We start from the raw sequence: 72,089 nt of genomic DNA, 5'->3' as shown, positions 1-72,089 counted from the left end.
AGTTCAGAATAGACTTGTTACCAGGGACCACGCCAATAACAAAAGCACCTTACCGATTAGCACTGACGGAGATGAAGGAGCTGATGATGCAACTTCAGGAGTTGTTGGACAAAGGTTTCATTAGACCTAGTTCATCACCCTGGGGAGCTTCGGTGTTATTCGTGAAGAAGAAAGATGGAAGTATGAGAATGTGCATCGATTACAGAGAGTTGAACAAGGAAACAATAAAGAATAGATATCTGTTGCCGAGGATTGATGACCTATTTGATCAATTGCAAGGTTCGAGCTATTTCTCGAAGATCGATCTTAGGTCAGGATATCATCAGCTAAAAGTAAGAGAGCAAGATATCGAGAAGACTGCATTCAGAACTAGATATGGACACTACGAGTTCTTGGTTATGTCGTTTGGACTAACCAATGCTCCAGCAACGTTCATGGATTTGATGAATAGGGTTTGTAATCCATTCCTTGATAAATCTGTGATAGTGTTCATAGACGACATTCTGATTTATTCGAAAAGCCAAGAGGAGCATGGCAGACACTTGCGAGAAGTGTTAGAAGTTTTGAAGTAGGAGAAGCTGTATGCAAAGTTCTCCAAATATGATTTTTGGATTCGTGAAGTCCAATTCTTGGGTCATGTGGTCAACCAAGAAGGGATAGTGGTTGATCCAGCAAATATTGAAGCTGTGATGAAGTGGGAACAACCGAAAAGTCCCACGGAGATCCGAAGCTTTTTAGGATTAGCCGGATATTATCGAAGGTTTATCCAAGGTTTTTCTTCGATTGCTACTCCATTAACATCTTTGACCCACAAAGGAGCTACTTATGCTTAGAGTGATAAGCATAAAGAAGCATTCGAAAAGCTAAAGAAGAAGCTATGCGAGGCACCGATACTTTCTCTACCCGATGGAGTTGAAGACTTCGCTGTTTATAGCGATGCGTCTGGTGTTGGATTGGGTTGTGTTTTAACCCAAAGAGAAAAGGTGATAGCATATGCGTCTCGACAGCTGAAGGAGCATGAAAAGAATTACCCGACTCATGATTTGGAGTTGGCAGCGGTAGTTTTTGCTCTGAAAATATGGAGACATTACCTCTATGGCACGAAGTGCAAACTTTTTATTGATCATAAGAGTCTCCAATATCTCTTTAATCAGAAAGAATTGAATATGAGGCAACGACACTGGCTGGAGTTACTCAAGGACTACGATTGTGAGATACTTTACCATCCCGGTAAAGCTAATGTTGTTGCTGATGCTCTCAATCGGAAAGTCAATCTTGAAAGGAAAAGGCCAAGAGCGTTGAGAATTGAAGTTGTCTCGACCATTGTGGAAAGTATAAAGAAAGCTCAAGAGGAAGCTTCTGAAAAGAATGACCGAAAGGAGGAACGTTTGGGCAAAACGTTGGTGTTCGGTGTAAACAGTCATGGACTGAAGGTGTTCCAAGATCGGATTTGGATACCTAAGACAGGAGGAATCAGAGATCTTCTGATGGAAGAAGCTCACAAGACCATGTACTCGATTCATCCCGGTAGCACTAAAATGTATAGGGAACTGAAACCTTACTACTGGTGGCCGACGATGAAGCTTGATGTTGCAAAGTATGTGGCTGAGTGTGTGACTTGTTCGAGAGTAAAGACACAACATCAGATACCGTACGGGAGTTTAAAACCATTGCCTGTGCCTATGGGTAAGTGGGAAGACATTGCGATGGATTTTGTCGCTAAACTGCCCAAAACAAAGAATGGTCACGACATGATTTGGGTGGTCGTTAATCGATTCACTAAGAGTGCGCATTTCATAGTAGCCAAGGAGAAATGGTCTATGGAAAAGCTTGCGAATTCTTACGTAAAGGAAATTGTGAGGCTTCACGGTGTTCCGTTAACGATTGTATCGGATCGTGATAGTCGTTTCACCTCAAGGTTTTGGAAAAGTCTACAAGAGGAAATGGGTACCAAGTTGTGTTTAAGTACAGCTTACCATCCGCAGACTGATGGTCAGAGTGAAAGAACGATACAAACACTTGAAGATATGCTAAGAGCATGTACCTTGGAATTCCTAGGTAATTGGGATGAACATTACCATTGGTAGAATTTTCCTATAATAATAGTTTTCACTCGAGCATTAAGATGACACCTTATCAAGCTTTGTATGGACAGAAGTGTCGTACGCCGTCTTGTTGGCTTGAGGCTGGGGAAAAGCAGTTTATGGGACCGGAGATGGTAGAATTTTCCTATAATAATAGTTTTCACTCGAGCATTAAGATGGCACCTTATCAAGCTTTGTATGGACAGAAGTGTCATACGCCGTCTTGTTGGCTTGAGGCTGGGGAAAAGAAGTTTATGGGACCAGAGATGGTTCATCAAACTGTTAAAAAGTTGATAATAATTAGGGAAAGAATGTTAGCAGCTCAGGATCGTCAAAAGAGCTATGCTAACAAGAAGCGAAGACCGATGACTTTTGAAATTGGAGATTCGGTTTTGCTTAAAGTCTCGCCGTGGAAGGGACTTATAAGATTTGGTAAAAGGGGAAAGTTGAGTCCAAGGTTTATTGGACCGTTTAAAGTTCTTCATAGGATTGGGAACCAAGCTTACAAGCTCGAATTGCCCGAAGAACTGAATGGAATTCACAACACTTTTCATGTGTGTTATTTGAGGAAGTTCACGGGAGAAGTTCCCGATATAATTCCAATTTCTGAATTGAGAATTGATGAGAACAAAAGGTTGATTGAAGAACCAGAGGCAATTGTTGACCGAAAGACTAAGAAGTTGCGACGCAAGATGGTTGGGTTAGTGCTTGTCCGATGCAAACACACGAATGGGCCGAATCTCACCTGGGAAACGAAGAGTGACATGTTGAGTCGCTATCCACATTTGTTTGTTGATGTGTGATTACGGGGACGGAATCATTCTAAGGTGGAGAGAATTGTAACGCCTGTGTTTCCGGGCTTGCCATTTTTAGCAATGTAATAGTCTAGGTTAACCTTTGTAACCCATTTTGAAATAATAAGAGTGTATTATTTGAGTATTATGTGTTTTGTGCTTAATTGCTTAATTATGTGGTTTGATTAATTAAGAATAAAAATAAGCGTCAAGATTTAAGTGTAAAATAAACTTGATATCTTTGGATAATGTTGTAGTAGTTGAAACGAGGTTTCCAAATATATATAGAACGCCCAAATCTGACTTCGTATGAGGAAGTTATGATTGATTGAAGTTTCGACTTAGCGATATGCAGCCTGATATACTCGATTTGAGATCGAGCGGTTTTTAGCCGAAGCAATCTAAACGAGAATCGAAGATCTTGTTGTTGGTATCGAAGCAATGAAAAGTTAGGCGAGAACGGACATCAAACGAAGAAATTATGAATTTATAATGAAGTTTTTCTGTCCCGGCCTATTAAAAAAATAATAAAAATAAAGTTAAAATTAGCCGATGGAGTCTAAACGAAAGTTGTAGACCGTAGTCTCACCTTCGCGTGGATATAAAGAACGTCGAAAACGGAGTTCGTATGAAGAAGATATGAATTTCCGAAGTTTATTAAATAATTAATATTTAAATTTAATTATAAAAGTTGGCATTATCCGAAGAGTAGTCACCGATCTGATCCGAAGTACGCCCAGCGTACCGCGAAGCATGACGCACCTCGAACTCAAGTGACTTCGGATGACGAACGCCATGACGATTTCGGACCAGTACGCCCCGCGTACTCCGAGGCTCCAGCCTCCTATAAATAGGATGCGAGGGCAGCCGACTCAATTGCTCTTTTTCACTCCTCTCTCTCCCGTTTTGCCTCGATTTGCGGGCCAGAAGTACCCCGAAGCCCCGGTATTATTCCAGAGTCCCGAAGCAAGTCCCGAGATCCCGAGAAGTGCGATTCCCGAGTCGAAGCTCTGCCCGCGAGGAGTCCGGTTTTTGTGAAGATCTTCCAGATCTGCTGAGGATTACTACTTCTGCAAGTCGTAGTGCTATCCGATCCTCTTCTGATCAAGTGAGTGTATACTACCTTTCATAAACACGATAATAATACAAGTATGGTTTGAGTGTATTTAGTATATTGTTGTTTATATGTGTGAATGTGTATTCACTTTCTTCTATCTTATAGATCTGATTATTTCTCTATGAAATACGTGTTATGTGTGTGTGCCTCATCTGTTATGTGGAGTATGTATTGATTAAAGCATGCTATACAGTTTTTTTTAAACTATGTATAAAAATGTATATTTTTATCTACTAATATGTTGGGTAGAACATGGGTAGATAGTTGGTGTGTAATAAATAGATGAGAGGTCTCGTTGTTGTTTGATTTAGTCATCTAGCGGAGTTTAGATGACGACCACGGACTTTTCTAGACAGTCATGTGGAACATCAGCAGGCTCGCCACCTGTAGGTGTTAATGAACTTGGGTATTCATTCACTGTACTCCATCCCCCTCATGGTTGCCTTATTTGACTTATATTGCTAAGGAACCCCCGAAGCATGTGTTTTCGCCCCGATGAAATATTCTTAGACTAGGTCCCTTATGTCAGTTGTCTTAGGGAGATAAAGTGAGAATAACGGGAATGGGTAATTGGGTTATTGTTGGTTGGTGGAATTAAATATAATTATTTATTGTGGGTTGAAAACCCTATATGCTCACCAGGATCCTAAGCCTGACCCACTCAATTTTATTTGTATTACAGGAAGTGGCTCAAGGGCATGAGATGGATGAACCATCAAGTTGTTTTGTTTACAAGTCTGTATATGTATATATTTGTTGAATGACTTGTAATGTTATCGTTTATGCTTATTGTTCTGTATCGGAACATGACACCCCGAGTTTTGATTATATAATGAAAATACATTTCTTTTATGAAATGTTTTGGTAAACATTGTTTTATCATGTTTTGTTTTTGGGAACAAATTCCGCAACTCTTTCAAATCAAAAGGATTTACTCTGAAATTATTTTAAAAGCATAAATGAAAATCGGTCTTTTCTGGCCGAGATTTTTGGGGATGTCACACAACGCCATAAATATATAACCATATCATATAAACAAACACATCATGCATAATGAGCCATTAGTCTGATTGGACCGCCTCACAGGCCATCAATCTATTTGGACTACCCTCCGAGCATTCGACACATCTGGACCGCCTCTTAGGGCCTTCAGCCTATCCGTATGGCTCGCCGGGCCTTCTGCCTAACTAGTATGACCTAACCAAGTTTGCAATCTATCCAGTCCGCCCTGGGTATCTTGGCCTACAACACAAAGCAGGACCTGCCTCAACCCAATCCCCCAAACCAACAACACATGTGCACATAAATATCATACACTAGCTATCATTTATAGGTAATCATATAGATCTACAAATCACTAACATAGCAACCATCCTATAACTAGGATATCGATCTAACCGATCACTAACATAGTAACCATCCTATAACTAGGATACCGATCTAACATATCACTAACATAACAACCATCCTATGACCAGGATACCGATCTAACCGATCACTAACATAACAACCATCCTATAACTAGGATACAAATCATAAGGGTTGGCCTTGGTTCCTTAGGCCCTGTTCATATAGTGAGAAGAACTCACCTCACAAATGTCAAACTGCAGTCATAAGATCAAGCTCTCGAATCCCACCACCTATATTCATCAATGATTGATAGGTGCATTTTATGCAACTATTTTGCATTTTTATTTATGTCTTTTTATAGTATTCTACTTCATAATTCTTGCATTTAGTTGATTATTAGGGCAATTGTGTATTTCATTAAGAATGCCTGGTACTTCATTATTTTTGATTTATTTTGAAGGCATTATGGAGCATGGAACGTGGAGCTTGGATGCATGGATGCATCGAGCTTGGATTCTTGGAGCTTTGGAGCATGCAGAGAAGATGAACCGGTCATTCCATGGAGGAAAGCATGAAGACATAACCCGAGTCATTGTTGCATTATCATCATAGCAAATGACTACGTTTGAAATGCGGTTCTTGTCACACTAACACGGGTCGTGTTTGTCCTTTATCATCTCATATTTGAGCAACATGACTCGTGGTGAAGCTAGATTGAAGATGGAGTCAATAGTGAAGACTTTTTGGAATTTTAGCAAAAAGCATGGGCCATGCCAAAAACACATGGTAAAGACAAATGGCCATGCCAAAAACACATGGGCAAACGGCATGACCATGCCAAAAACGCATGGCCTCACGGCATGCACGTGAACTTTAATAAAAGACAGGAGAAGACGTCATTTTGAAGGGAGAACGATTTTTGGCAGCAGTTAGGGCGATTCTAGAAGAATTCTTGGAGCTTTTGAGAAGACCAAATCATTGCAAACATTTTGGATTTCATTTTAGTAAGCATTAAACATTTCAATTCCATCATTTTTTCTTGTTTGATTTGTTCTTAGCCATGTGTGGCTAAGAAACCCTAGTTTCTAGTTCTTGTTCAAAACATGTTGATTGCTTGACTTGAAGCATATGATTTGATGTTTTGATTTGTGATTCTATTCTAGTGATTATGTTTTTGTTTAAACTAGAATCCTTGAATTTGATTTATGTTTGATTGGCCACTTTCATGAATTGAATTTTTTATGCAGTTAATTAACTTTTAGGGCACCTAATCGTTCTATAAAGTTAATGATTGGTAACAAACAATAGGTTTTCTTATTGTAGAACATTTATCACATGTTTTCATACTTCCGAGCATATGAGAAGAAATGAACATTGTTGGGAAGCTTGTACAAAACTTAATGCAGTTTTTCAATACAATCTAAGAGCGTGTTTAGGTTGAATTAGTAAAGCTAGGTCTAGTCAAAGAGCGTGTTTTGGTTAGATAATTTGGCAAGCGAGAGGTATTAGAGCGTGTTAATATCTTTCAGTACCAAATTAGAATAGCAATCACAAATTACATCAAGTCATAATCATGTTAAATGACAACATTGAGAACTAGAACTGGAAGCACTTTTACAACTTGTTTACAAATCTATTTCATTTTCTACATCTTTCAAAGTTGATTGTTATTTTTTTATTATTTGACTTTTGCAAACAAAACCCCCATTTGTGACCAAAGTACCTCGTGCAAAAAAAAGGTATAGACTTTTGTCCCGTGTCTCTGTGGTTCGACCCTGCTTACCTTGTACTACTTTTTAGTGCATTAAAGCAGTGTATTTTGGAGTCTGTTGTACCCCTATTATTTGTTGGGTCTGACACACCTAACAAATTAGCGCCGTTGCCGGGGACACGGTGTTACTAATTGTTTATGCTTAGATCTTTTCGTACAGTTACACCATTGCCAATTGACTCGGAGATAGAAAGGACTACAAAGAAGTTGAGGAAGCAAGCCAAACTTCGTAAGAGGCAACCGGTTTCCGGTACTTCTTCACCATTTACTCCCCCATTCATCAACATTTGGGAGGACATACCCCTCTCAAGTGTATCAGCCTCAGAAATAGAAAGCCCATCACTCTCACCACAACCATCCTCACCCATAAATACCACTCCACCATCTTCACCTACTCATAATGGCCCAAACACTTCACCTACAACAACTTCACCCACTACTCACATAATGGGAGACAAACCTGGAAGGAATCACGATCCTCCGAAACTAACACCCCAACAAACCCTTCTTCAATGGGCGAGGCAAGAGGTTACTCAACAACCTCTTTGCATCACCTATCCGGCAGCTACAAACCTTGAATTGAAATCCGGTCTCATCCAATTACTCCCAACCTTTAGAGGCTTAGAAAATGAAGATGCACACAATTTCCTCACAGAGTTCCATGTTGTGTGTGTTGGCATGAAACCACACAATGTCACTGAGGACCAAATCAAGCTTAGGGAATTCCCCTTTGCAGTGCAAGACTCAGCAAAAGATTGGCTTTATGGCCTTCCACCGGGGATGGTCAACACATGGGTAGATCTTGCACGCCTCTTCTTAGACAAATACTTCCCAGAAATGAAAGCCTTAGCCCTAAGAAGAGAGATAATTGGGATCAAACAACATAAGAGAGAAGCCTTTCATACATATTGGGAGAGGTTCAAAAAGCTTTGTGCCCGTTGTCCAAAGCATGGTATTAGTGAGTATCAAATCCTCCAATACTTCATTGTAGGCATGACTCCTTGGGAAAGAAGACTTCTTAATGCTTCAAGTGGAGGATCTTTGACTAACAAGACCACAACTAAGATTCGGGATCTCATAAAAAACATGGCGGAGGATTTAAAGCCTACTAGTCAATATGAAGATTGGTACGCAGATGCACCCCGAGGTGTAAAAGAGGTGTACATTCCTCAAATTGAAGCTCAACCATCCGAGTTGACTAAGGTGGTAATGATGCTTGCTAAGGACAAAGGTGTGCAATCCACACCCCGTCCTTGTGGCATTTGCACTCAAATGGGACACCCGACTGATATGTGTCCTCAATTGCAAGAAGAAGAATATGAAGAAGCAAATGCTATGGGAGGCTATTTCGGGCATAATCAAAGAACTTATGATCAGCCCTGAGGCAATCAAGGGTGGAACAACAACCAAAACATGGGCTATCAACAAAGACCACCACCCTATTACCAAGCAAGGCCTCCATTCCCACAACAAAATTACCAACCGAGGCAACCACAACCTCCTCCTTAACAAGCCGGATCCTCAAGTATGTCCTCAGAAGACATAGTCAAAAGCCTTGCCACCAGCGCCCAAAGTTTTCAGCAAGAGACCAAGGCAAGCATCAAGAATCTTGAGCAACAAATGGCACAACTTGCTCAATCGGTGAGCAAAATGGAGAATCAAGGAAAGCTGCCTCCTCAAACTAAAAAGAACCCAAAGCACAATGCTTGTGCAATTAGCTTGAGGAGTGGAAAGGAATATGATGGCCCGAAGATGCCCGAAGAAGAAGAAGAGGGGTTGGTGATAGAAGAACCACCAAAAAAGGATGAACAGAAAGGAAAAATGGTGGAGAAAAAGAAGCTGGAAGAGAAAGAAGCAAAGATCACACCACCACCTTTTCCATCAAGATTGAGCAGCAACAAAAAAGAGAGAGAAGATAGTGAGATCATGGCAATGTTCTGGAAGGTTGAAGTCAACATTCCCCTCTTAGATGCGATCAAACAGGTACCTAGATATGCTAAGTTCCTTAAGGAACTTTTCACATCTAAAAAGAAGCTGCGAGGTAATGAGATAGTGAAATTAAGTGAAAATGTTTCTGCAGTTTTGCAGAAAAGGATGCCTCCAAAGTGCAAGGATCCGAGTGTTTTCACTGTTCCTCGGAAATTGGGAAACCTTTATGACCCCCGTGCTATGCTAGATTTAGGAGCTTCAATAAATGTTCTACCATATTCTGTTTATAAATCTATTGGCATATGCACTTTAACAAAAACAGGGGTGATCATCCAACTTCCAGATCGTTCTATAGTACACCCAAAAGGTGTATTAGAGGATGTTTTGGTGCAAGTTAATGAGCTTGTATTTCCTGCAGATTTTTATGTGCTTGATATGGGAGATGATGACCATCCATCCTCGAGTTCCATACTTTTAGGTAGACAATTCTTGAAAACAGCAAGAACAAAAATTGATGTCTACAATGGTACATTGTCCATGGAATTCGATGGGGAGGTCATCAACTTCAATATCTATGAAGCAATGAGGTACCCAAGTGATGTTCATTGCATAAATTTTGTTGATATAACCCAACCTTTGACTGAAAAGTGTTTTGAGTTGACTAACCATGATTTGTTGGAGTTAGTTTTGAGTAGAAATTTTGATAACAATTCAGTCAAAGAGATTGTAGAAAATTTCAAGTTAGATGAAGAGTTGCTGGAAATTGTGGAGATCACGAAAGAAAGGAAGAAAATGAGGCATAATAATTGCAATGTGAAATTACCCATTTCTAACACAAAACTTCTTCCTTCTGTTGTGCAGGCACCTAAGCTAGAATTGAAGACTCTTCCAAATCATTTGAAGTATGCATACCTTGGAGAAGAGAAGACTTTGCCTGTCATTATCTCCAAAAAGTTGTCCATTGCAGAAGAAGATGAGTTGGTCACTTTGCTGAAAAAGTATAAGAAAGCTATTGGGTGGACAATTGTTGATATAAAAGGATTGAGCCCTTCCTTGTGTATGCATAAGATTCTCATAGAGGAAGACTTCAAACCAACTCGAGAGGCACAGAGAAGACTGAATCCACCCATGATGGAGGTGGTAAAGAAAGAAATCATGAAGCTTTTGGATACAGGTATGATCTACCCTATTTCAGATAGTAAATGGGTGAGCCCTGTTCAGGTAGCCCTGAAAAAGCCGGTGTCACGGTTGTCAAGAATTTCGAGGGAGATTTGGTGCCCACCCGTGTGCAAAACGGGTGGAGGGTCTGTATTGACTATATAAAGTTGAATGCCTCAACAAGAAAAGACCATTTTCCCTTGCCATTTATTGACCAAATGTTAGAGAGATTGGCGGGTAAATCTCATTACTGTTGCTTGGATGGTTTCTCGGGTTTTCATCAAATTCCAGTAGCCCCAGAAGACCAAGAGAAAACCACCTTCACTTGTACCTTTGGCACATTTGCTTATAGGCGTATGCCTTTTGGTCTATGCAATGCACCTGCGACATTTCAGAGATGCATGGTGAGCATTTTTTCTGAATATGTTGAAAACATCATTGAAGTTTTCATGGATGATTTCACAGTCTATGGAAACTCCTTTGATGAATGTTTAAGCAATCTAACAAAAATTTAAGGTGCATTGATACAGATCTTGTGCTTAACTATGAAAAATGTCATTTCATGGTGGACAAAGGATTGATTTTAGGTCATATTGTGTCCCAAAAAGGCTTGGAAGTTGACAAAGCCAAGATAGATGTTATCATAAGTCTTCCTTACCTGACAAATGTTCGAGAAGTTTGTTCGTTTCTTGGCCATGCAGGTTTCTATCGGCGGTTCATTAAAGATTTTTCAAAGATTACAGTGCCGATGTGTCAACTACTCCAAAAAGATGCTGAATTTGAGTTCACTCAGCCATGCAAGGATGCTTTTGATCGTTTAAAGGATTTACTCACCTTCGCTCCAATCATCCAACCACCTAATTGGGATCTCCCATTTGAGATCATGTGTGATGCGAGAAACACGGCTGTAGGGGCAGTATTGGGTCAAAAGGTGGATCGAGCACACCATGTCATCTACTATGCATCAAAGACCATTGATAGTTTACAAAGCAACTACACCACAACAGAAAAGAGTTGCTTGCTATTGTTTTTGCACTAGAGAAATTCCGAAAATACTTCCTTGGAACTAAAGTGATCATATATTTAGACCATGCAGCCATAAAGCACTTACTTACCAAAAAAGATTCGAAGCCGAGGTTAATACGGTGGATGCTGCTTTTGCAAGAGTTTGATATAGAGATCAAAGATAAGAGAGGGAAAGAGAACCTAGTCGCCGATTATTTGAGCCGAATAGTCCAACCCGAGGATGCGAATCCCATCCATGACACATTCCCAGACAAGCACTTGTTTGCTGTCCAAACACCACCTTGGTATGCGGATATATGCAACTTCATGGTCACGGGGAAGTTCCCACCCGATCTCACGAGGTCACAGAGAGATAAGATAAAGAAAGATGCGAGAAAGTACATTTGGGATGAACCATACCTTTGGAAACATTGTGCAAATCAGGTAATAAGAAGATGTGTTGAAGAACATGAGGTACAATCTATCCTCAACTTTTGTCATAGTTATGCTTGTGGAGGGCATTTTGGTCCTCAAAGAACTGCCAGGAAAATTTTAGACTATGGATTTTATTGGCGTCAACTCTTTCATGACTCTTAAAATTTTTGTAAAAGTTGTGAGAGATGTCAAATGACTGGTTCTTTGAGTTCCCGAAACCAAATGCCTTTGACCCCCATCTTGGTTTGTGAAATATTTGATATATGGGGTATTGATTTTATGGGTCCTTTTCCTTCATCCTTTGGGAATTTATACATCCTTTTGGCTGTTGACTATGTTTCCAAATGGGTAGAGGCAAAGGCAACAAGAACTGATGATGCTAAAGTTGTAGATTTTTTCAAGGCTAACATTTTATGTAGGTTTGGAACTCCAAAAGCCTTGATCAGTGACAGGGGCACACACTTCTGCAACAAAACTCTTGGATCTGTTCTCAAGAAGTATGGAGTCCAACATCGGGTGTCCACAACTTATCACCCGCAATCAAATGGACAAGCTGAAGTGTCAAACAGAGAAATCAAGTCCGTACTTGAGAAAACAATGATCATAAACTGCAAAGATTGGAGTTTGAGATTAGAAGATGCTCTTTGGGCATACCGAACTGCATATAAAACTCCAATTGGGATGTCACCTTATAGACTTGTGTTTGGAAAAGCTTGTCACCTCCCTGTTGAACTGGAACACGAAGCTTTCTGGGCTATCAAAAAGCTAAACATGAAGATTGATGAAGCGAGTGTTCATCGAAAGTTAGAGATTCAAGAGTTGGAAGAGATAAGAAATGAAGCATTTGAGAGTTCACGCATCTACAAAGACAAGACCAAAGCATTCCACGATAAGTACCTCTCCCGTAAGACCTTTGAGATTGGTCAAAAGGTATTACTCTATGACTCTCGACTTAAATGGTTTTCCGGTAAGTTGCGGTCCCGGTGGGTGGGACCGTTCATTGTTACTAATATATTTGATCATGGTGCAGTTGAGATTAAGAGTAACAAAACTGGAAAAGTATTCAAAGTTAATGGTCACAGGTTAAAAGTATTCTATGAAGGTTTCGAAGAGAAAGACATGGAGGTTGACAGCTTGGAACGCCCGGACTACATTGAATGAATCTAAAGGGCAAGGTCGAGCCAAAGACTTGAAGCAAGGGCGGCTAATCGAGAGGCAACTCGGGAGTATCTCTTTCCAATTCTCTTAATTTTACTTTATTTCTTTCGTGTTGCAATGTTTTTGTGTTTTTAGAGGGTTACAAATAACTTTCCTATCTAATGGTCAAAGAAAATTTGGTTTTGAAAAAAAAATCGTGATTTTGAGGTTTACAGAACAAAAACGCATTGGTCAAACAAAAACCGCATGGCCTTGTGCTAGAAAACACACGGTTAGATTTTTTAGCCGTGCCCAAACTTCGAGGTTTTAAATAAAAAAATTTTTTGGCACGAGGCTAGCTCGAAACGGATGGGGAAGGAAAGAAACGCGCGGTCAAATTTTTGACCCATGCGCTACCAACGAAGATTGCAAAGATTAATTTTTTTTGCGCGGGCTAACTTGAAAAATCGCATGGGCTAAGAGAAAAACACATGGCTAACCTAGACCGTGTGTTTCCGTTTGTGACACAACTTAAAAATCGCACAGTGAGTTTAAACAAACACATGGCCCGTGCGTCCAAGCCAAGCCCCCGATAAACAACCCCTCGAATCGCACGGTACACTTGCACACTTGAACTCGAACTTCACGGCAGCCTGATCGATCGACTTGGGTCTTCACTAACCGTGCGTTTCTCTTTTCTTTTCTTCCTTATTTCTTTTCACGGTCTTGCGATTTTCTTTCCCTCCTTCCCTCTAAACCCATCTTCGACCAAATCCTCCTAAACCCTAGTGTAGGGTTCGAATCTTTCTTCAATTAATCCAATAAAGATCAAAAGGTATGCTAATTTGGGTTCCTAACTTCATGATCTTCATTATCTAGGCCGAAATTCTTTCAATGGGTAAAAATTGAATTTTTCTTCATAAACCCTAGTTCTTGATTTGTATAGTTTTAATTGATTCTTGTATTGAGTTTCAAAATTCTTGTATAGGGTTGAAGAGTAAGCTTAGGGACGCGCTTTTGGAAGGAAGACTGGAAGCCTTCATCCCCAATTGGGCATTCCACCATTGAAGAGTTCAATCTTTCTTTCTTGAGATTGAAGATGAAGTGAACAATACAAGCCAACACCAAAAATTTAAGCCTTTGAACGGTACATTCTTTCCATATCTTAAGTTTTACGCATTGATTTTAAGTTTTTTTGGTTAGAATTGTTGTGAATCCATTATTGTGTTTCATATAATTGTTCATTCGTGCTTGTCTAGTTGTGTTCTAGTCTTTGGTCCACCACCCGTCTATCGTAACTCCGGTTTGTCATCATGCCAAAACGCAAAAATCCAAATCCAAAAGAGAATTTGGAATCCAAATATGGTGTCACCACCATTATTCACAACTCTCTTGAGCACCGTGAGGGATTCCTTCACCTCAAGGAACACGAATATTCTCAACAACGGTTTGTAGATATTCCCACTCTCCAAGAACTAGGAGTTTATGATGGCGTCCATAGATTGTTTAGCAATATCGGTTGGGAGAAACTTCTCACTTTGGCACCAATGGAATCGTATAAAAACACAACCATTGAATTCTTACAATCATTGGAATGCAATAACAATGCCAAATGTCTCTCCTTCCGTCTCATGCGTTTGCAATTTAAACTGAGTCTAAACGATCTTAGTTGGTTTGTTGGGATTTCTAAATTCAATACATATGGTCACAAATTAGGCTACATGCGATAGAAAAATAATCCTTTTAAAGCCCAGGCCAAAGCCTTTTGGAAGGAAATCACAGGACTTGATGTGTATGAGGCTCGATCCACCAAAGCATCTCATATCATCCATCCAGTCTTAAGGGTGGCTCTCCAAATTATTACTAACATTGTCTTCCCCCAAGAAGACGTTAGCAGAGCTGGTAAGATGGAGTTAGAAATCCTTTAGTGCATGGTCACCGGCTTGAAGAGACCTCATTTTGGTGCCTTCCTTGCTTCCAAACTTCTTAAGGTCTCTACCAGTGATTCTGGCCCTATTCATTGTGGCGGGATTATCTCTTATCTTGCCAGTCGCCTTGCTTGTGCAGAGCTTTTTGAGAGCAAGCGCCCAGATCTCGAGAAAATCACACAAAGCTCTAATACCATCACATCCAATGTCCTGGTAGCTTCATCGTTCTTCCGTAAAGAAGGTGATGGTAGTATCACATGGTTGGTGCAGGGTGAGCCACATCTCCGAGTTCCTGCTGGGGATTTAAGCTCTCTCCAACTCCAACAGGACATCACTTAGACTCGGTGGTGTCTTCCAAAGAACCTTTCTGCAAATTCCATTCCACGCGCCCCCGCGCCCATCCCGAGAGCTCCTGAGCAGCTGGTCGTCGACCACGAAGACGACATCCCTATTCCACCCGCTCACTCCACTCCTCCCATAGCAGAGGGATCCACTTATGTTGCCCCGGTGGAGACCGCACATTATTTCTACACCCGGCGGGCAACTCAGTACCATGACACATACATGAGGCGTTTTGATTGCCTTGATAAAGCGGTTGTCGACATTCGCACTGATTCGTCTGCAACCAATGCCTCCGTTCAGCAATTGACATAAACGGTACACCAAGCTATGCAGTTCATGCAGCGTTGGGCCCCTCGCAACTAGTAGATTGCCCTTCCCTCTCTGAGCATCGAGGACGATGCTTAATCTTAAGCTTGGGGAGGGGTCTTTGTACATTAGGTTCTAGTTTCCTCATGCATAAAAAAAACATTCAGTCTAAAGAAACCTAATCTTCTTGAATAAGTTGAAGTGGTAAATTAGCCGTGGCATGAGATTAGAACTTGTTCATTTTTCATAAAAATTCTGGAAGCAACCTAATCTCACACGAACACGTCTCCCGAAGCTACTCGTGCAAAACAAAAAATGATAAGGTTTTCAACACCGAAGCATAAATACAGATATAGTTTAGCCCTTGGAACAGACGACCGGTCTTATGAGTAGTAAGTGCTCACTCATATCCAAATTTCAAATTCAAAAGAGCCATAAAATGAATATAAAATTTCAGTGACTCGAATTCCCCAGCGCTCTAAAAAGTTTTTGCTACCTATTCCCGTCTAAATACCATGCTTAGGGACATTGTTCCCAACTATACTTACGGGTCTTTGCACGTTTACATCAGTCCCCCTAAAAGAGTCAAGACGAAAATATAAGGAAATAAGCCTGGCATAAATAAATAAATAAATAAAATAAAAAAAATTATTAAGTTAATCTGTGACCTTTGGGACTTGAATCAGTAAACCCCGAGAGGTGTTCTACACCTAATTGCCTAAAGCTATATTGTTTGGGACTGATTGGGTTGAAAGTTCGCTACACGGGTTCCATAGAAAGTCATGAACTTAATAAAAACAAAAATAATATAAATAGGTTTAGATATTCAAATAAAGCTAATCTATGGCCTTTGAGGTTCGGGCAAGTAAACCCGAGGGATTTCTTTAAATCTAGCACACCAAGGCCATCTGGTATGGATGTGTTGGTTGGAAGCCCGCTACATGGATTTCAAAGAAAGCCATGAGCTTTATTTTTAGGAAAATATAATTAGATAGTTTGTGTATATTTATGTTTATAGTTTAATTGAATAATATGTTTAGGAAAAATGCTTGGCTGCCCAAGGATTCCTTTGGACTGGACTGACCGTAAACTACTTTGACTGGTGTAAGTGGTTTGAAACGTGTAACCAATCTGGGTAAGTAATAGGGAATTTTTAGAATTTTTTTATAAAAAGATTGTTGTTTGTCAACAAATAGTTGGAGTCAGTCATTGTCATGCTTTGTAAAATGAAAATGATTGAGCATATTTTGCATTACATCTTTTCACAAGAGTAAGACCATAATTTGTTCCATGTGCTAACCCAATACCTGTAAAAGTGAACAAGTGTTGTAACTTTTGATTTTGTTGAGTTGCGTTAGGGAATGGCTAAAAACCTTGTTTTACATGTTATATGTCTTTGTGGGGTTAATGTCAATTTACCTCAAGGCCCGACAGGTACACCTTCGACTGTATGACATAATGAGGTTAATTGGATTGAATATGTTCGTTTTGTTTTGTTTATTGCATTAATGTTTGAAAAAAAAACTTTGTGTACATATGTTAGTTTCATTAGTTCTTTTTTTATTGCATGCATGCACTCTTAATTCCAGTTAGTCCTTTTCATTCCTTTCATTCTTTTCATCTTAGTTTCTTTTTAGTCACCTATCGTATTCTCTAGGTAGATTCTCAATTTTGTTCTTTTTTGAGGACAAGAAAGGTCTAAGCTTGGGGAGGTTTGGTAGGTTCATTTTATGCACCTATTTTTCATGTTTATTTCCGTCTTTTTATAGCATTCTACTTCATAATTCTTGCATTTAGTTGATTATTAGGGCAATTGCATATTTCATTAAGAATGTCTGGTACTTCACTATTTTTGATTTATTTTGCAGGCATTATGGAGCATGGAACGTGGAGCTTGGATTCTTGGAGCTTTAGAGCATGCAGAGAAGATGAACCAGTCATTCCATGGAGGAAAGCATGAAGACATAACCCGAGTCATTGTTGCATTATCATCATAGCAAAGGACTACGTTTGAAATGCGGTTCTTGTCACACCGACACGGGTCGTGTTTGTCCTTTATCATCTCATATTTGAGCAACATGACTCGTGGTGAAGCTAGATTGAAGATGGAGTCAACAGTGAAGACTTTTTGGAATATTAGCAAAAAGCATGGGCCATGCCAAAAACACATGGTAAAGACAAATGGCCATGCCAAAAACACATGGGTAAAAGGCATGGCCATGCCAAAAACGCATGGCCTCACGGCATGCACGTGAACTTTAATAAAAGACAGGAGAAGACGTCATTTTGAAGGGAGAACGATTTTTGGCAGCAGTTTGGGCGAATCTAGGAGAATTCTTGGAGCTTTTGAGAAGACCAAATCATTGCAAACATTTTGGATTTCATTTTAGTAAGCATTAAACATTTCAATTCCATCATTTTTTCTTGTTTGATTTGTTCTTAGCCATGTGTGGCTAAGAAACCCTAGTTTCTAGTTCTTGTTCAAAACATGTTGATTGCTTGACTTGAAGCATATGATTTGATGTTTTGATTTGTGATTCTATTCTAGTGATTATGTTTTTGTTTAAACTAGAATCCTTGAATTTGATTTATGTTTGATTGGCCACTTTCATGAATTGAATTTTTTATGCAGTTAATTAACTTTTAGGGCACCTAATCGTTCTATAAAGTTAATGATTGGTAACAAACAATAGGTTTTCTTATTGTAGAACATTTATCACATGTTTTCATACTTCCGAGCATATGAGAAGAAATGAACATTGTTGGGAAGCTTGTACAAAACTTAATGCAGTTTTTCAATACAATCTAAGAGCGTGTTTAGGTTGAATTAGTAAAGCTAGGTCTAGTCAAAGAGCGTGTTTTGGTTAGATAATTTGGCAAGCGAGAGGTATTAGAGCGTGTTAATATCTTTCAGTACCAAATTAGAATAGCAATCACAAATTACATCAAGTCATAATCATGTTAAATGACAACATTGAGAACTAGAACTGGAAGCACTTTTACAACTTGTTTACAAATCTATTTCATTTTCTACATCTTTCAAAGTTGATTGTTATTTTTTTTTATTATTTGACTTTTGCAAACAAAACCCCCATTTGTGACCAAAGTACCTCGTGCAAAAAAAGGTATAGACTTTTGTCCCGTGTCTCTGTGGTTCGACCCTGCTTACCTTGTACTACTTTTTAGTGCATTAAAGCAGTGTATTTTGGAGTCTGTTGTACCCCTATTATTTGTTGGGTCTGAAACATCTAACAATGATTCACTTTTGTAAATTCCCAAATTACCAAAATACCCCTAGAAGTCAACTGGTCAATCCCTTGGTCAAAGTCAAAGTCAACGGTTAAGGTCAACAGTCCATGTTGACCCAACTCGTCGAGTGCACTTCACTGACTCGTTGAGTCCTTCCAGACTCGAGAAATCGTGAAAACCCTAGTTGACTCGCCGATTTTACAGACAATTCGTTGAGTCCATGCGTGTCCAAAACTCGGGAAAACCCTATCTGACTCGTCGAGTTGTCTCACTGACTCGCCAAGTCCACGCAGAAACCAACTGCGGCTAATCTTCATCGGACTCGTCGAGTTAACCCTGCAACTCGTCGAGTGCCTTCAGTCCATTCTCATTTAGACGTTTTTAAGCTACCCCAAAGCTCTAAAATGCTGATCTAACCTCCTAGGGAATGGTTTCCATGTAAAGTTGCAAACTTTACGTGCATGCATGGTCCCAGATGCCAAAACCAAGTTAAAGGAAAGGTTTAACCCAAAGAGAAGGGCCCAAGCTTGCTAAATCTGATAACTTTATGGCTATAGGGACTTAGAGAAGTCCAGATCTGAAATTACAACTTCAGATCATGACCAATACCCAAAATGGTTCACAAATATGCTAAAATGGCCCTAAACTTAAGCATGGAGAGATCTAGTTAGAGGGAAGTCAAGGTAACGACTTGTTACCTTCAAAATGATGCCAAGATGAAGTAGAGTCAGATCTAAAAGCTTTTCTTTGCTCCAAGCTCCTTAGACTTCAATCCTTCTTCACAAAAACCACTTTCCAAGCCTCTTCACACACACAAATGGATGGTATTCGAGATTAGGGTTTTCTGGACTCAAGGGGGACGGTAAGGGAGGCTGAGGGAGGCTAATGAACCTTTAAATAGGGTTCAAAACCCCGGAAATTAGGGTTTCATTTTCCAGCTCCTACTCGTCGAGTTAGGGTCCTCTGACTCGCCGAGTAGGTCCAATAGTCATCGCGGGCTAACCCGCCTCTACATGACGAGTTAGGGAAACCAACTCATCGAGTAGGTCCATAAACATGTATATACGGTTTTAGAACTTATCCCTGGGAGTCGGGGTGTAACAAAAGTTTATCAATCTGGGAATTATTCACAAGAAGAAATTAAGGTTGCATATGAAAGTTACTTGAATGAGTCTTCTAATGGAATTTCATCATCCAAAGAGTCGAATCCATCTCTTCGACAGTGGAAAGCTGTTCCAAAAGCGAAAGTTAATGTGAAACAAACTAAGAAGGTTAAAGGGAAAGTCGGTGTTGATTCTAAAGTAACGAATGATTTCATTTCAATACCTTCTTCTCACGAAGTGGATTTAATTGATAGTTTGAAATCAAAAGTTCGTAATTGGGTTATTGGATCTTCGTTTCATCATGCATTTTGTTCTAATAACCAAGGACCCAAACAGCCTTGGGACCTAAATTCTTTCACCGATTGCAGATTTTTTGTGACGAGCAATATGATGACAAGTGGTACATTGATAGTGGATGCTCTCATGACATGACTGGAAAGAAGGAAAACCTTAGAGATTTTTAAAGTCTAGAAAATGTTGGAGTGGTGAAGTTTGGCAATAATAACAAATGCAAAGTCAAAGGATATGGAAAAGTAACGAATGAAAAGTTCACTGTTAACGGGGTAGCATATGTCGAAGGTCTTCAACATGGTTTGATAAGTGTTTCGCAAATTGTTGTGGGCACTGGCAATCAGGTGGTTTTTAATGAAGAAGGAAGTATGATTTCGAACATAGAAACAAAGGAAGTCTTGCTTAAATCCACATGAAAAGGCGATATGTTTACCCTTGAAATCAAACCTATTGTAGGTGCTCCCTCAGTTTGCTTACTCTTGAAATCATCATCAGACATCAGTTGGCTATGGCATCGGAGGCTCTCTCACTTGAGTTTCAAGAATCCGAATAAATTGGTCACAAATGATCTTGTTCGTGGTTTGCCAGTATTAAAATTTGATAATGATACTTTATGTGCAGCTTGCGAACAAGGGAAGCAACATAGACAAGGTCATATGATTGTCATTGATTCAAAGATTGTTGAACCTTTGGAACTTCTTCATATTGATCTTTGTGGTTGTTCGACTGTTGAAACTCTTAACAAGAAAAGGTACATTTTGGTTATTGTTAATGATTTTTCCAGGTTTACTTGGGTGTATTTTCTTCGTTTAAAGTCAGAAACTAGCTCAAGCAATGATTGATTTTATGAAGCACATAAAAGTAAGTTTGAAGAAAAAGGTGTGTAAGATCAAGAGTGACAATGGCTTAGAGTTCAAGTACAAGGTTCTTGATTCGTTCTTAACTGGAAAAGGAATTTCATATAACTTTTCATCTCCATATACACCTCCACGAAATGGTGTTGTCGAAGGGAGGAACATGTCTCTTTGTGAAGCAGCAAGAACCATGGTTACATATGCGAATCTTCCATAATATCTTTGGGCTGAAGCCGTTTCAACAACTTGTTTTACTCAAAATCGATCTTTCATTCATCACCATTTTAATATAACCCCTTATGAAACCATTAACAACAGGAAACCAAATGTTAAATTTTTCCATGTTTCTGGCTGAAAATGCTTCATTATGAATCTCAAGGATAACCTTTCGGAGTTTCAGTCAAAAGGACGAAGGGATATTCTTGGGATATTCTCATAATTCTGTTGCATACAAGGTGTTAAATAAACGAACCAGGAAAAATGAAGAAACCTTTAACCTTACCTTTGATGATTATTATGTTATGAGAGTCGAAAAGTGCTTTGAATAAAAGCCAATTATTAATGAATCATATGAAGACACTCAAAGTTTTAAATCTTTAGATTTTGATTTTGATTTAATTTTTGGTGTTCCTAACGTGGCTATTGATGAAGAAGTTCATGCTAATGATAATCAAGTACCTGAAGCTTCGAAACACATTAATGATTCGATCATTACACATGATGATGTTGATATGAACTCTTTAACGACTCCTCCAATAAACAACAAAAGTTTACCTATGATACCGAATGCTGAAGTGGAGGGGGGAGCACTTGAGCTCAACTAATAATGTTGAGGGGGTGCATACTTTCGAGGGGAGCAAGGTCAAATGAATGATGATGTTGAGGGGGAGCATCTTATTCTTAATCAAATTGTTGAGCGGGAGCAAAATGAATTCTTACCAAATAATTTTCATATTCATATTAATGTTTTTCATGATATGTCTGATAATATGTCCAATACAGGTGACGGTTCAGAAACTGATGAAACATTTGAAGATGCATCGTTAGATTTTGATCCTGCATATCCACCAATGGATAGATGGACACAAAGTCATCCACACGAACAAATTCTTGGTGATCCTCAAGCTGGAGTTTTGACGAGAGCTCAGCTACGTGCGAAGAATGAGGTACTAAATGCTAATCAAGAGTTTTGTATGCTCAATGTGTTTATTTCTAAATTTGAACCAAAGTCATTGAAAATTGCTATGGATGATCCTGATTGGATTGTATCCATGCAATCTGAATTGGCTGAGTTTGAACGAAATAAAGTGTGGAGACTTGTACCGAAACTTAAAGATGTATCAGTAATAGATTTAAAATGGATTTTCAAAAATAAAATTGATAAAGAAGAGAACAGTGTTTGAAATAAGGCTAGGCTGATAGTAAAAGGATATTCATAACAAGAAGGTATTGATTATGAAGAAACCTCTGCCCCTGTCGCACGACTCGAGGTTGTTCGAATCTTTTTAGCCTATGCAACACATAAGGACTTCAACGTATATCAAATGGATGTAAAGTTTGCCTTTCTTAATGGAGTGCTAGAAGAAACGGTGTATGTCGAGCAACCCCTAGGTTTTATCAATTCACAATATCTTGATCATTGTTATGTTTTAGATAAGGCTATATATGGACTTAAAAAAGCTCCACGAGCTTGGTAAGCCACTCTTACTAATTTCTTAAAATCATCGAAATTTAAACAAGGATCATTTGAACCCACTCTCTTTCGAAAGAAAGTTGGGAATCATCTCATGCTTGTTCAAATTTATGTTGATGATATTATTTTTGGCTCTATTGATCCTAATATATCAAAGGAATTTGAGAACATGATGAAAAGCCGGTTTGAGATGAGCATGATGGGGAAAATAAATAATTTTCTAGGGTTAAACATTCGGCAAAGCAGAGATGTAATTTTTATTAATCAAGAGAAATACTCTCGAACTCTGTTTGAAAAGTTTGGAATGACGAATAGTTCAAAGTTGAGAGTACCGATGGTAGTTGGAACTGTTGGATTAATGTCTAAGTCCATAACTATATTTGGTATGTACTTGACCCAACCCGGCATGGTCCATTTGGGTTGCACTTCACCGACACAATTTATATGGATAATCTTTTGAGAATAGTATGTTTATGATTAATATTAATATATTATAAGTTCTAATATATTAATATGGAATCATATTATTTAATTAGTATTGATCAAGAATTAATTTATAATTAATTAAGTGATCAACAGGAACTAATTAAATATGGACTCTTATATATATGGAATGGGCCAAGTTCATTTAGGTTGGGCTAAGCTTTCATGGATAGTCCATGGAGTGTTTAACCCATGGATCCTAGGAAATGAAAGGTCATGGGTATTAGGGTTTAACCCTAATCCTCCATACTATATAAAGATGTCTTTGGTTGGTGAAATTGGCACTAGTGTGAATACACTAAAGAAGGGCTAGCCAATTTCACTAGAGAGAACCAAGTAATCATATTCTCTAAAGTATTCCAAGGTGTCTTGGTGATTTGTGATTCCACTTGAGGCTTCCACACTATTGGGGCTAAGCTCTTAAAGCTTGAAGACATCAAGCTACATTAAAAGGTATGTCTTCTAACTAGTACTTTGTAGATTAAGAACATCATAATATGCTAGTTAGGATTAAAGCCTTGGAAAGTTCTTATTTGCATGTATAATAGAGAAAACATAGATCCAAGGTTTATAGGGTTGCATGTACACCATAGGAGTGTTAGAATGCTCAAAACCCAACAGTGGTATCAGAGCCACGGGTTGTTTTTCTGTTATATTGATGCAAATATTTTATTTTCAAAGTTGAAAAAAAAAGAAAAAAAACATGAAGTTCGTCAAATTTTAAGATAATTACTTGTTCTTGTGAAAAACTAATTATTTGTAAAATTTGAATAATTTGCTTTATGAGTTGAATTAGGTCAAATTTAATAAAAGATAAAATAATATGATTATTTTATTAGTTTTAAAAGTTTGATCTAAAGAGTTTTATTTTTTGAAACCTCCATAAGTTATGGATATGAAAAGGTTTTAAAAAAAAATTGATTCAAAGTTTTTTATGGAGTTACAAAACTTGGTCTTAATGTTTTAAAGAATTCCATAACTTGTTCTTAAGATATGGAACATGAAAAGTTTGATTTGAATTATCTTGTTCTTATGAGTTGCTTAGATTAATAGAAATGTTGAGTGAAATAGTTGTTTTCAATCCATTTTAATCTAAGAGTTGAGTATAAAATGTGTTTGTGTAACTTGTCCTCAAGTTACATGAAGAGTCACATTAAAGACTCATAAAACTCATAAAAATTGGCAAAGGTTACAAAAATGAAGAGTCTAGTTCTAATTAAATGGTTTTATGACTCCATAACTTGTCCTCAAGTTATGGAGGACCAAGAGTCTCTTCATTTAATAAAATAAAATAAAAAAAAATAAAAAAAAGGTGTAACCTTAATTAATTCCATAAGTTATAAAATAAAGAAAAGTTAATTCTTTTATTAGTTTAAAGTCTTCCATAACTTGTCCTCAAGTTATGGAACTTGAAGAGTTTTTGGATTAAAACTACTTTAAACACATAAGTTATGGAATTAATTAGTTTTGAATAGTTTCAAAACTTGCCCTCAAGTTTTGGAATTTGTAAAGTTTTCTCTTATGAATACTTTAATTCCAAGTTAGCCCTTAGAATTTTAAAAGTTAAAATTCAACCCTTATACTTTATAATATTATAAGTTAATAATATATATATATGTATAAGAGTAAAGTCAGTCTTACCGCTAGTACGCCTCATTCACGAAGCCGGTCTATAAGGTGGGTATAAGGTTGTTGCCTATAAAATGGCAACTTAATGGGTGTCCACTCTCACCCACCGCTTGCTTGACCGGTGGAGGGTCGTTAGCCGAACGGGTTTGACAAGACTATAATTCTCCCTCATTAAAAGTATTAATGATAATACTAAGTAACTAAACTCTTAATAATACCCAATCTTAGTTACTTAGGAAAAATGTGAATAAGGTGCTAACCCATGAAATTACACTTTACACTTTGTCTAAGTCGTTAGTGGAGCGTGTGTGGTTAACCGGCACACTAACTTGGACTTAACAAGGTAGGTAAAGGGTGACTTAATATTTATCATAGTATCGATGGAGCGTGTGTGGTTAACCGGCACATCGATTGAGGGGTAATTTATTAAGGGTACCAAGTGATTTGCATGGTTACTTCACACCTTGTTTTGTGATCCTCGGCATCCCAGTCACAAAACCTGAAGGGCACACTCGAGATTGAAACATGCCTTTGAACAGTTCAATGAATCTCAAAGATCTAGGAGTTTCAAAACCAATTAAAACCTAATAATACATTTCGTTTATCTTGGTGGAAATTGGTGAATCGTCATTCACCTACCTTCAAATATTTTATAGCTTGGATTACGGCATACCTCTTCTAAGTTATAAAATAGTTTGTTGGGTCCTAGCCTTAATATTTCATATTGGGTGTCATATTAAGGACTTTAAATCAACTATCTTGAATATCTCCCAAAAGATGTCTGTAATAGACACCTATGATCTTCCCAAATCTAGTGAAACAAGGTTTCCTAAATGAAGATGATGTCCTTTGGAAATCATACTTCTTTCACCTCCTCCAATTATTCTCCCCAACCCACAAGTTCTTGAAAAGTTTAAGGTCACTCAAGCCCTATTGGCAAGGCAAGGTCTAGGTGTGAGCACATCTTGGAGATGTAGTCACATATTGACAAGCCGGGAGAGTTGGGTGTCAAAGTCTTGAGAAAGTTGGTGGTTCAATCACTTTCTAAGTCACATAGTGAGTTCCTTTAGGACACCTATGAAACAGACTATGACAAGACCCTTAACGATCTTATCTATTTGCTAAGATCAACTTCCTAAAACTTTATGGACATTGACAATGATGACATTGGATATCCAGTAAAGCATTCTCTTCCCAATGGAAAGGGATCGGCCATAGTCAACTTGGTTGACCAAATGGTAAAGAGAAAAGCTAAGTCTGTGATAGTCTCGTGTACCATTATCAAAGGGTCCATATGTTTATATTGTCAAGGGAAGGGGCATTGGTTGCGAAGCTGCCAAATTTACCTAAGGATGTTAAAGTCAATAAGTTTGACTCTACTTCAGGTAAAGACCACTATCTAACTCTGTTAAGTTTCTATTCTGAGATTCCTGATACATGATGTGACTGGGTCACATGGTGATGTTTTAAGAATCAAAGAAAAGTGAAGAAACTTAAAGAAAGAATATGCTGAATCTGATGGCTTAGATGGATTTCTATCGCATAGTTTGAAGATCGGATTCTTGAGCAACTTCTTAGGAGTTATGAGATATTCCTTAGGAATAGATAACAACAAGTTTTCATATGGATTGTAAGGATAAGTTTTTCCGCAAAGTTTTAAAATAAAAGAAAATTTTTTTTGATTTTATTTATTTTAAAATATCCTTACAATGGCTTTTGAGGAAAAATTGTTGCTTATATGATTCCATTAAAAGCAAGAGTGGAAATATGAAATTGATTCTTTCATTTGTGCTAATGTCTAGATTTACCAAATAAGGAAAGATTCTCATCAGCCAAGTTTCAATTGGACCGGAACTTGGAATCATGCAAGTTGTATAGCATAATGAATGAGAACTTTCAAGTTTTGGAAAATTAAGACTAATTACTCGGCCACATGGATGTGTGAGTCAAGTAAAGGACTAAGGGATCGAGTACACATTCTTGTGCACTGATTAAGTCCACCACAAAAGATTGATAAGACTATTCGTCATAGTTTACTAAAGCTCAGTAAATATGATTATACTTACAAGCTTAAGTGTAACTCTGAGACATTGGAAAAGGTTCCAATGTATGGCAGGGCGAATAAGAAGAATCAAATTAGGCAGAAGGATAAAAGTTTCTCATATCTGAAAAGATGGGAGAGTACTTTAGTATCAGTTTTGTGATCATCTTAATGATTAAGAAACCATATCAAAATTAGTTCTCTAAGGAAATCTTAGTGCATTCTTATGACTAAGAAGAGGAACTTGAATTGTTGAAATGGTTAAATCAAGAAGATGAGTCATACTTCGTTCCAATACAAGTCTTAGAGTCATACTCCAAGATTGTCATTTGAGTGACATGTCTTAAAGAAGGTTTAAAACACTTGTCAAATGTAAGAGTAAAAGTTTTCTACTCTTGTACATTTGAAATTGGTAAGTTGTGATGTTTTGGATAAAACAAAGACCAACTTAGGCCAATTGGGTAAAGTGTTTTTCTTGATTAGAATCCGCACTATCTCTTGGATGTTTGACAAGGGAGTCTTATATGTCAAGAGGACAGTGGGAGTCTTAAAGGTCTTGAAAGTCTCAAGAAATAATCAAGAATAAAACCTGAAGTTCTTCACTAGCACACGACTTGAGGTTTATAACCTATCGTGTTGACATATCTGTGCCCATTCCAGTTAAATTTGGCTTTGCATATGAGTTCTTAGAGTTCTCAGTTTGTTGCATAACAACTTGGAAGCAATGGCAGGCCCTTGAGCTGCCAGGTGGCAAGAAGTTAAGATTGAGTTCAATCCATATGGTTTTGGATTTGTCATTATCTTTGTCTTGTGATTATGGTTTGACAAATTCATATGGGTAGGAACTCATACACCATATAAATCTAAGTGTCATAAGGTTTCTCTCCGATTCATGAAAATGATGGTGAGGAAACGCTTTCACTAAGTAGATTTTACGAAGATATCAATTGTGTTATTTGCATTTTCAAAAGTCGTTAGTGGAGCGCGTGTGGTTAACCGGCACACTAACATGGACTTGTGAGAAATGGCAAATGCCTAAGCAATTGAGACCATGATTACGGTATCCCTTTTCATGGTTCTTGAAATTGCTTAGACACACAGGTGAGCTATCTACGGAAAGGGTGTATGAATCTAAATTTCAGACTGTCCAGCTGATTTCTGAGTACATGTCGAAGCTAGTGGGAGCATAAGTGTTATGCTAATAATCATCATGTTAGTGGGAGCATGATAATTATGATAAGTATTGCAAGTCAGCAATGTTAATTATAGAAAACAAAAGTTTCAATTGGGAAAAAGTTGTCTTGCTATAATTAAGGGAGAGGAAATTATGCTTCATCTCAAATCTATAAGCTTAGATCGTGAGGTTTTAATCATTTAGTCAAGGATATATATGAATTTCATGTTGGAATGGCTCAACATAAGGAAATTCTGTATATGGGTCCATTATTTGCGTTCAAAATTCGATTATGATTACGGCATCCCTTTTCATAATCTGAATTATGAGAACTTGGCAAATTGAAATGGAAATATTATAGCAAAAGACTGGTTTAGTCTTTATGTAAGACATCATGAATCGTGTCACATATGCTTCGGATATAGGATCGATTACATGTGCTATATTCATCCGTTCTAAAATTTTCCAAATGCCTGGGGCATTAAGAAGGGAAAAGGTTTAGAACTGGATATGACTAAAAGGATTAAACAATTGTCGAGGACAATCTAAGGTTTACCAAAGATTGGTTACTCAAGGACAATTGGAAGTATAGTGATAATTCTGGAAGGACCATATTGACATAATCTGTAAGGAGGCAACTCTTGTTCAGAAGTGATAGTCAAAATGGAATCTGGAAATGTTTCAAAGTTAGGATTTTCAAATCTGTGTAAGATTAAGGAAACTTAATGCAAGAAGGATATTTCCAAGGAGTTGATCTCCTTTGGAATACTTTGTAATGATTGTTGCCAAGTCTTTATGACTTTGTGCATAATCATTACGAGAGGATCAATGCATATAAGTTTAGAATCTAACAGATTTCAGTAAATGGCATGAATTTGGAATTCCTGCATTTGCGGTAAGGATTTGGGAGTGTGAAAAGAAAATCATTGAAGTTATGTTCAATGGATCTAGTTCACAAAGTAAAGATCATAGACAAACATAGTATGCATACTTGGTGTATGGCATAACTAGTGTTTAAGAAAACATAGTGTACATGCTTGGAGCATGGGACAACTATTGTTTTAAATTCAAGAATAAAGTTGATAGCTGAAACAGTATACAATGAATAATGTGTAATCATATGGTGATAAATAAAAGGTGTTTTATTTATGTTCAAAGGGTTGATACCATATTGGATTCTATTATTATTGTGTTTCACTTTGCATGTTTTGACTTCCCGAATAAACTGGGTTATTCTTCCGGAATGACTAAGTTATTCAAACCATCCACAGTCGGTCATATGTTGGAAGTAGATATGAATTAAGACTGTCATGATGGGTTGTAGAGGTCTAAGGTGTTGGACAAGGCTACAGCAATCATGAGTGCTCATAAGTTCTGAGTATTGGATTCAACCCGCGCTCATTGGAATCACTTCATGGATTTTATCACGAGTGATCATGAGACGATAATATCTTATATTCTTCAAACCTAGAGATATGAGTTGTTACTATGAGTTGATAGTACATTGATTGCACGAAACCGCATTTGGTAACTCTGTGCTATAAAACGTGCCTTTGTGTGTGATTCAACAAGTAGTAGAACAAGCCATATGAGTCGAAGTTTATCCATTCCTTTTACCTTCAGGATAAAAGCGATATCTGTGGGCCCCTCGATGATTTGATGATGACAAATGGAAGTGCTCGGCCGGGCCAGGACTGATTTGATTCGTTCAATTAGTCAGTCGTCATAAATCGGAAATCGGGAAACAACAAATGGACAGAGAGAATGATTATAATCCATGTCTCAGTCCATATGATATCTAGAATGGAGGAATATATGATCCCTTATCTAATGGACAAGTTCGTTGACAAGATCAGAGTTCGACAGCAGCTTTAAGAGCTACGATTGCCAGTTAGGTTTGAAGTCATACGCAATAATAGTTTTAGACTTATCCAAGTGGGAGACTGTTGGATTAATGTCTAAGTCCATAACTATATTTGGTATGTACTTGACCCAACCCGGCATGGTCCATTTGGGTTGCACTTCACCGACACAATTTATATGGATAATCTTTTGAGAATAGTATGTTTATGATTAATATTAATATATTATAAGTTCTAATATATTAATATGGAATCATATTATTTAATTAGTATTGATCAAGAATTAATTTATAATTAATTAAGTGATCAACAGGAACTAATTAAATATGGACTCTTATATATATGGAATGGGCCAAGTTCATTTAGGTTGGGCTAAGCTTTCATGGATAGTCCATGGAGTGTTTAACCCATGGATCCTAGGAAATGAAAGGTCATGGGTATTAGGGTTTAACCCTAATCCTCCATACTATATAAAGATGTCTTTGGTTGGTGAAATTGGCACTAGTGTGAATACACTAAAGAAGGGCTAGCCAATTTCACTAGAGAGAACCAAGTAATCATATTCTCTAAAGTATTCCAAGGTGTCTTGGTGATTTGTGATTCCACTTGAGGCTTCCACACTATTGGGGCTAAGCTCTTAAAGCTTGAAGACATCAAGCTACATTAAAAGGTATGTCTTCTAACTAGTACTTTGTAGATTAAGAACATCATAATATGCTAGTTAGGATTAAAGCCTTGGAAAGTTCTTATTTGCATGTATAATAGAGAAAACATAGATCCAAGGTTTATAGGGTTGCATGTACACCATAGGAGTGTTAGAATGCTCAAAACCCAACAGTGGTATCAGAGCCACGGGTTGTTTTTCTGTTATATTGATGCAAATATTTTATTTTCAAAGTTGAAAAAAAAAGAAAAAAAACATGAAGTTCGTCAAATTTTAAGATAATTACTTGTTCTTGTGAAAAACTAATTATTTGTAAAATTTGAATAATTTGCTTTATGAGTTGAATTAGGTCAAATTTAATAAAAGATAAAATAATATGATTATTTTATTAGTTTTAAAAGTTTGATCTAAAGAGTTTTATTTTTTGAAACCTCCATAAGTTATGGATATGAAAAGGTTTTAAAAAAAAAATTGATTCAAAGTTTTTTATGGAGTTACAAAACTTGGTCTTAATGTTTTAAAGAATTCCATAACTTGTTCTTAAGATATGGAACATGAAAAGTTTGATTTGAATTATCTTGTTCTTATGAGTTGCTTAGATTAATAGAAATGTTGAGTGAAATAGTTGTTTTCAATCCATTTTAATCTAAGAGTTGAGTATAAAATGTGTTTGTGTAACTTGTCCTCAAGTTACATGAAGAGTCACATTAAAGACTCATAAAACTCATAAAAATTGGCAAAGGTTACAAAAATGAAGAGTCTAGTTCTAATTAAATGGTTTTATGACTCCATAACTTGTCCTCAAGTTATGGAGGACCAAGAGTCTCTTCATTTAATAAAATAAAATAAAAAAAAATAAAAAAAAGGTGTAACCTTAATTAATTCCATAAGTTATAAAATAAAGAAAAGTTAATTCTTTTATTAGTTTAAAGTCTTCCATAACTTGTCCTCAAGTTATGGAACTTGAAGAGTTTTTGGATTAAAACTACTTTAAACACATAAGTTATGGAATTAATTAGTTTTGAATAGTTTCAAAACTTGCCCTCAAGTTTTGGAATTTGTAAAGTTTTCTCTTATGAATACTTTAATTCCAAGTTAGCCCTTAGAATTTTAAAAGTTAAAATTCAACCCTTATACTTTATAATATTATAAGTTAATAATATATATATATGTATAAGAGTAAAGTCAGTCTTACCGCTAGTACGCCTCATTCACGAAGCCGGTCTATAAGGTGGGTATAAGGTTGTTGCCTATAAAATGGCAACTTAATGGGTGTCCACTCTCACCCACCGCTTGCTTGACCGGTGGAGGGTCGTTAGCCGAACGGGTTTGACAAGACTATAATTCTCCCTCATTAAAAGTATTAATGATAATACTAAGTAACTAAACTCTTAATAATACCCAATCTTAGTTACTTAGGAAAAATGTGAATAAGGTGCTAACCCATGAAATTACACTTTACACTTTGTCTAAGTCGTTAGTGGAGCGTGTGTGGTTAACCGGCACACTAACTTGGACTTAACAAGGTAGGTAAAGGGTGACTTAATATTTATCATAGTATCGATGGAGCGTGTGTGGTTAACCGGCACATCGATTGAGGGGTAATTTATTAAGGGTACCAAGTGATTTGCATGGTTACTTCACACCTTGTTTTGTGATCCTCGGCATCCCAGTCACAAAACCTGAAGGGCACACTCGAGATTGAAACATGCCTTTGAACAGTTCAATGAATCTCAAAGATCTAGGAGTTTCAAAACCAATTAAAACCTAATAATACATTTCGTTTATCTTGGTGGAAATTGGTGAATCGTCATTCACCTACCTTCAAATATTTTATAGCTTGGATTACGGCATACCTCTTCTAAGTTATAAAATAGTTTGTTGGGTCCTAGCCTTAATATTTCATATTGGGTGTCATATTAAGGACTTTAAATCAACTATCTTGAATATCTCCCAAAAGATGTCTGTAATAGACACCTATGATCTTCCCAAATCTAGTGAAACAAGGTTTCCTAAATGAAGATGATGTCCTTTGGAAATCATACTTCTTTCACCTCCTCCAATTATTCTCCCCAACCCACAAGTTCTTGAAAAGTTTAAGGTCACTCAAGCCCTATTGGCAAGGCAAGGTCTAGGTGTGAGCACATCTTGGAGATGTAGTCACATATTGACAAGCCGGGAGAGTTGGGTGTCAAAGTCTTGAGAAAGTTGGTGGTTCAATCACTTTCTAAGTCACATAGTGAGTTCCTTTAGGACACCTATGAAACAGACTATGACAAGACCCTTAACGATCTTATCTATTTGCTAAGATCAACTTCCTAAAACTTTATGGACATTGACAATGATGACATTGGATATCCAGTAAAGCATTCTCTTCCCAATGGAAAGGGATCGGCCATAGTCAACTCGGTTGACCAAATGGTAAAGAGAAAAGCTAAGTCTGTGATAGTCTCGTGTACCATTATCAAAGGGTCCATATGTTTATATTGTCAAGGGAAGGGGCATTGGTTGCGAAGCTGCCAAATTTACCTAAGGATGTTAAAGTCAATAAGTTTGACTCTACTTCAGGTAAAGACCACTATCTAACTCTGTTAAGTTTCTATTCTGAGATTCCTGATACATGATGTGACTGGGTCACATGGTGATGTTTTAAGAATCAAAGAAAAGTGAAGAAACTTAAAGAAAGAATATGCTGAATCTGATGGCTTAGATGGATTTCTATCGCATAGTTTGAAGATCGGATTCTTGAGCAACTTCTTAGGAGTTATGAGATATTCCTTAGGAATAGATAACAACAAGTTTTCATATGGATTGTAAGGATAAGTTTTTCCGCAAAGTTTTAAAATAAAAGAAAATTTTTTTTGATTTTATTTATTTTAAAATATCCTTACAATGGCTTTTGAGGAAAAATTGTTGCTTATATGATTCCATTAAAAGCAAGAGTGGAAATATGAAATTGATTCTTTCATTTGTGCTAATGTCTAGATTTACCAAATAAGGAAAGATTCTCATCAGCCAAGTTTCAATTGGACCGGAACTTGGAATCATGCAAGTTGTATAGCATAATGAATGAGAACTTTCAAGTTTTGGAAAATTAAGACTAATTACTCGGCCACATGGATGTGTGAGTCAAGTAAAGGACTAAGGGATCGAGTACACATTCTTGTGCACTGATTAAGTCCACCACAAAAGATTGATAAGACTATTCGTCATAGTTTACTAAAGCTCAGTAAATATGATTATACTTACAAGCTTAAGTGTAACTCTGAGACATTGGAAAAGGTTCCAATGTATGGCAGGGCGAATAAGAAGAATCAAATTAGGCAGAAGGATAAAAGTTTCTCATATCTGAAAAGATGGGAGAGTACTTTAGTATCAGTTTTGTGATCATCTTAATGATTAAGAAACCATATCAAAATTAGTTCTCTAAGGAAATCTTAGTGCATTCTTATGACTAAGAAGAGGAACTTGAATTGTTGAAATGGTTAAATCAAGAAGATGAGTCATACTTCGTTCCAATACAAGTCTTAGAGTCATACTCCAAGATTGTCATTTGAGTGACATGTCTTAAAGAAGGTTTAAAACACTTGTCAAATGTAAGAGTAAAAGTTTTCTACTCTTGTACATTTGAAATTGGTAAGTTGTGATGTTTTGGATAAAACAAAGACCAACTTAGGCCAATTGGGTAAAGTGTTTTTCTTGATTAGAATCCGCACTATCTCTTGGATGTTTGACAAGGGAGTCTTATATGTCAAGAGGACAGTGGGAGTCTTAAAGGTCTTGAAAGTCTCAAGAAATAATCAAGAATAAAACCTGAAGTTCTTCACTAGCACACGACTTGAGGTTTATAACCTATCGTGTTGACATATCTGTGCCCATTCCAGTTAAATTTGGCTTTGCATATGAGTTCTTAGAGTTCTCAGTTTGTTGCATAACAACTTGGAAGCAATGGCAGGCCCTTGAGCTGCCAGGTGGCAAGAAGTTAAGATTGAGTTCAATCCATATGGTTTTGGATTTGTCATTATCTTTGTCTTGTGATTATGGTTTGACAAATTCATATGGGTAGGAACTCATACACCATATAAATCTAAGTGTCATAAGGTTTCTCTCCGATTCATGAAAATGATGGTGAGGAAACGCTTTCACTAAGTAGATTTTACGAAGATATCAATTGTGTTATTTGCATTTTCAAAAGTCGTTAGTGGAGCGCGTGTGGTTAACCGGCACACTAACATGGACTTGTGAGAAATGGCAAATGCCTAAGCAATTGAGACCATGATTACGGTATCCCTTTTCATGGTTCTTGAAATTGCTTAGACACACAGGTGAGCTATCTACGGAAAGGGTGTATGAATCTAAATTTCAGACTGTCCAGCTGATTTCTGAGTACATGTCGAAGCTAGTGGGAGCATAAGTGTTATGCTAATAATCATCATGTTAGTGGGAGCATGATAATTATGATAAGTATTGCAAGTCAGCAATGTTAATTATAGAAAACAAAAGTTTCAATTGGGAAAAAGTTGTCTTGCTATAATTAAGGGAGAGGAAATTATGCTTCATCTCAAATCTATAAGCTTAGATCGTGAGGTTTTAATCATTTAGTCAAGGATATATATGAATTTCATGTTGGAATGGCTCAACATAAGGAAATTCTGTATATGGGTCCATTATTTGCGTTCAAAATTCGATTATGATTACGGCATCCCTTTTCATAATCTGAATTATGAGAACTTGGCAAATTGAAATGGAAATATTATAGCAAAAGACTGGTTTAGTCTTTATGTAAGACATCATGAATCGTGTCACATATGCTTCGGATATAGGATCGATTACATGTGCTATATTCATCCGTTCTAAAATTTTCCAAATGCCTGGGGCATTAAGAAGGGAAAAGGTTTAGAACTGGATATGACTAAAAGGATTAAACAATTGTCGAGGACAATCTAAGGTTTACCAAAGATTGGTTACTCAAGGACAATTGGAAGTATAGTGATAATTCTGGAAGGACCATATTGACATAATCTGTAAGGAGGCAACTCTTGTTCAGAAGTGATAGTCAAAATGGAATCTGGAAATGTTTCAAAGTTAGGATTTTCAAATCTGTGTAAGATTAAGGAAACTTAATGCAAGAAGGATATTTCCAAGGAGTTGATCTCCTTTGGAATACTTTGTAATGATTGTTGCCAAGTCTTTATGACTTTGTGCATAATCATTACGAGAGGATCAATGCATATAAGTTTAGAATCTAACAGATTTCAGTAAATGGCATGAATTTGGAATTCCTGCATTTGCGGTAAGGATTTGGGAGTGTGAAAAGAAAATCATTGAAGTTATGTTCAATGGATCTAGTTCACAAAGTAAAGATCATAGACAAACATAGTATGCATACTTGGTGTATGGCATAACTAGTGTTTAAGAAAACATAGTGTACATGCTTGGAGCATGGGACAACTATTGTTTTAAATTCAAGAATAAAGTTGATAGCTGAAACAGTATACAATGAATAATGTGTAATCATATGGTGATAAATAAAAGGTGTTTTATTTATGTTCAAAGGGTTGATACCATATTGGATTCTATTATTATTGTGTTTCACTTTGCATGTTTTGACTTCCCGAATAAACTGGGTTATTCTTCCGGAATGACTAAGTTATTCAAACCATCCACAGTCGGTCATATGTTGGAAGTAGATATGAATTAAGACTGTCATGATGGGTTGTAGAGGTCTAAGGTGTTGGACAAGGCTACAGCAATCATGAGTGCTCATAAGTTCTGAGTATTGGATTCAACCCGCGCTCATTGGAATCACTTCATGGATTTTATCACGAGTGATCATGAGACGATAATATCTTATATTCTTCAAACCTAGAGATATGAGTTGTTACTATGAGTTGATAGTACATTGATTGCACGAAACCGCATTTGGTAACTCTGTGCTATAAAACGTGCCTTTGTGTGTGATTCAACAAGTAGTAGAACAAGCCATATGAGTCGAAGTTTATCCATTCCTTTTACCTTCAGGATAAAAGCGATATCTGTGGGCCCCTCGATGATTTGATGATGACAAATGGAAGTGCTCGGCCGGGCCAGGACTGATTTGATTCGTTCAATTAGTCAGTCGTCATAAATCGGAAATCGGGAAACAACAAATGGACAGAGAGAATGATTATAATCCATGTCTCAGTCCATATGATATCTAGAATGGAGGAATATATGATCCCTTATCTAATGGACAAGTTCGTTGACAAGATCAGAGTTCGACAGCAGCTTTAAGAGCTACGATTGCCAGTTAGGTTTGAAGTCATACGCAATAATAGTTTTAGACTTATCCAAGTGGGAGACTGTTGGATTAATGTCTAAGTCCATAACTATATTTGGTATGTACTTGACCCAACCCGGCATGGTCCATTTGGGTTGCACTTCACCGACACAATTTATATGGATAATCTTTTGAGAATAGTATGTTTATGATTAATATTAATATATTATAAGTTCTAATATATTAATATGGAATCATATTATTTAATTAGTATTGATCAAGAATTAATTTATAATTAATTAAGTGATCAACAGGAACTAATTAAATATGGACTCTTATATATATGGAATGGGCCAAGTTCATTTAGGTTGGGCTAAGCTTTCATGGATAGTCCATGGAGTGTTTAACCCATGGATCCTAGGAAATGAAAGGTCATGGGTATTAGGGTTTAACCCTAATCCTCCATACTATATAAAGATGTCTTTGGTTGGTGAAATTGGCACTAGTGTGAATACACTAAAGAAGGGCTAGCCAATTTCACTAGAGAGAACCAAGTAATCATATTCTCTAAAGTATTCCAAGGTGTCTTGGTGATTTGTGATTCCACTTGAGGCTTCCACACTATTGGGGCTAAGCTCTTAAAGCTTGAAGACATCAAGCTACATTAAAAGGTATGTCTTCTAACTAGTACTTTGTAGATTAAGAACATCATAATATGCTAGTTAGGATTAAAGCCTTGGAAAGTTCTTATTTGCATGTATAATAGAGAAAACATAGATCCAAGGTTTATAGGGTTGCATGTACACCATAGGAGTGTTAGAATGCTCAAAACCCAACAGGAACACGACTTGGTCATTCGTTAGACAAACCAGCTGTTGATCTCACATTATATTGAAGCATGATTGGTTCATTATTATATCTAACAGCTAGTCAACCTGAAATGATGTTTTCTGTTTGTAATTGTGCTAGGTACCAATCAAATCCCAGGGAGCCTCATGTCACTGCTGTCAAGAACATTTTTCGTTATCTCAAAGGCACGGTTTCGTTAGGATTGTGGTATCCTTCGAAAACAAGATATTTTTCATTCAAGCATTTTCAGATGCAGACTTGGGAGGTTGTCAACTTGATCGAAAAAGCACAAGTAGTGAATTTTAACTTTTGGATGGGAAGCTTGTAAGCTGGCAATCGAAAAAACAAACTTGTGTTTCGATTTCCATAACAGAAGCAAAATATGTTGCTGCTGGAGCTTGCACTTCTCAAATCATATGGATTCAAAGTCAAATACGTGATTATGCAATCAACATGAAGAAAATTTCGTTGTATTGTGATTCACAAAGTGCAATTCGCAGCTGCCATAATCCAGTGCAACATTCGAAGACTAAACACATTGTGCTTCGTTACCACTTTATTAAAGATAATGTTGAGGAAGGTAACATTAAAATTCATTTTGTGAAAACTATTGATCAACTTGCTGATATTTTCACAAAACATTTGGACGAGAAAACCTTTCTATGGATTTTATCGGGCTTAGGCATGCTAGATGCTAATGTTGTTCCTGGTCTGAATTCATCATAATGTCAAGTAATGTCAAAATCTCGCTGATCTATTCAGAGGTTATTGTTCACATTCAGCGCTTCGACACGCTTCGCATTCGACATTCCTCTGAACGATTCAGCACACGCTTCGCTGTAACATACACGCTCAATTATCGTATTTTGTAACTTTTAAAAGTAAATAATATTATGAAATATTATATGATTATGAGCATTGAGTTATAATAGATAGTTTTTACTAGAATTGAAGTAAAACTATGTTTAGAATTGTTTAGAAAGTGATGGGAAGTCTTATGAGATTCCGATCAAAAGTTAACTATTGAAATTAACGAAAATATAAAGTTGAAAATAAGTAAAATTATATTATTGAAAGTTGTAAAGAATCTCGTTAGAAACATTTAGGCGAAAACCTCATCGAAATCCGAGCTCTAACTAAGAAGTTATGACTCTTTAAAGTTTCACGATAGAACCGGCTCGACGCCGTATGACGTAAAAAGTGAGTTTTTGATAAACTACTTTTTAGCTTTAGTAATATAAATGAAAGTTGTAGTACTCGTTAAACCGATAATTTTCATAAGAAGAACTTCAAAATCTGACTTCGTATGAAGAAGTTATGGTTTTTCCAAGATTCAGTATAACAGTAGAGAGCTAAAAACTCGAAATAAAGATCGAGTGATTTTTAGCCAACACAACCAAAACGAGAATCAGAGATCTTGTCAATATTAGTACAAAGATAAAATACAGACGAAAACGGACGTCGGATGAATTAACGGACTTTTCCTGTCCCGACCTGTTAAAAATATAACTTTAAAAATAAATTCAAAATTAGCCGACATTGTCTAAACGAAAGTTGTAGAGCATAATCTCACCTTCGTGTGGATATAAGGAACGTAAAAAACGAAGCTCGTATGCTAAATATATGAATTTTTGGAGTTTTTGGCACAAACTTCAAGGCTGGTCCGAAGTTGTACGCCAGCGTACACGAGGCTATGCCCAACGTACTTCGCACGTCATCGACCCGGTGCCAGCCACGTTGCCCTTTCCTTCGCACGAAGACACATATTATGCTTGCATGACACGTCCGAGGCACAAAATCCGAGCAGTTGCCATGCCTCGTACGCCCCGCGTACCAAAGTACGCCCAGCATACTTCGAGGCTTCGGCCAGCTATAAAAGGTACGCAAGACTGCCCGGTTTTAGGTTACAAATTCTTACATCTTTCACTCTTTACTCTCATTTTTTACCTACTTTGTAACCCCCTGAGGTCCCGAAATCATCCCCGACACCCGAAGCAAGTCTCGACGCTTCGAAGTTCCTGAGAAAATCATATTTTCAAATCGAAACTCTGCTCGCGTACGGCTGGTTTTCACCTAAAATTCCCGGTTTCGTCACAGAAAGTCATTTTTAGAGTCGAAGTGCCGCCCAAATTATCATTTATTCCTTCGGTTATTGTAACATCCGGTATTCCATGTATTATTTTATTCATTTAATTATGAGAAAAGAGAGGGACTTGACGAGTTGAGTCGTAGACTCATCGAGTAGGACCGCGAATGTTGACTGGATTAATGAACAGACTCGACGAGTCGGGAAGAGTGGACTCGACGAGTCCGCGCTGTAAGCTGAAACCCTAATTCCCCGGGCCTGAGCCCTATTTAAAGGACCTTATAGCCCTCTTGTGCGGCTACCTGTCCAGAGAGAGTGTCCCTTAAGAGCTTGAGCAAGTTGAGAGTGAGTTAAGGCCATATTGATCGATTTTGGTGTCTTTAAGCAAAGGAGAAGTCATTTCCAGCAAGAAGAGGTCAAGGGAGTTGTGGATCCAGGGTTTTCAAGTTCAGATCTACACGTTTGAGGTATCAAATCGAGCTGCCTTTCTGTTTTGGGTTAAGATCCATGATCTAGGGTTTTCTATATCCCTTTTTGGGTTTGATTAGTGGAGTTTATGGTCCCTTGCTATGTTAGACTTTAGATCTGGATCCATAGAGGTCCAGAGAGCTTTCCTTATTCTGCTTTATGATGGTTTATGGAGGAAAGGAGACTAGGTTTCCATGTTAGAAGGAATTTCACCAAAATAAGCCTTGTACACGTTGCATATGGGTTAAGATTCTACCTTTACGTGGTTATTGGTCATGGGGAAGTCAGATCTATAGATTAGAGAAGCAGATATGACCTCAAGAGGTCAGATGAGTGTTGTCATGGGAGGAACTCGTCGAGCCCATAAGGTACTCGACGAGTCGAGTCGGGTTGCCCTGCGATTCGCAATCTGTGATGACCCGTTGAATAAAGGGTTGACTAGGCAAGTCGAGTGAGGACCAGGGGCAAAGAGGACACGCATGTACTCGCCGAGTCGGGTCAAAGTTTGACCGTTGACTTTGGTTGACTTTTAGGTTTTAGTCAGTGTTTGGACTTATGAGCCATTAGAGGGGTAGAATGGCCTTTTACCCTTCTTAGAGAACTTATAGAGAGGGGTTGACCTAGCTTGTAGAAGTTGTATTAATTAGGGTAATTATTCATGTGATTAGGCGGAGGCTAGTGCAGTATTTCAGAGTCCGAGGTTTACCACGTTACCCGAGGTGAGTCTTCTCACTATACTTTACCTAGAGTAGTAATTAGAGTTATATGACAGAGTATATTGTATGTTATGTGTTACCTATGTGATTCTGTGTTATATGTGATTCAGAGTTTACAGAGTTAGGGCCGAATGGTCTGCAGAGTTAGGACCAGAGGGTCCATAGAGTTATGGGACTGGAGGGTCCCACTGAGACATTTTGACCAGAGGGTCATACAAAGTTATAGTCTCGAGTGGCTAATATATGTTGTATGTGGTATTTTAGGGAACTCACTAAGCATTTATGCTTATAGTGTCTGGTGTTATGTGTTTCAGGTACTAGTGAGGATCGCGGGAAGGCGCCGGCATGATCAGTACACACATGAGGAGTTCCTTTTTATACATTATGATCTTGGGCTATGTTTTATGGATTGATTTGTGAAACGATGAGATTTTATAATATTGATAAATGGAAATATGTTTTTAAAAATGTGAAAAATTGTTTTGAAATTTCCGGTGTTACAATTATTTCACGGTGAGTTCAATATAGGGGAAATTGTATGTTATGTGTTATATATTCAATATACTTTCCATATTTTCTTGTGTTATATCGGATTTATGCCTTTGGCCATGTAGAGCATGACTCGTATAACTTCTGGTATTGGCTTTGTGCCTTTGTCCATGTAGAGCATGACTCGTATGATTTCTGGTATTGGCATAGGGCAATGTAGGGCTGAAAGCCTGTATATTCTAGAAAAATGATAATCCGAAATTGTATTTTTTGTGCTATTTGGGTAGAAGCTTTATTGATGTATATCAAGTATTAAAATTATTATGTCTTATTAATTGTAAATCATTGAGTCAGAATGTTGGTTGATATCGAATGCCTGTCATATGATACACATAAGCCTTTGTTGTTATTTGTCCCTCTTTGCTTCTGTCATATTGATATGTATACGGCATATCGTTATATTGTAACTATTATTGAACTCACTAAGCGTCCCCCGCTTATCCCTCTCAATGTTTAAACTATTGCAGGTGATAAGCATCCAGTATAGTCATATACTGTTGGAAGATTTAGAATAGTTTATACTATTACTTTTGTACTTGGGTTTATGTTTGTATAAAAGCTTTAATATCCTGGGTAGTTATGTAATATACTAAAACTTAGTCGGTTTGTATCTAGTCTTTTGTAATCAAACTATCAATGTAAATATTGTTTATAAATATGCATGTAGCATGTTTTGGATTAACTTTGAGTAATAATATGTTGTAGTTTTAGAAAGGGGTTCTTTCATTCTCTAATTCATTCATACAGTAACGTCGATACTTTATTCCTTATGTCGACACTTTACACTTCGCATGTCTGGTACATTTATTTTCTTGTTACTTTTCATTCAAAATTCAAAAATATCAAAAAGTTTTTCTTATTTTTGTCATTTTCATTCAAAAATCAAAATATCAAAAAGATGTTCTTATTTTTTTTATTTTATCAAAAATCTAAAAGCCAAAAATATTTTTTCTTCTATTTTGTTTGGTTAACATGCTTGTGAAGCTTTCTAACAAAGATCTATAGTGGAACATGTTTTGCCGCTCTAGGGAAAGGTAAATATTTGATACTTTGGACTAGTTAGTTGTCCCTAGAAGAATGTTGCATCATGTCGACCTAAGCCTGCACGACTCAATGTGTTTCGATGCCTTAATGGATTTCTCATCATGAGGATTCCTTTCCAATTAGGCTATATTCACATTAGTCCCTGAGCTACCTTCCTCTTCTCAAATGAGTTAAGAGTTTCCTGCTTGGTCCACTAATAGCAGAGGTACTTTCGATTCTCTAACTAATCTTTTTCATCAACTATTCTTACACGATCACACACTAAGACACATACCCAAGACATCTCTTGTCCAAACCAACCAGGTTATAGGTATGTAAACAATATGTGCTTAGGATCTGGATTCATGAGACCGTGATGAAGGTGAAACCCACTATTTCGAAACATTTAAGGAATTGACGGGGAACTTTTGTTCTAGAATGTAATGAAACATTTGTTTCAGTACCTCACTTTGATATTCAAAATCATATTCATTCTTTTTACGTGGTCTTGCTAAAGTGTTCGAAACCCATGACATTTTTACCCAACAAGATCCAGGATTAAATTTTTTTCACTCCTGAGAAGACTGTTGTCACACCACCCGAAGTTTCGTATACCGAATCAGTTTTTGAGGAGGTTCAGATTTTAGGCATCACTGCCAACATATCTCATATGGACGCAAATGTCAACATGGGTGATGGAGTGTCGACTAACGAAACCCAAGGTACTTCTACTATTATCATTTCATCTTCCTTCGACACATCTACCATTGACACCTTTGTTTCTCTACCACCATTCTATCCTTCTATTTCAACCACCTTACCTCAATCCACCCAATCACCCACTTTTGAAAACGTCATTAATCAACCCATCACTTCTTTATTTCCATCACAATCTACTGAAGGCCCCAAAACAGTTCAAGAAGATGAAACCACCGAAGATGGTGAATTTATGGTATCTTTTGCTGATATTGAATTCAATCCAGAAGTGGAGAACAACATTCCTGATCACATGTTAATGTTTGGAAAACAATTCAAGATTCTCTACAGGAAGCTTAGCTCTTTATTGCAACTTCAAGCTGATGTAGGGGTCGAAATTATGTGTCTAGAATTGAAGTTGACGTAATGCTCAAGGCTTAAGAGCTTTGATTGAGAAATGAATTGGATCTACTGGATAGGAATAATGAGAATCGTGTAAAGGACCGGTCTTCATCTTTCAATCATGAGCTTAAGGAATTGAAAGTTGTGGCAAAAGAAAGGCATCTTTTATTTGTTCAAGATGTCAAGAAGGTTCGTGAAGATTTCAACCTGAAGATTGAGGAGCTGAGGGTTGATATGGAGAAGGAAGTTGCAGCTCTTACTCACGATTATTCTTCTCTCTATACTAAATTAGATATAATTGTTGATGCTATTATGAATGTGGCTAAGTGGTATCATTCGTTACTTCCTAAGGTTGATAAGAAGGCTGAACTTGATGTTTAGAGTTTTGACAAAATTAAAGATATTTTGAATAATCTTAAGGAATTAGTTTCGAAGTCTAGTTCCCCATCATCATCGTTACTTACTCCCGAGTTTTTAACTCAAAATTTTCGATTGTTGGAGTCTATCATTCACATTGAATTAGCTCCACTTGCGAAGCTAATTAATTTGATGCCAACAGATGCTCCACCTGTTCACATAGGGGTGCAAGGGGGAGAAGGAGTAAGTGTTGGCATGAGCATGGGTTCGAAGGTTAGTATGGGATGAAGTGGTTCTTTGAAAGGTAATGATGATGCGAAATTAGTTGGGAAAGTCATTTCTACTCAAATTCCCACTTTATTGCCAAAGACTTCATCTACAATTACTTCAACAACAACAACAACAACAAGACCATTGACAAAAGGTGTTGTGATTAGTTCTGCTATTGGGGGTTCAAGTTCATCGAAGCCTCCTCCATCAACAGAAGAAATGAAAAACAAAGGGAAAGATATATCTACAGAACCCACTGCTGAAGAAAATAAGGTTGTTGAAAAAGAAATGGAGAAGCAAATGCAGATTCAAAGCATTCTTCGACAAAGAGCTAATGACCCTCCAGGTCATGAAAAGGGTGATCCTTCAAAACACTATTTCTATGAAAATATTCAAGCCTTGGTTGTTACTGGGGAAATGCATGATTTTGAGAAAATTCCCGAGAAGAGTTATGCCATAGAAAATACTGATTTCAATCAGTTAGATTTCCTAATCAACAAGATGATGTTCATGGCTGAACAATATCAGATTGCTGATAAGTTCGAAGACAAAGAAGAATTCAAACGATTGAAGATTAGATTTCATGCAGTTCTTAGAAAAAGGGAAGAGGAAATTTGGGCGTTGGTCAAGATAATTCGAGTTCTCAACATTTCCAAAGACATTCTGTTCGAGGGAATGTTGCAAAATTATCGATTTCATGTTGTCAGATCAAACAACGTTGCTTTTGACTTTTTAGTTGCTGACTTCCCTTTAATGAACCTTCATGATTTGGTTTGTGCTACAATAATCTTGAAGGGAACTGATGTCTCAAAGCTTCAGTTAACAACCAAAGAAGATTTCTTAATCGGATTTGCTCACATCAAGTTATTCATAGACAATTTCTATGAGTATCTTGCTTTAACTGATGTTGAATTAGCTTTGGCTATTGGCAAACAGATTATAGTGCCCCAATCTATGTTGAAAAGTCAAGCCAGTTTGAAGAGCTATGAAGATGGGGAGATTCATTTGAAGCCTCTTAGGATTGTATTTGTTGGAAAGAAAAAGAAGGGGAAAACTACGAATTTTTTGTTTCAAGTTTGTGATGTTGAGAAATATACCACATCTCATTATACAAAACCTTATTGTTCGAATGAATAGTTGTGCAAAGAACAATGAAGGTGATAAAGCTGAGATTCGCAAAGTGGTAAATTGGTATGCTGGAATTTGAAGGGTGATATATCAAGCGGCTCAGATGCTGATGACTTAGATTCGACACTTCTCACAAAGGGGGAGAATGTTGAGGTCGAAAGTTGTTGTGAGGTGTCGAAGTTTGTATAGGTCATTCTTAGTGTCGAAAGTTTGTTTGTTTGTTTATTATAAGGGCAATGTTAGTTTCGAAACTGTAATGTTTAGTCACTTATATTTTTTGTACGCTTTTGTTATCCCTATAAATACGGGATGGGTACTAGAGTTAGAGAAGCTCTCGGAGTCTGCGACTTGCACTCTCTATTTTTCCCTATAAATAAGGTGGCTTCATAATACTAGAATGATAATTATTTTTGACATGTTATATGTAAATTCTTCCAAAATTAAGTGTTCATCCTATTTTCCTCCAAAACTAATCACACATGCTCTAAGCATGTGTTCAAGTGTTTGAATAGTTTGTTCACTTTGACCATCCGTTTGAGGTGGTAAGTAGTGCTTAAATGAGAATTTGTCCCCAATTCTTCTTGCAATGACTTACAAAACCTTGACATGAATCAAGCTCTTTATCATACATAGTGGTTGATGACACAAAATGAAGTCTTACAACTTCATCTACATATAGTTTGGCCAAATTTTCAAGTGGTGTGATCTCCTTTATTGCTAGAAAATAACACTATTTGCCAATCAGTCAAAAATAACCCAAATTGCATTGTGACTTTTACTTGTCCGTGGTAATCTAAAAATAAGTCCATTGTAATTTCATCTCACTTTCATGGTGTTACTTGCAATGATTGTGGCTTTCTATGAGGCACTTGATGCTCATATTTGAATTGCGCACAAGTTGCAAATTTGACAATATATCTGACTACTTTTGATTTCATTCTCGATCACCTATATTGCCTTCACAGGTCTCATATGTCTTTGTACACCCTCACTGGATAAATAAACTTGGATTGGTATGAATCATCAAGTATACGTTTTCGATTTCCTTTAAATTTAGGGACCCAAATCCACCCTTAGAACCTTTTCAATCTTTGATCATTTTCTTCAAATTCTTGTTTATTGAACAACTTTTCTCTCTTTGGTGTGTGTGTGTGTGTGTGTTTTTTTCTTCAGAGCTTTCACTTGTGCAACCAAGAATTCCTTTAGATCCCAATGCTATAAAGACTTCTACTATAAAGTTAGGCATATCAAGGCATCACAAGCGAACAAGAATACTAAAAAGGTGATTGATCAACATTTTACATTTAATCAATAGGATATAATAAATTAGAAACAATCGCATGCAAGTACTTTGCCTATAGGCCAAGGCGAGTGGACCGGGAACACATGTTACATATGACTACCTTGCTACCAGTAAGATGAGATAAAAAAATTTCAATGTAGCATCGGTCCCTAGCTTGAACATATATTACTGAACTGTAAGACAAACAAAAGGATCTTACATGAACATATCACCAACTATGTACAAGTACATAAAGAATTTGAAAGAGCGCGTCTTCAAAAGAATATCACAATAAAAGATTGATCGGATAACAGATCTTATGGATGCGTTAAACAATGTTGAGACCGTCAAACATCTTAGGGATACGAAGCAAGAAATCTAAAAAAATATTGAGATTAATAATAGTCTACTAGATATGACTCAAGTACCTTACGAGAAACAAAGGGATTCCATAATGCAACTCGACAAGCATAGCAAATATCATAAAACTGGTTCGGTAAACAGAAGAGATGATCACTAAACGATTGCTCAACAGAAAGCTAAAGGCGGACTTAAAGCATAATTTTCAATTAGGGTTTTAGTTATTATGGTTTTCTTATTGAAACGATTAGGGTTTTCTAATTGGATCTAACATGAAAGAGCTTAGACTAGAACCAACCTAGGGTCCTGATACGATATTCAAACTTATAAACCAAGGGGGGTTAGCTACAACTAAGAATCTAACAAGAAATTCAAGGTCAAAACGATTGAAAACATAAAACTTCTTTACCAAAAGTTTTTCACAAACTGATAATACACACAAAAAACTTTAATCGAAAACAAAATAAAAAAACTGATTATGAAAAATTATCACGTGAAAAGTTAACATATATCTTGAATGAAAATCCTAATTTGGAGCTTAGCTATAGAGAAAATTTGTAAAAAGAGATTGAGCGAATGATAACAGAATCACTTAGGACACATTTTATAATTTATAGCAACGGCTATCTTATATCCACTTTTATTCATTGAACATCTAAACTGCTGCACTGCAAGCCTTAAACGTTAGGCCTTTACACCAAGTGACAAGCCCATATACAAGTCCAGCTCCAGATCCACTTCACTTGGCTCATTGCACATGGATATGCTCTAAATTTCTAATTGTCACCATTAACATGACCTCCAGAAACACACCAAGTTACAATTCTAATATTACCATTTACCAAATAGTGATTCCAAAGTAAATATTTACCAAAATAGTGTATTATTTCAATATAATTCCTAACTAACAAGGGCAACAATAAAGAATAAAAAAATTACATTAATAAAAAATTATATCTTATTAAGCTAAGTATTAACCATTTATAATAAAATACTCTTGAAATGAGATTATAAAAAAAATAAATAAATAAATAAATAAAAAAAACTAAAATGAATCAGAAATTCATAGATCCGACTAAATGGGCCTTCGAGCTGGAGTTTCATGCATAAAAAACAATTTAGATTGTAAGCTTTCATATAGGAAACGTTTAAATTTTCTTAAGACACTTTTTGCATTTATCAAAGCTTTGATCTTTTTGAGACAATACCTCTTTGTTAAACATTGTTCTGGTTCATTAGTTCATGTACCAAACATGTCCCATAATGACATGGACATCAAAGCTTAAATCCAAAAAATAATAATAATATAGAAGTAAATGATGCGATTTATAATGTCTTGAGCTGAAAAAAAATATAATTAAAGTAAAGATTAAAATTATGTGAAAAGTAATGGTGTTTGAAGGTTGAAGACTAATGTACGGATGATTGGGCATTCATTGTATAAGTATTGCAACTTCGTATGGTCATGGAATAAGCATGTGGTTCGCCGCCATGCATGTGTTGGTATCATGAATGGTATTTTGCTCTTTTCACATGAGCATCAATAATTGTATTTTGGCAAAGAAGCCTTTCTTTTTTCATTTTTATTTACAGTAAGTTATATTTTAATTGTATTTAAAATGTAAATACGTTTTTGTATCTTTACTGGGTTTTATTTTGGTAAAACCTTACAAAAATCTAACATATTATCTTCTAATTAATGTATGGAAAGAAAATTATGTTATTATTTTGACTAAACTGCACAAATGGTCCATGTGGTTTGCTTAAAATTGTCACTTTGATCCAACAAGGTTTGGACTAGCACCAGAGGTCCAAAGTTTTCATTTTGTTGCTTGTTTTGTCCAATCTGTTATGATTTTTTTTCAAAATGACTGATTTGCGCCTTTTGATATGATTTTTTTTTCTTATTTTGTTTTTCTGATTTTCAGATTTAAAAAAATAAAAATTAAATCTCTCTCTCTCTCTCTCTCTCTCTCTCTCTCTCTCTCTGTCTCTGTCTCTGTCTCTGTCTCTGTCTCTCTGTGTGTGTGTGTGTGTAAAGAATACAATCTCCCACCATCATCTTCTTCCTCTCATCCTTTCTTCTTTCACACACAAATAAATAATGACCCACCACCATCGACCACCACTCTCCGCCACCACCACCACCATTTATTCTATGTTTATCTCTCTCTTATCTCTCATACATACACACCAAAGAAAACAAAAAAACAAAAAAAAACTTTAAATCCTAAAATCAACATCAAGTCACATTCAGCAAAAAAAAAAAAAAAAAAAACTTTGGATCTGAAGTTGTGATGTGTCGTCGGTGGTGCTCGTCGATTCTCAGGAGGTTGGAGACACATCGACCATCCATCTTCCTCTTTGTTGTCGCCGCCATCGCTTGAAACCCTGAACGGCGACGGATCTGAAACTATCGTTTGAAACCCTAAGTGTCGCCGCCATCAGAGAGTAGGAACAACATCGCCAGAGAAGGAGAGAGATGGGCGGCTCAACCATCATCTTCGTCGAGTTGTAGATCGCAGGGACAGTTGTTTCGGAAATCAATTTTTGATTGAAATCCAAAATGGTTCCAGAAATCAATTCTCGATCAAAATCAGAGGAAGTAAGTAGGAGATGTAGTGATGTAGTTAATCAGATAACGTCCGGCGAGTGGGTTTCTTCTCGGCGGCTCACGGGCATTCTCAGGCGTTGATGTGGTGGTTGTGTGTTCTTGAGTGGGAGATGTAGTGATGTTTGACACATTTGGGTTGATTTAGTTTGGTGAAGCGAGGGAGATAACGATGATGTTTCCGGTAAGGGTTGTGGTGGATGAAGGTGGCTGGCGATGGAGTTCATCGGTGAAACTGGTGTTGTTGGGTGGAGTATTCAACCACACACTTACAAATCGATTATGGAGTGTGTGTTCATCATCGATTATGTTCGTATGTGGAGTGTGTATGCATGGGTTCTTTCTAGAGAGAGAGAGAGTGTGTGAGAGAGAGAAAGAGAGATTTATTTTTATTTAATTTTAATTTTAATTTTTAATTTTTAATTTTTTAAATCTGAAAATCAAAAAAACAAAATAAGAAAAAAAGAAAATCATATTAACAGGGCCAAATAAGTCATTTTGAAAAAAATCAAAACAGATTGAACCAAACAAGCAATAAAATGAAAACTTTGGACCTCTGGTGCTAGTCCAAATATTTTTGGACCAAAGTGACAATTTTAAACAAACCACAGGGACCATTTGTGCAGTTTAGTCTATTATTTTATATAGTAAAACTATTTTATATGTATTAGAAAAACATGTGAAAAAAAATCATTATGTTATTAGTATTTTGTAGACAAAATTGCAAAAGTGGTCCCTGTGGTTTATCAATTTCTGTGGGTAAGGTCCAAAAAAAAGTTTATTAGCAAAAAAGTCCCCATTTGATGGTTTTGTTGCGGTTTTGGTCTCAACCTCGTTAAGTTTAACAGCATGGCTATTAACTTTTAGCAAATGACGAATTTACCCCTGGGACCATTTCTGTAGTTTTATCTTTCTACCAAACTACAAGGACCAATTATGCAATTTTTCTTTTTCATTTTAATGAATTATTATATATTAATTATTTTAATTACTTTTTTCTTTTTAACTTTTTTCTTGTTGTATTATTTTTTATTAGATTATTATATATTAATAAATATTATTTTTAATATATTATATTTATATATTAATAAGTATTACTTTTTTTATTATTAACTTTTTTAATTATTTTTTAAAATTTCTTCTTTATTGCATTAATTCTTTTTTATTGGATTATTATATATTAACAAATATTATTTTTAACATATAATATTTATCTATTAGTAATTATTACTTTTTTGGATTATTAAATTCATTTAATTAATTTTTTTAATTTTTTTATTTCGTTAATTCTTTTGATTGGATTATTATATATTAATAAATATTACTTTTTTATTTTTATTTTGTTAATTGATTTTTTTAATTTCTTCTTTATTGTATTAATTCTTTTTTATTGGATTATTATATATTAGCAAATATTATTTTTAGCATATAATATTTATCTATTAGTAAGTGTTACTGTAACACCTAATTCCTGGTATGCCTATTATTCAAGTATTTTGTGTCTTTCCCTAGGACTCGACGAGTTGGTGGCCCAACTCGTCGAGTAGAGTCGTGACCCGCAGACAGTTTAAGTGACCTACTCGATGAATCGGGAGACTGACTCGACGAGTAGGTGCTGGTTGAGTGAAACCCTAAATCTGAGGGTCTGCATCCTATTTAAACACCTTATCTCAACCTCCATCACCCTTATCACTCCCAGAAAGCTGTGTATCGAAACCCTAACCGTTTTTGTGTGTTCCAAGGCCATTTTGGTGCATTTGGAGGTTTGTGAAGCTTGAAGAAGAAGAAGAAGCTTGAGAGTTCGAGTTGGGGCTTAGAGATTCAGAGATCTAGTTCCATTTTCAGCACAATCAAGGTAAAATGTCCCTGTCTTGGTCTTCTATATGTGTATTCATCCTTAGACTTAGGTTTTGGGCATATTTAGGGCTTTCCAAGCCATATTCGGATTTGTGGAGTATCATATGAGGTATTGACTTCAGATCTGAGTCATTGGAAGGGTCTCATGGCATAAAGGTGCCAACTTTATGGCCATGAGAGCCCCATGCATCTTGTAGATCATTTTTTATGGCTTTTTGAGCCAAAACCCCCATGCATATACACTAAGTTTGGAGCTTTACGTATTAAATGGACATTAGGGGGCCAGATCTATGGTTTTGTGGTGTTAAGGACCATTAAAATCGACTGTATAGTGTTGGTCATGGATTGACTCGACGAGTTGTTCTTGGGACTCGGTGAGTCGCAGTGTAATGACCACCAAATCCTTTCTGAGGACGGACCAACTGTTAGGGAGGAAAGTCCCTTAGATGTTTAGACTCGTAAAGGGACCTGGAAATCATAGGACTCGGCGAGTGTATGAATAGACTCGGCGAGTCCAAGGCAATCTCCCAACTTTTGAAGATGGACTCGACGAGTTGTTCATACAACTCGGCGAGTCGTAGACCGGACAGATTCTTATGAGGGAGATGAGCTCGTCGAGTTCAAGGAAGAACTCGGTGAGTCAGATGAAGATGGTTCTGATGGTTTGAATGAAGGAGAACCCGTCGAGTTCTTGCTAGGGGATGAAATAGTCCCCGTGTTCGGTTGAGACAGACCAGAAGGTAGGTCAGCACCCCATAATAGCTTGACATGGGTAGGTCAGCACCCCAGAATAGCTTGACATGGGTTGGTCAGCACCCTAGAATGACTTGACATGGATAGGTCAGCACCCCAGAATAGCTCGAGATGGGTAGGTCAGCACCCCAAAATGGCTTGACATGGGTAGGACGGGCGCCCCAAAACTGCCCGATAGTATGTATGCTATGTGATTGTATAGTATGTGGTATGATGGGGGGACTCACTAAGCTTTGTGCTTACAGTTTCAGTTTTGGTTTCAGGTACCTTTTCGTCCAAGGGAAAGAGGCTGGCGGGGTAGCAGCGCATCACACATGCACACATGATTTCTGCTTAGAGTTTTCTGAGATTGTACTCTGATATTTATTTCCTTTAGCTAATATGGTTTTGAGACATGATACTATGGTTTTATGTATTGACATGATTTTGGCAATGTTTTGATAAACTATTTTATAAATCACATAATTAAAAATGAAATTTTTGGCCTTGAAATTTGGGATGTTACAGTTACATTATTGGATTATTAATTTCATTTAATTATTATTTTTTATTTTTTATTGCATTAGTTCTTTTCATTGGATTATTAATTTAAAATTATTATTTTTATTTATGATAAGTAATATTTATTTTATTGTTTTTATTTTATTTTAATCTCGCTGGAAATCATCGATCATCGACTACAGTTGACCATTCTCGATGAAAACTACACCAGTTGACTACCCACACAATGTGAAATAAACCCCAGAAAACATACTTCCTCCAGCCGACCATTCGTTACAGATACCACCATCGACGACGACAATGTTAGATCGAGGGTTTTCAAACCACCATAGCCACTATAGGTGGTGACAAAGTTGTAGAACTCGTTATGTGGTACTCGTTCGGTCGACCGCCGAGTAGCGAATACTCATATTTGGTAATTCATGTAGAAATATTTTTAGGTAAATTATATATGTCAAAATCATAAGTTTATTGAAATAAATAACAAATTTAGATATATGTGAATACACAAAAACTAAAATACACATGATGATCTCACTTCATGAATAATTATTGAACTTATATATATATATATTAACAGGGTTGGAGACGGCCCGATAATGGTTTGTTGTGACTGAGCAATGGTGGTGGTGTTGTCCAAAATATGTTATCTTCCAAATATTTAAAATAAATTAGAGAATGTGGGGTGGGTATGATTTTTTGGTATTTTTATTTGAAACAATAAAGAAAGAAATTTTAAAAAAAATAAAAAACAATTAAAAAATATTATTTATTATAAATAAAAATAATAATTTAAATTAATAATCCAATAAAGTAACACTTACTAACATATAAATATTATATGCTAAAAATAATATTTGTTTAATATATAATAATCAAATAAAAAAGAATTAATGCAACAAAGAAGAAATTAAAAAAATTAATAATAAAAAATGTAATATTTATTAGTATATATATATATATATATATAATATTAAAAATAATATTTTATAATATATAATAATCCAATCAAAACAAATAACGAAATAAAAAAATTTATAAAATTTAATTAAATTAATTTAATAATCCAATAAAGTAACACTTAGTAATAGATAAATATAATATTATATGTTAAAAATAATATTTATTAATATATAATAATCCAACAAAAAAGAATTAATGCAATAAAGAAGAAATTCAAAAAAAATTATTAAAACAATTAATATTTATTAATATATAAGTATAATATATTAAAAAATAATATTTATTAATATATAATAATCCAATAAAAATAATACACTAAGTAAAAAGTTAAAAAGAAAAAAGTAATTCAATTATTTAATAATTCAATAAAATGAAAAAGAAAAATTGCATAATTGGTCCTTGTAGTTTGGTAAAAAGATAAAACTGCAGAAATAGTCTCAAGGGTAAATCTATCATTTTCCAAAAGTTAACAGTCATGCTGTTAAACTTAACGAAGTAGGGACCAAAACCATAACAAAACCATCAATTAGGGACCTCTTTTGCTAATAAACTTTTTTTTGGAACTTACCCATAGAAATTGACAAACCATTAGGACCACTTTTGCAATTTTGTCTATTTTGTACAATAAAATCGTTTTATATATGAGAATGCCTAAAATAATCCTTCGAAACTGGCATGACATTAAAACAACACTAATCTGCATCAAGAACAAAATCAAAACGAACATACATACATATAACTGGTTCATATGGGATTTTCATCGAAGACATAGAGTATAGGTTTGGTGACATGATAAAAACAAATTCGAAACCGGACATTTGAAGGAATTCGAACCTGAACAAGAAGATGAACAAAAAGTGGTGGAGGGCTTGATATGTGCGAAGACGATGGAAGCATAAACTAATAGAAGGAAATAAGGTTTTCTAGGAGGATGCGATGGTGATGATTTAGGATTTGATTTGGGTGACATTGATCTTGAGGAAGTGGAGATGGTGTCCTGTAATAGGAAGGAAACTAATAATGGAGATAAGTTAATGGAGAAAGAATAGGATGTGGTAGACGTTTACGTGCTTTCGTTTTGCATTGGAAAACATTAGGTAATTAAACATCCGTGAATTGATGACATGGCAAGGGATAAGGGTTATCCTCAACTTTTTTTTTTTAAATGACATTTTAAAACCAAAAGGTTGAGTTGATGTCCCTAGAAAGTCAAAATGAACATAATAGACAAATTAAACCAAATCGTGATAGTTTATAGGACCTCATGGACATTAATCCTTTTAGAAATTGTTACAATTTTCTGGAGTGAGAATTGAGCAAATGAATTTTGTCAATCTCTAATTGTAATATCCATTTTTTTCTTGGTCATATACCTATTGTTTATGAAATTCCCTTAAGAAAATATTTTGTTCTATTAATCAACCAATCATTAAATGATTCAAATTCCATCTTATCATCTTATGTGTATGTTGGTCAGTATTTTAAAAAAAAATATATTTTTAGATTTGATAAATCTTGTATAATTTTGAAGCAAAATAGGTTCAATACAAATATAAAATTTGCTTAATTTAGATTAAAGGTGCAACGAGGAAAAAATAAAATTCCGCCAGAAATATAAAAATTATAAATTTGCTTATAAAGGTCGTTTCCTATCCAAATTTAGACGAGATATGCAATGTAAAAAGTAATATTTTAGTTGCACTTCTAATCCAATTAATATGACGGGATTCAATTCGCACCATGGTTCACTACAAATGAAAAAGCAATCTTTTTAACTAATATAAAGTCTTAATTAGATAAGCTATTTTATCTATTTTATTATAACTTTAAAGAACTTTCATTAAAAAACATTAGGTAATTGGTACCAACTACCAACGGTTCCAAAAAAATTAAGAACTGAAAATCTCTCAAACGGTTTCGTACATGAGGTACCGAATCTAAACATACATCGGTTATGATTCTAAAGCGGCCGATTCTAAAAAAATATTATGTAATTCCGACAACCGTCCTATCTAGGTGTTTTCGTAGAGCAAAATATGGGGAATAAAAGGGAAGATAATGAGTTTTTTTTACAAAATAAATACGTATTGTACAAAATAATAACTTAATGTTTTTTCTGAGTATTTATAGGACTATGTGGTCTAGGTAACTGGCTATCAAAGGTTTGCCTGTTATGAATGAGTATTTTAGACGTAATCAGAAACTAAAATAGTTTTGTTGTACAAAATAATAAAATAATGAAATTTTTTACATATTCAAAAACAATAAGTTGAGTTTTTCTAAAACTTTCTGTTTTCTTCGTATGTATAAAGGTCAGTTTATATTTTACAATTCTAGACAAAAATGTATCAATCGGTTTGACTTTTTCATTATGGTTAAGTTTTATAAGTATCTATTATATGTTTGACCAATTTGACATATTACTTGTAATCTTGACATTTAGTATCGACGGTTCGCTTACCCCTAAGACCACATAAGTATTGATATGCACACAAAATTAGCTAAGGTTTATATAAAATGATATTGAGCTAGTTGGTACCATGCCAAGTAAACAAATAGAAAAATTAAATGAGAGCTTGACCGCTATAGAAATTGGTACCAAGGTTGTCAGTATTGGGATCCTATGTAGGATCCTTTTTGAGTTTGCAAAATCGAGATTTTAAGATCGGGATCGGGATCCTAAGATCCCACAAAATAAAATATAATTTTAATTTATAATTTTTAATCATGAAAAATATTTCAAACATTCAATTTTTCGTTCAAAAGTTATAAAAACTTCAAAATATTAGTGTAACGTCTGGTTTCTGGTATGAATTCATTTTCCAAATTTTGAATTTTTCCTGGAGGACTCGTCGACTTGGAAGCCTCAACTCGACATGTTGAAGTTGTTTTGGCCGTGAAGTTTAAAGAGTCAACTCGACGAGTTGAGGTGCCTCAACTCGGTGAGTTGGCCGCTAGAAGGAAACCCTAATTTCGGGGTTTTGCACCCTATTTAAACACCTTAAATCCCAGGTGTTGGCCTCATTTCCAGCCTCCATATCCCCTAACCCTAATCTCTAAACCCTAGAGCCTCCTTGAGTGTTGTGAGATTATTGTGGGTGTGCTTTGGTGTGTTTGAAGCTCATTGAAGGAAGAGAAGCTTGGTGCAAGGTGGTGATTCAAGTAGGAGCCTTCAGATCTTGATTCTTTGCACCACTTCCAACATATTTCTGGTATAAAGTTATAACCTTGCTTAATATTTGCTTATATCTCTTTTTGGATTAGTTTATATGCTTTTAGCCATGTTTAGGTGGTTGATGGGGTTGTAGGTCGTCCCAAGTGTTATTTTTTCAGATCTATGATCCTCATGAGCTCTTTGGGCATCAACGTGCCAACTTTATGGTCTCAAGGGCTTCATGCATTCATTAAGTCCATCTTATGGCTTCTTTTGAGCATTTGAGCATCTTCTAGTCGTTCATGAGTGTAAAATTGGAAACTTTACATGGTCATTCACCTTTTAAGGCCAGATCTATAGTTTGGGGTTATGCCTTTGGTGGTTTAGTGCTTAATGATTAAGTCCTTACCCTTTTAAGCCTATGGTTTGGGTTTTGAACCCATTTTGGTGGTTCTTAGGGGGTAAAGTTGGAAACATTACCCTTCTTGGGGCCATTTCAGTTAAGATTTGAGTCATGAAGCTCTTACTTTCGTTAAGGACGGCTTAATGGATTAAGATGTTGGATTTCTGCCGAACTCGACGAGTTGGATTGGTTTCTTCCCGACTTTGCAGACTAATGGATAAACTTGACGAATTGAAGGACAACTCGGCGAGTTGGGTCAACTCGAATTGTTGACTTTGAATTTGACTTTAGTCTTTGACCAAGTTTAACCTATAAGGGGCTTTTCGGGCATTTTGTGCTATACTTAAGGAAATCTTTTATGTTTAGGGGGTTGAGTAGAGTCGATATTTGGAGTCGGGATCCGTTCAGCTACCTTTCTGTATTCGAGGTGAGTTTCCTTACCGAGTTTAGCGGGTCGAAGGAACCAATACCGGGCCATGTTTATGTTATGTTGTTAGTATGCTAGTTGTCTTTGTGACTCTTGCATGTGCTTGTGTTTATATGTTTTCCGGGCTAAGACCCGATGTCGGGCGGGTCCTGATGGATATTTGGATGTTATGTATCTCTGTGATTATTGCATGTGTATGTGTTTATTTGATATATATTATTATACGTTGGGCGGGTCTAGTTTTACCGAGCTCAGCTCGATGCCGGGCAGGGCCCACTATCTGTTTATTGTATGTTGCTATGTTGTATTTTGAGGGATCTCACTAAGCTTTGTGCTTACGGTTTCTAGTTTATGTTTTAGGTACTTCTGGTTGTAAAGGGAAGAGCTCAGGATCACTACATTGCACACACCATTGATATTTCGTTATGATGTTTTACTCTGATTTATGACAATTTGATACATTGGTTTTATTCAAATGTTTGGATGTTATGGGAAAATACTATTTTATTTATTATTTAATTGAAATTTTTGGGACCATATTTTTGGATGTTACAAGTTGGTATCAGAGCCTTGGTTTGAGGGATTCGGGCACACTCTCGGGTGTGTCTGAACCCAAACTAAGGACTTGGTATAAATTTTCAAAAGAAAAATATTTTATAAAAAGGACTTCTAAAAGAGGAAACGGTGTGGTGCGTGCAATCAACCGAGCTCAAGTAAGTTATCCCAAAATACCCATACATGTTTATATATGATATGGATTGTTAAATTGTTAATCATATGCTAGATTAGGGCTAAGAATCTAGGAGAGATGTCTTTGTACGTCTGTCATATGAGCTTATAGATTAGCATGCTAGTACTGCTCAGTCAGTGATAGGATGACCTAATTAGGTTATGCTCAGTTCTGATTACTTGATGCTTGAATGCTGCTTGCTTTGTGCTTTTAGGAGTTCTTGCTAATCTCAGCTAGTTAGTAAGCGAATATGCTAAGTTACATATTATGGAAACTAAATAGTTTCTGAAGGTTAGGTTTAGCTAGCTCTATTGCGCAGCTCTTGTTTGAGTCCAACCGTTGTAGGGACAGACCTCTCATTCGAAGAATTATCTAGTCTTTGTATTATGTAATTGTATTAGTGAGCTAGTTAGAGGAGGTTAACATGAGTTCCTTCTATGACTGATGGCAGATGGTGGTGTGGAGTTTTCCCTAGGAAAACCCAAATTAAGATTTAGTGTTGTGGGCCTTGTCTATGAGGGGTTTTTTGGTTATAGAGCAATCTGGCTGAGTTAAGGCACTTCTTGAGGAAAGTACAAATTGATGTGGAAGGTAGTATGGGCCCGTACTACTAGAAGCAGAGGATTCGTACTCGATTCAAGGAGGATTGCACTGAATCAAGAGAGCTTGTGTAGTTATGATTTCCCCGATATGCGTTTTGATGTTTATTCTGATAGTTTGCTGGTCTATTTTTAGTTTAGTAGTATTACGAGGCAGGCCAGTGGGCAGTTCCGGTGTCGGGGAGGGTTCAAGCTCGGGTTCTGGAGTCGAGCAGCTTGATGACCATACGATGTGACAACCCATTATTTCAGGTCAACAAAAAGTCAACAGCAGCCAAGATTCTAGAAACCATTTGATTAAATCGTTATTATAATTAGGTGATAGTGTAAAAGTGTTATTGAAATCAAAATATGTCTTTCCTATGAATACCGAGAAGTCCCGCAATCACTTGCCTCGGACCGAAAATGAGTTCTCGGTTAGGGCTGCAAACCCTCGCATCTGACCATTTCCTTCGGACCGCAAACGGTTCGCAGTCGCAAATAGTTCGCAGCCGAGAACCCTCAGTCTTATCCCCTCGGTTCGTATCCCAACGTATGTGTCACTTCTCGTCAGTTTCTTGCTATAAATAGCATGGGCCGAAAACATACTCTTGCTTCTTCTGCTTCCAACCGAAAACACTATCTATTCTCTCAAGAACACCAACCGAAAACTCTTTTTTTCTCTCTCAAGTACCATCCAAAATCCTTTGGATCTCCTTCAGATCTTGTTTAGAACATCAAGTGTTCTTCATTTCATCAAGATATCACCTTCCTTTTTGGTGATATTAAACCGAAAAACCTTGAATCTTCTTGGTTTGACCAAGAACATGAAGAACATCACCAAGATCTTCATATGGCCGAAAACCTAAGGGCTGGCCGAAAACACCTTGCAGCCTCACGAATTCACTTCTAACACTCTTATTTGTAAGTGAATTCACTAATTGTATACCTATATATTACGTGAAATGCTTTTAGGACTCGGTTTTGTTGCGGGACTTAACTTGTGAAAATAACATCCTATATCGAACCTTCTATCGAATCACTCACATAAGGTAAGTTCATACCCCTATGTTTTTACTATTTTTCAAAGTTTTTAAGGAGGAATACAAGTAAAAACACAAGGAAATCTTGTGTTAAACAGTTCATGCTATTTCAACTGATTCAAACTATTTTAAAAAGTGTTTTCAAACTACTTAAATTGTTTTATACTTTGATTTCCAAAATACATGTTATATATATATATATATATATATATATATATATATATATATATATATATATATATATATATATATATATATATATATATATATATAATGTAGATCCAACTGAATTAGGACTGGTGTTTCGACCTTATCTCATGTTCCTTGTGTGGTTGTGGAGTAGGGTTGGAACCATTTGTCTGATGGCCTGTTTGATCTCAATTATATATGTTTTATATATATATATATATATATATATATATATATATATATATATATATATATATATATATATATATATATATATATTGAACATGAAACGTATTTAAATAAAGCTTTAACCCCTTTTGTAAACATGTCGAGTAATAGGTATCTTTCTCAAATTATTTCATTATGTTATATAAAATGTTAAATTACTAAGATTCGCATTGTGTGTAGAACATAAATATAAACTATAATATGTATAGTTTAAGGAACACTAATACTATTTTATTAAGTCAGGAATATTAGACTAAAATGATTATTTAAATTATAATTATTGTACACTACTAGTACAATGTAATTCGTACATTTTCATGTACAAAAGAACATTGTATTCTCTTCGTGTCTAGTTATACAGAGTTGTGAGGTAGTACTTGGTCGTACCCATATGGGTACAAGTTTCTAAGTCTTATATATTATAACCAGAGTCTCTTGGATGGAGAACGTGAGTTTGTGTATAGATCTATACGAGACCGTCTTATCCATCTTAATTATATATGACTTGTAGACACCAAGCGATTATAGAGAGACTGGATAGGGACCATAATATCAAGTATCATTCACTAGAAAAATTTCTCAGTTAGTGCACTTAATACAGTTCAATACATTCATAGTAGTGATAACAAGGTCAACACAGAAGCACTAGAAATGTTTACACACAGATACACTGACACTCCTTCCGAACTAACTTAACACGCGATCCTACGATTGCATCCCACTTTGTCTGGCTGATTCTACGTTATACCAAACCCACCTGTCGTCGAGGAGACCCTTTGCCTTAAACTGACCGAATAACACAACTCTCGTCACTCCTTCCGAACCTCGAAATTTCATCTCGCTTCAAACCCTAAAAATACTCACGCAAGGAGTATGGTATTCACCTGTAACCTTCCTTAAGCACCCTCAGCAGACCATTTTGGAAACACCACTCGCACAGCAAGTCAAGTTCAAGCACAGAGGATAAGGATGGATGTAGGTAGCCTATAGATGGACCAGATATTAGTCCTATCATGAACTTCAGGATGAAGGCTGCTCAGAGCTACGAAAGAACCATCCTCATCTTTTTCCGAGTCCATGATTTGTATTCTATGATTGAATTTCGGGCCGAAATTCCCTCTAACAGGGGGATGATGTGACAACCCGGAAATCTCTATCTCCAAGTCACCTCGATCATTGAAGGTCAGACTTGTTTCTGCTATATTTTAGCATCGTTTATGGCCTGTTTGAGTGTTCTAAGCTTAAGTACAATCAAGGTTGGGTTTAGGGATGAGTTAGTAAAGTCACAAAGTTGCAATTCGGGCCAAACACTCCTTCAGGAGGAGTGTACGGCCGTATACATAGGTGTATGGCCGTACACCCCCTCATGGCCGTACACTCTCCCTATATAAGTGATACTTAGCCATTTTCCAACACTTTTTACACTTCCAAGCCTAGATTTCAGATTTCTCTCTCAACTATCATCACATTTCTCACCAAGATCTTCAAAGATGTAAGTGTTTCCCACCTTGAATTGTTGCTACATTGCTTTATCTAGTGGTGAATCCATGTTTTCATCTCATTAATTTCATCTTTGGCTAGATCTTCATTGTAACACCCAGGATTTTATTAGCCAAGAAAGTAAAGGAAACCCTAAATTTAAGAGGGACTCGACGAGTCGAAGGAAGGACTCGGCGAGTCGGAGCGGGATCCGGGTCGATAAGAAAGTGACCAACTCGACGAGTCGGCTAAGTGGACTCGGCGAGTCTGGTCTGTGCGAGGAAAACCCTAAATCCGGGGCTTGGAGCCTATTTAAGCATCTTAATCTTCTTCCTAGGGCTCCTTTACAGCCTCTTACACCCAGAACGCCGCACCTTGAGCCCCCATTGTGTTCATTCAAGCTTCTAGCCATTTTTGAGTGGGTTTAAGGAAGAAGAAGGAGTGGGAATCCTTGAAGCATCAGGGAGTGGCTTTGGATCTGAAGTTTGGGAAGCATTTCAGAGCAGTGGAAGGTATCAATTCGTTTCTCTCCTCCATAATTTCCCTTGGTTATGAGTTTTGGGGCTTTTAAGCCATGTTTAAGACCAATCTTGAGCTTGAGGTCCAGATCTGAGGTTGCTACCTCAGATCCATGTTTATTTTGGTATGTAATCCCATAAAGTATCAGCCATTGGGTGGAAATTGGAGTCTCTTGGTCCTAAACCCTAGCCATGGGTGTATTTTGCCTAGATCTCACTCTCTACACGTAAAGTTTGCAACTTTACGTGGGAAATAGGCTTGGGGAGGGTAGATCTATAGTTTGGAGCTCATGCATGACTCGGAAGTCCTCTGCATGTAAGTGGATCTTAGTGGACTCGACGAGTCCTTCGAGTGGACTCGGCGAGTAGCTTGAAGATGAGGAGGAACTCGACGAGTGGGATGAACAGCTCGACGAGTCGGATGAAGATGGGAATGAACTCGGCGAGTTGGATGAACAACTCGTCGAGTTGGATGAAGTTTGTCGTGTGCTCGGCGAGTCTGTTCTTAGACTCGGCGAGTCAGGTCGAGTGGTCCCAAACCCCTTCGAGTTAAGACTCGAGTCAGCGAGTCGAGCCAGGACTCAGTGAGTTGGTCAGGACAGGAATCGGGAATCAGTAAACTCGGCGAGTCAGGGGCTGACTCGGCGAGTAGAGTCGCGAGTGGAAGGACTCTGGAATTATGAACTCGGCGAGTCAGTAGGGTGACTCGACGAGTAGGGTTGACCTGGAAGGTTGACTTGGACCAGGATGTTGACTTTGATCAGAGTTGACTTGGTTGACCTTTGGAGGTCAGTTAGACTAAGTGTTGGGTTGTTGTTGGTAGCTCGGGGAGCTAGCGGAGCAGCAGTTCGGAGTTAGCGGTCAAAGGGGTTAGCAGCGGCAGTTCGGCAATATCAGGTGAGTTTCCCTTTGTATGAATGGGTCTACGGCCACAATGCCGGCCCATGTAGTTATGAGTAGAAGACCCGGGGGTTAGCCCTAGGCACAGTATGCTAGTATGATATTTGGACGAGGTCCAATGACAGAGGGCGGGTGCCCAAGGAACGGTTTATGTGATAGTTTATACTTGTTGTCTGTGTGATACTTGTATGTGCCTGGTAGGAAGGTGAGAGAGGGCGAGGTCCCGTATCTCACCAATAGCAGAGTGTGGATGGTGTTCCATATCTCAGTAGCAGCAGAGCAGGGGCGAGGCCCAAGTTAGGAAAGGAGTGAGGGTGGGCTGGGCCCGAACCTCACTATCAGCAGGAGTATGGACGAGGTTCCATGACTCCTCAGTAGCAGAACTCGGGCGGGGCCCAGAGATAGGCGAGGCCTTAGAGCAAGAGTTGTTAGTATATGTTTAGTTTATGTAATGTTATGTGATATGTTTATGTGCTATTATATGTTAGAGGGCGAGGCCCTGTGACAGGCGAGGCCTAAGTGAAACAGATCTGTATCCGAGCGGGGCTCGAAGCCAGGCGGGGCCTGGAGCGGCGGGGCCGTTGTAGCGGGCGAGGCCCGAAGTAGAGGGCGAGGCCCAGGATAGCGGGCGTGGCCCAGTATGTACAGTATGTGGTTTTGCATGGTATGTGGTAAGGTGGGGAACTCACTAAGCTTCGTGCTTACGGTTTTCAGTTTTGTTTTCAGGTACTTCCGGTAGCGGAGGGAGGAGCTCGGGGTGATCGCATGGCACACACCATAGATTAGTCAACCTGGGAATGTTTACTCTGATAATAAACATGTGTTTTGAAAACCTATACTCAGATTATGTTTTGGAATGATGTCTTTGGTTAAAGTAATGTTTTATTAAAAAGAAATTTTTGGTCATAAATTTTGGGATGTTACAAGTTGGTATCAGAGCCTTGGTTTGAGGGATTCGGGCATACTCTCGGGTGTGCCTGAACTCAAACTGAGGGGTCGGATGAAAAGTTTTCAAAATGTGAAAAGACAGTTTTGTAAAAAGAATTTTGAAAATGAAAAACAGTTTTAGAAAAGCAAAAAGAATCCAGAAAGAAAAGAACTTTGAAAAGAGAAAAGAGGTGTGGTGCATGCAATCAACCGAGCTCAAGTAAGTACCCCAAAATACCCATACAAGTTTATGTTATGATTATCTGTTGATAGAACAGCATGCTAGAATAGGACTAAGGATCTAGGAATGATGCCTTGTGTGCCTGTTATTTGTGCTTTTGAGTTGCATGATAGTGCTGAATAGACAGTAGTAGGATAGCCTGTGTAGGTTATGCCTGAGTTTATGAGTTTGTGTTGCATGCTAGTTTAGATTCTTGCTATGTGGATATGATTGTTTGAGTATGTTGTGGTTAGATTTTCCCCTTGTCCGAATGCTGCTTGCTTTGTGCATTATGGGATTTTGAGTGATGGGAGTTAGCCATTAGGTGGATACGTCACGTCACATGTGATCAGGGTTGAATAATCTCAGAGTGCTGGATTTGGCCCTATTGTGCAGCTCTCGTTTGAGTCCAACCGTTGTAGGGACGAGTCTTTTACTTGAAGGATTATCTGAGCCTCGTCGCATGTGATGGTATCCAGGTGATGGCTAATTGGCATCACAAGGAGACCTTCAGCAGCTGAGGACTGGTTTGAGTTGAGTTAGAGGTTTCCCTAGGGTAAGCCTAGGATGAGATAGAGTTGGGAGCAATATTAGTGGATAAGGGACCTGGTGGAGTCAAAGCAATTCCTGAGGAAAGTACGGATAGATGTGGAAGGTAGTATGGGCCCGTACTACTGAAAGCAGAGGATCCGTACTTGATTCAGGAAGGGCTAAGACAAGACCGGGAACCTAGTAAGGGGTGTGTTTGGTCTCGCGTCAGTGATGAGTGTTTTGATTGTGGTTGTGGTATATTATTTTTCAGCATGGTGACATTGCGAGAGAGACCAGCGGGCGGATCAGGCGCCGGAGAGGGATCAGGATCGGGTTCAGGGACCGAGCAGCTCGAGGAGCGGATGAGAGAGTTGATATCAGCTGAGGTTACGCACAGTATTCTAGCTCAGACTCCTGTGATCTTTGGCACGGTCAAGGAGGGCATACTGGAGATCTTGGAGGAGAGGCTGGGAGCCTTCCTTACTGAGATGATGGCATTGATGGGAGCGCGTACCTTGACATTTCGAGAGTTCAGAGCCTGCGGGGCACCGGACTATCATGGGGCTAGGGACCCCATTGCTAGCAGCAGATGGTTGGCTGATGTTGCCAACGCTTTTCGTACGAGCAAGTGTCCCGAGGGGGACAAGGTTAGACTCGCCTCCTGTCTTCTGAAGGACAGAGCGAGGGATTGGTGGGAGGAGATTGGTCATGCTTTGGGGGATGATGCCGCGTTGGACGCGATGACTTGGAGCGATTTCTCGGCCAGGTTCAGGGCGGAGTTTTCGCCGATTATTGAGGTGCAGCAGCTGGCACGAGAGTTTCAGGATTTGACGCAGACTACTGAGACTGTGGCGGAGATCACCGCCAAGTTCAGGGAGAGGGCTCTTCTTGTACCGCAGTATGTAGCGAATGAGGAGATGAAGAAGGCTCGGTACCATGAGATGTTGAGGGACGACATCAGGGAGTTCGTGAGCAGGTCCAGCTGTAAGACGCTGGAAGATATGATTTCTCGGGCTAGGGAAAGGGAAATTGATTTGGAGCAGATCCGGAAGAGGAAGCCGGATGAGGTTCAGGTATCAGCAGGTTCGGGCAAAAGGCCCAAGGGATCGGATTCGAGATCGAGGGATCGTCAGGACCGCAGTCGATGCGGAAAGTGTGGCAGGGCGCACGGGGGTGCGTGCAGGAGTGGTAGCGGTGGTGAGTCTGGCTGCTTCAAGTGCGGTCGGACTGGTCATTTTAGCAGGGATTGTACTGTTACCGCCGCGCAGGGATCAGACATGATATGTTTTCATTGCAACCAGCGGGGCCACAAGAAGGCCCAGTGCCCCAGTTTGTCTTCAGCAGGACGGGTGATGGCACCCGCCCCTGCAACCTTGAGGATCGCAGATGGCCGTCAGGGCCGAGTAGAGGCACCTGCAGCAGGGAGCAGGGCTTTCCAGATGACGACTTTGGAGACGCGAGCATCGCCGGATGTTGCAGGTATGCAATTCCCATTCTCAGTTCTTTTATTTTGTGCATGATTTCATTGTTATGGTTCTGCATCATTATCGGTATAAGTGTTTTATTTTGATTGGTTGATTGTGATCGAGTTATATGCCTTTTGCATACCTTGGATAATTGTATGCGAGTTAGGGGGGGATGTGCTCTATTGAAGAAGGTTTCGAAGGATGCAGTAACTGTAGCATGCTTGGGAGGGATTTGGTTCGTTTCGTTAGTTCGGAGTGGTGCAGTGATTGTGATGGATTGGCTAAAGCCCTAGCTATGGCGGGCTTGGGTTCCTCAGTGGATGGGTTATGGAATGGTAGCAAGGATCGGGATCTCTTTGAGTATTGAGCAGCAAGGGGTAAGCAGGATCGAGTGGGGGAGAATTCTCCGGGTGTGCCCAGGGAGGAGCACACAGACCCAGAATGAGTGCGTGACCTCCAAGAGGGAAGAGAGAGGTAGTTCAGCGTTTGTTGGATTGAGGATTTCAGGGTGGGGAGTTTGAAAAACTCCACATCAGCTAGTGCGTGATATGGTAATGGTTAGTTATGGTTGCGAATTCAGATTGTGGATCGCCTGAAGGACTCGCGGGAGTCGGAATAAGGATCTTCAGAAGCTGATGTCTCGTGGGTGCCTTCGTATTAGCAGTCGGCAATGGTTGGTGATGTAAGACTACGGGTAAGCCGTAGCATTCATTGGTAGCTCCGTTAGTAGAGTTGGGGCGAGGCCCTTATCTCCTAGTGATCAGGTAGGGATCCAGATTGGGTAGTGGATGAGAATGTTAGGGAGTTGCCTGTATAGCTCTAGAGAGGTGAGACCTTGGGAGAGGCCGTTCCAGGATATAGTTGGGTGAGACCCGTGGGCGAGGCCCGTATGAGATTAGCGGTGCAGGTGAGACCTGGGAGCAGGGTTGCTCAGTAGTATGGTTGGGTGAGACCCGAGGGCGAGGCCCGTGAGTTTAGCAGCGCAGGTGGGACCTGGTCGGGATCTTAGTGTCAAGATAGGGGATCGGGGATCCCGAGTTTGTAGTGCCTGGATGGCAGGATTGTTTGAGCAGTTATAGATGGTCGAGGTTTCCTCGGTAGTCGCTGAGAGCGACCAGGGATGGTGTTGGGTTTAGCTACCGGTGGGAGCCGGTAATTCAGTCATTGATAGGTTGGTAGGGACCAGGGCGGTCGCAGTTTATCGGAAAGTCAGTCGAGGAATAGCGGAATTGCCAGTCGGTGGCAGTGCGAGTATGCAGCGTATGGTGGAGTTCAGTTGGCTGAGTCGAGGGGTGCTCGACACCAAGTGTTGGCAGGAAGGAGTGTCAGTGAGTGCTGACAGCGGTGACCCGTTCTGGGAATAGCAGGGGGGTGATGGAGTCAGTGAAGGATAGGACCTTCACAGTGTCAAAGGAAAAGTTGGTTATGAGGCTATGCCTTGGGAATGCAAGAGAGTTGCGCAAGGAAAGAAGTGGAGAACCTCTGCGGATTCAGTGCAGTATTGGTGGAAGACCAGCGCAGGTAGGCGGCTGGTGTTGGGTATTGGAGGCAGACCGTTGGCGGTGGGCCATGGTAAACTTCGAGGACGAAGTTCAGTTTAAGTGGGGGAGAGTTGTAACACCCAAGATTTTATTAGCCAAGAAAGTAAAGGAAACCCTAAATTTAAGAGGGACTCGACGAGTCGAAGGAAGGACTCGGCGAGTCGGAGCGGGATCCGGGTCGATAAGAAAGTGACCAACTCGACGAGTCGGCTAAGTGGACTCGGCGAGTCTGGTCTGTGCGAGGAAAACCCTAAATCCGGGGCTTGGAGCCTATTTAAGCATCTTAATCTTCTTCCTAGGGCTCCTTTACAGCCTCTTACACCCAGAACGCCGCACCTTGAGCCCCCATTGTGTTCATTCAAGCTTCTAGCCATTTTTGAGTGGGTTTAAGGAAGAAGAAGGAGTGGGAATCCTTGAAGCATCAGGGAGTGGCTTTGGATCTGAAGTTTGGGAAGCATTTCAGAGCAGTGGAAGGTATCAATTCGTTTCTCTCCTCCATAATTTCCCTTGGTTATGAGTTTTGGGGCTTTTAAGCCATGTTTAAGACCAATCTTGAGCTTGAGGTCCAGATCTGAGGTTGCTACCTCAGATCCATGTTTATTTTGGTATGTAATCCCATAAAGTATCAGCCATTGGGTGGAAATTGGAGTCTCTTGGTCCTAAACCCTAGCCATGGGTGTATTTTGCCTAGATCTCACTCTCTACACGTAAAGTTTGCAACTTTACGTGGGAAATAGGCTTGGGGAGGGTAGATCTATAGTTTGGAGCTCATGCATGACTCGGAAGTCCTCTGCATGTAAGTGGATCTTAGTGGACTCGACGAGTCCTTCGAGTGGACTCGGCGAGTAGCTTGAAGATGAGGAGGAACTCGACGAGTGGGATGAACAGCTCGACGAGTCGGATGAAGATGGGAATGAACTCGGCGAGTTGGATGAACAACTCGTCGAGTTGGATGAAGTTTGTCGTGTGCTCGGCGAGTCTGTTCTTAGACTCGGCGAGTCAGGTCGAGTGGTCCCAAACTCCTTCGAGTTAAGACTCGAGTCAGCGAGTCGAGCCAGGACTCAGTGAGTTGGTCAGGACAGGAATCGGGAATCAGTAAACTCGGCGAGTCAGGGGCTGACTCGGCGAGTAGAGTCGCGAGTGGAAGGACTCTGGAATTATGAACTCGGCGAGTCAGTAGGGTGACTCGACGAGTAGGGTTGACCTGGAAGGTTGACTTGGACCAGGATGTTGACTTTGATCAGAGTTGACTTGGTTGACCTTTGGAGGTCAGTTAGACTAAGTGTTGGGTTGTTGTTGGTAGCTCGGGGAGCTAGCGGAGCAGCAGTTCGGAGTTAGCGGTCAAAGGGGTTAGCAGCGGCAGTTCGGCAATATCAGGTGAGTTTCCCTTTGTATGAATGGGTCTACGGCCACAATGCCGGCCCATGTAGTTATGAGTAGAAGACCCGGGGGTTAGCCCTAGGCACAGTATGCTAGTATGATATTTGGACGAGGTCCAATGACAGAGGGCGGGTGCCCAAGGAACGGTTTATGTGATAGTTTATACTTGTTGTCTGTGTGATACTTGTATGTGCCTGGTAGGAAGGTGAGAGAGGGCGAGGTCCCGTATCTCACCAATAGCAGAGTGTGGATGGTGTTCCATATCTCAGTAGCAGCAGAGCAGGGGCGAGGCCCAAGTTAGGAAAGGAGTGAGGGTGGGCTGGGCCCGAACCTCACTATCAGCAGGAGTATGGACGAGGTTCCATGACTCCTCAGTAGCAGAACTCGGGCGGGGCCCAGAGATAGGCGAGGCCTTAGAGCAAGAGTTGTTAGTATATGTTTAGTTTATGTAATGTTATGTGATATGTTTATGTGCTATTATATGTTAGAGGGCGAGGCCCTGTGACAGGCGAGGCCTAAGTGAAACAGATCTGTATCCGAGCGGGGCTCGAAGCCAGGCGGGGCCTGGAGCGGCGGGGCCGTTGTAGCGGGCGAGGCCCGAAGTAGAGGGCGAGGCCCAGGATAGCGGGCGTGGCCCAGTATGTGCAGTATGTGGTTTTGCATGGTATGTGGTAAGGTGGGGAACTCACTAAGCTTCGTGCTTACGGTTTTCAATTTTGTTTTCAGGTACTTCCGGTAGCGGAGGGAGGAGCTCGGGGTGATCGCATGGCACACACCATAGATTAGTCAACCTGGGAATGTTTACTCTGATAATAAACATGTGTTTTGAAAACCTATACTCAGATTATGTTTTGGAATGATGTCTTTGGTTAAAGTAATGTTTTATTAAAAAGAAATTTTTGGTCATAAATTTTGGGATGTTACAAGTTGGTATCAGAGCCTTGGTTTGAGGGATTCGGGCATACTCTCGGGTGTGCCTGAACTCAAACTGAGGGGTCGGATGAAAAGTTTTCAAAATGTGAAAAGACAGTTTTGTAAAAAGAATTTTGAAAATGAAAAACAGTTTTAGAAAAGCAAAAAGAATCCAGAAAGAAAAGAACTTTGAAAAGAGAAAAGAGGTGTGGTGCATGCAATCAACCGAGCTCAAGTAAGTACCCCAAAATACCCATACAAGTTTATGTTATGATTATCTGTTGATAGAACAGCATGCTAGAATAGGACTAAGGATCTAGGAATGATGCCTTGTGTGCCTGTTATTTGTGCTTTTGAGTTGCATGATAGTGCTGAATAGACAGTAGTAGGATAGCCTGTGTAGGTTATGCCTGAGTTTATGAGTTTGTGTTGCATGCTAGTTTAGATTCTTGCTATGTGGATATGATTGTTTGAGTATGTTGTGGTTAGATTTTCCCCTTGTCCGAATGCTGCTTGCTTTGTGCATTATGGGATTTTGAGTGATGGGAGTTAGCCATTAGGTGGATACGTCACGTCACATGTGATCAGGGTTGAATAATCTCAGAGTGCTGGATTTGGCCCTATTGCGCAGCTCTCGTTTGAGTCCAACCGTTGTAGGGACGAGTCTTTTACTTGAAGGATTATCTGAGCCTCGTCGCATGTGATGGTATCCAGGTGATGGCTAATTGGCATCACAAGGAGACCTTCAGCAGCTGAGGACTGGTTTGAGTTGAGTTAGAGGTTTCCCTAGGGTAAGCCTAGGATGAGATAGAGTTGGGAGCAATATTAGTGGATAAGGGACCTGGTGGAGTCAAAGCAATTCCTGAGGAAAGTACGGATAGATGTGGAAGGTAGTATGGGCCCGTACTACTGAAAGCAGAGGATCCGTACTTGATTCAGGAAGGGCTAAGACAAGACCGGGAACCTAGTAAGGGGTGTGTTTGGTCTCGCGTCAGTGATGAGTGTTTTGATTGTGGTTGTGGTATATTATTTTTCAGCATGGTGACATTGCGAGAGAGACCAGCGGGCGGATCAGGCGCCGGAGAGGGATCAGGATCGGGTTCAGGGACCGAGCAGCTCGAGGAGCGGATGAGAGAGTTGATATCAGCTGAGGTTACGCACAGTATTCTAGCTCAGACTCCTGTGATCTTTGGCACGGTCAAGGAGGGCATACTGGAGATCTTGGAGGAGAGGCTGGGAGCCTTCCCTACTGAGATGATGGCATTGATGGGAGCGCGTACCTTGACATTTCGAGAGTTCAGAGCCTGCGGGGCACCGGACTATCATGGGGCTAGGGACCCCATTGCTAGCAGCAGATGGTTGGCTGATGTTGCCAACGCTTTTCGTACGAGCAAGTGTCCCAAGGGGGACAAGGTTAGACTCGCCTCCTGTCTTCTGAAGGACAGAGCGAGGGATTGGTGGGAGGAGATTGGTCATGCTTTGGGGGAGATGCCGCGTTGGACGCGATGACTTGGAGCGATTTCTCGGCCAGGTTCAGGGCGGAGTTTTCGCCGATTATTGAGGTGCAGCAGCTGGCACGAGAGTTTCAGGATTTGACGCAGACTACTGAGACTGTGGCGGAGATCACCGCCAAGTTCAGGGAGAGGGCTCTTCTTGTACCGCAGTATGTAGCGGATGAGGAGATGAAGAAGGCTCGGTACCATGAGATGTTGAGGGACGACATCAGGGAGTTCGTGAGCAGGTCCAGCTGTAAGACGCTGGAAGATATGATTTCTCGGGCTAGGGAAAGGGAAATTGATTTGGAGCAGATCCGGAAGAGGAAGCCGGATGAGGTTCAGGTATCAGCAGGTTCGGGCAAAAGGCCCAAGGGATCGGATTCGAGATCGAGGGATCGTCAGGACCGCAGTCGATGCGGAAAGTGTGGCAGGGCGCAC

At 38.3% G+C, this 72,089-nt stretch overlaps 1 long non-coding RNA gene across 1 annotated transcript; it reads right to left on the bottom strand.

Moving 5' to 3' along the window:
- Positions 1 to 48,773: 48,773 nt before the first annotated feature.
- LOC122194929 (uncharacterized) lies at positions 48,774 to 54,633 on the bottom strand. Its single transcript, XR_006184741.2, has 2 exons — positions 54,364 to 54,633; positions 48,774 to 49,798 (listed from the first exon to the last, which is right to left on the bottom strand). It is a non-coding gene; the product is annotated as an uncharacterized LOC122194929 (long non-coding RNA).
- Between the last annotated feature and the right edge of the window lie 17,456 nt (positions 54,634 to 72,089).

Source organism: Lactuca sativa, chromosome 7, assembly GCF_002870075.4.
Source record: "Lactuca sativa cultivar Salinas chromosome 7, Lsat_Salinas_v11, whole genome shotgun sequence".
NCBI lineage: Eukaryota > Viridiplantae > Streptophyta > Magnoliopsida > Asterales > Asteraceae > Lactuca > Lactuca sativa.
The sequence above is the reverse complement of the archived record's forward strand: the minus strand, read 5'-3'. Positions and strand labels throughout refer to the sequence as shown.